This window comes from Poecilia formosa, unplaced genomic scaffold, assembly GCF_000485575.1.
Source record: "Poecilia formosa unplaced genomic scaffold, Poecilia_formosa-5.1.2 Scaffold92, whole genome shotgun sequence".
Lineage (NCBI taxonomy): Eukaryota > Metazoa > Chordata > Actinopteri > Cyprinodontiformes > Poeciliidae > Poecilia > Poecilia formosa.
The window spans coordinates 1,005,063-1,077,151 of record NW_006800031.1 but is presented as its reverse complement, the minus strand read 5'-3'; the positions used below and the strand labels follow the sequence as shown (position 1 = coordinate 1,077,151).

Genomic DNA, 72,089 nt, shown 5'->3' with positions numbered 1-72,089 from the left:
AAAGGTTTTAGAGTGTAGAAGCACTTATACAGATTACCTCCATCTCTTCACTTTAAAGGTTCTCCAACACACACACTCACTCTCCGAGTCTCCCTAACATTCAATTACCTCTATCTATTCACTACAGCATTCTGTACTATCACACACACACACTCAGACAAAGAGTACATGTGCACACCAGTGTGAATGAAAATCAATATAGTCTGAGGTAATTGAACAATTGTGTGTGTGTGTGAGTGTGTGTGGCCTTGTATTTTATGCTTTGTAAGGACCATTTTCCTAATAAATGTGGGGGCCGACTGCATAAGCAGAACTGTTGTTTTTGGGATAACTTTAGGATAAGAGTCATAGAAATAAATGAAAAATAAATGAAAGTCAGTGCAAAGTCCTTGTAGAGACAGAAAGACATACAATGTGTAAGCATGTGCGTGAACTTGAAGATGTGAAGCTGTGTGTGGGATGGCCCTGTATTATTTTACGAACCATCTTATAATCTTCTGCTTCAGGTAATTTCCAGAAACTAACACATTTCAACTTGTCACTGAAGAGCTTGTGTTTTTTATTTTATTTTATTTACATGCTGAACTATTAAATCTAGCTTAATTTATCCAAAGGCCGTTGCCTTTAAACTTCAGTGTTGTGCTAAAAACATAATTAAAAGGAAATGTAAACAATGTGAAATAAAACGGTCTTTAGTTTCTCACCCACTTTGCAGAGAATGTTGAAAATGTCGATAAGCAATTAGTAGTTAATGTTTATGACATCTAGTGTTTGTGAGGTCACCTACTGAGCAGAAGTAAAGATTTTAAGTTTTAGGGGGAAATTTATGCACTGTAGTTTTTCAGAACTCATAGTACTGTTGTCACAGTGCAGCAATCTGATGAAACGTTAGCAAACTCAGACTATATAATGCACCGTTTATACCATGGCTCTGTGTAATGTCAGCAAAGAAAGAACATATGAAACATCGGTTCCATACGTCAGCATGTGTGAAAACAGAATATTTCTCCAAAACTGAGAGAAATTGGTCAGGAAGGCTGAAGAATACTGAGGAAACAGAAGGAAAATGTGGTTAGTTAAGTTTCATGTCTCAACTAAGGAGAAAGGTTAAATAAGAAGCTGTTTGTAATGGTTATGATTGGCCGAGGTGGGTAGAGTACCCAAAAAGAGTAGAACTACTTCAACCCATTTTTACTCAAATAAAAGTAAAAAAGTAGCTGTCCAAGAAATTACTCAAGTAAGAGTAAAAAAGTATTTTGTAAAAAGTCCACTCAAGTTCTGAGTGACTGATTAAATTATCAATCATTTAATATTTATAAATGACATCATCAGATGGACCAAAATATAAAATTAAGTGGATTTTTTTGCATTATGAGGACCAAAATGACAATAATTCATATAAGTAACAAAAAAATTACAAAATAAGGCAAAATAAAATTTTTCCAAATACATTTCTTTCAATGTAACAAAAATAAAACTTTAACAGAAACTGCAGGTGTGTCTCTGTGTCTGGTGAATTTTAGGTTAAAACATGCTTGTTTTTTCATTCAGTGGGTGGAAAATCCAGAAATTTAACTAAAGTAAGAGTAGAAATACTTCATTACTCAAGTAAACGTTAAAGTAAAGCGTAGCAAAAATACTCCTAAAAGTACATTTTTTCAAAAAAGTTACTCAGGTAACTAGTTACTACCCACATCTGTCATGTTTTTAGGTGACTATGATGTAAAATGTCGATTTTACATAATTCTGCCAATTTAGATGTTTCTATGTGGAGATATAATATTCTAGTAGATTTCTACAGATGAAAACTGAAAATTTGTTTTATTTATTGATTTTATTTATTTCTTATAGCCAAAAGACCAGAAAGGAACAAAAAGCCAAACAGAATAAAAACAAGAAAGGTTCATATTCACATATTTAGACAGACCTGACACCTGATCCAGTTGGTTTTATATTCTTCACTGGAGAGAAAGCACAAAGTTGCACCAAATAATCTGTAACTTCATTTCTCATGTTCAAACCCCAACATAGTGCATCACACTGATTACAGCGCAGCTCTTACACACAGATAAACACACCAGGCTTTTATTTCTGTGCTTCTATTAGGACTTACTGTCATGGAAAGGTGTTGGGGTACAATAGTAGCCCGATCGTAATAGGAGCTGGTAACTGTCCAATACGTCTTGGAAGGCTATTACAATCAAGTGTGTGTGCGTGTGTGTGCATGTGTATGTGTAGGTGTGTGTGTGTGTAGGTGTGTGTGCGTGTGAATGCGTGTGTGTGTGCATGTGTAGGTGTGTGCGTGTGGGTGTGTGTACGTGTGTGTGTGTGTGTGTGTCTCTGGGTCATTGCTCTCAAATCAGGTCCTGCTCAGCACCGTTTTGATTTCCCCGCTGAAATCACCAGCTGTACCTGCTGAGTAGAGCACACTTGCACACATATTGTGTTTAATTGTAATGGGGCTTTTTGGGAGCCACATAACACAAGCTGTCCATTCCTCCATCACAGCTCAAATGAAGGGAGAAATCAGATGTCAGCGTGTGTGAAAGGAAGGACCCATCTCTGCTGCCTGCGCCTCCTTTCTCTTGTTGCTCAACTTTTTCTTTACTCTTTTCCTGCCTTCTGGGTCTTTTCCACCACAATGTGCATTATAAAAACCCTCTGTTGCCTTAGGAACGGGGGATTTTATTAAATGTCTGACATCTGTGAAGGAATAAGTCTATTTCTAATTCCCAGCACGAATGAGAATAAACATTCAGCAAGTAAATAACAAACTGAGGGATGCTTCGATCTTTATCTTTACTTTTTTTTGCGCTCGACTTTATCTTGAGATGACAAAAACACTCGTTAAAGCCAGAAAAATCACACAATAACCACCTCATCACCAGGAAAATCCAATGTCTATTTCCAGTTGTTTTCACTTTGTGCACTTTTTCTAAAATCCATTCTCATTTTTCACAAAACGCAAACGTTGCTTTAGAGTAGTTTTTTCTCAATCCTGGCCCTCAGAGACCATTGCTCTGCGTGTTATAGGAGTTTTCCTTTTGCCACAAAGGCCTGAATGAATGGCTGATTAACAGGCTTCTGCAGCTCTTGATGGCATGCAGGAGGTAATATTATAATTTGAATTAGATGTGCTGGAACAGACACACATCTAAAATATGCAGGGCAGTGGTCCCTGAGGAGCAGAGTAGAGGAACACTGCTTCAGAAAAAAACTGGGTCCCACTTTACAGTAATATAAAAAAGGATTTATACACAGAAAAATTACATTTTCTCACAGTCTTCAGTATATTTTATTGGGATCTTATTCTTTTAAACCAACATAGCTTTGTGCCATATAGTTAAATAAAAGAAAATTAAATCTAGTGCAACCAGTTACCAAAAGGTCAGAGTCAAAGTTGTGGATAAGCTTAAAGCAGTGTTGCGTTTTAAAGATCTCAAAGCTCTGAACACGTTACTGTCAAATCCATCAACTAACTGTAAGTATGGCACAACTCAGTACTTTCCAACCTTAGATAAGCAGTGAAGATGAATAGTTATATCTCTGATCTGACTTTTATAGAAAAGTGGCAGGACAAAGCCACACATTTCTGTTTTATGTGTCCAAAAGTCAGTTAAAGAACATGAAAAATGTCCATAAACATCTTGTACTGCAAAAACTGAATTTCTGCACCAGTTAAACTGACTTGAATTAAGAATTTTAATCTTGATGCTTCCTTTTTATAACACAGTCAGGTAACTATGTTACCTGTGAAGTGAAGTTAACTATGTTAACTTCACTTGTTACAGAAAATGATGCATCAAATCTGACGTAAAAGAAAGTTGATTTTGTAATGTAACGCTTTGACATTGGGCCTCTGTCTCTTTAAAAACATTCCTGTATTAACCCTTTAGCAGCATTTTTGCCAGCATTTCACTGTTCGTAGCTCGTATGATGAGCTCAGCTGATGCACAGTTCCACCAGATGTTTGCTAATTGATGCTGGCTAGTTTGAAGGAGCTGAGTGGGGGAGCAGCTCCACACTCTGGGCTCTGATTGGTTGTTTCTAGTTGGCACTGGGAGAAGGCAGAAGACCTCGATTGTTTCACATACAGTTTCATACCGTAATGTCGTTAAATAGTGACAGTTCAAAAAATACTGCAAAAAATTATTTTTTAATAAAAGTTACATTCTGCAGCTTTAGGGTTCCATATTCTCTTAGTTACCAATAAATTGGTATTTAAAACCTTAATACATTAATTTTAGAGTGAAGAATAATTACTTTTATCTCTTGGTGTACAATATTGCTTCACCATTTTATCCTTCATAGGACCAGATTTTCACCGAGGATCCATCCAACACCACACAGCTGACCATGATGTCTCAGCAGAGGATGCATTTCCTCCAGGAGACGTTCATGTTAGGAGTCCACCCTCCATCATCACCTTTTAACAAAGGCCCACACAGGGAATCCTGACAAGCCGCATCACATCTTGGCAAGGCACCGCTGTGCAGCTAACACGAAGACTCTGCAGTGAGTTTCCAAGAGAATTACCAGGGTCTCACCTTTGTCCTTGGATACAAATTTTAAAGGAGATATATAAGAAGATGTAGTTTTTCCTCCTTGCACGGCAGCCATGGTCTCTTTATCTCCAACTGGAGGGAGACATTCAAAAGAAAGATGTTGAAAACTCAAATGAGAAGGTCAAGCTCAACTTTATCACTACTCCTTAAAAAGTAAGACAAAAAAATGAATGTTTGAGACAAGTAGCTTTCAATGCCAGAATGGTATCAACATAGCCCACCTGGTAAAGATGTGTTAAAACCAATAAATGAAATAATCTTTTAGAATAATTTAGTATAGTAGTAGTTTCACATAGAAGACTTCATAAAAGTCCAGCCTTTAACTTGAGGACATTTGTTTAGTGGCAGTCCCTCAGTTAGCGCCAATTTCAATAAAAATATATGAAATTTAATACATTTTTACAATACATACGGTGGACCCCACCTTGTTGCAGTTCAGTATTTGTAGGGTTTTTTTCTGTTGAACATAACTCCAGATTATTTGCAGATTTTTTCTAAAATATTCGAAAGAAAACGCAGCTGGAAAAGTAGAAATACATTTGTACAATGTGCATAATTCTTAACGCAGGAATTGTCAGGGTTCAATTCCTGACAGCAGGCTCAACAAACTGTTTTTATATTACTATTATTTATTATTATTATTTTACCAACTCTTTAATACATGTAACATAAATATCTTAGTTAAACAAACATAATTTTTGTGGACCATAAATTATGATCAAAAAAGTAAAAAGGGTTTTTTGTCAAATGACAAAATGTTTTTTTGTCTTGTGTTTGAAAAATGTCAAGGTCAAGCTGCCTTTGCTGTCTCTAGATGTATTTTACAGAGTATAATAATAATAATAATAGTAATAATCATCATCATCATCATCATGTGTGTCCATGTGAGTAAATTGGATGCCTGGCGTCGTGTTTACTGTCAAAATAAAATGAAATCATAAAAAACATTCACCTAACCTTTTCAACGCTCTGTTCGATGACTTTAATTTATCGTTGAAAGTTTGTGCCATTCCTCAATTGCAGTCATAAATCATCCCAGTGGCTGCAAACAGCCCAAAGGTTGAACTTTGAACTCCTGGAAAACTATAGCATTTTTCCACAGGGTACACATGAAATGAAACAGAGGCTCAGTTCTATCAGATTAGAAAAACAAGAGAGCATCCCTGTAAAATAAGAGACAACACTAGGAGACAGCTTTAACTTGATGATATGTGCAGTAAGAGCAATAAAAAAATCAAAACTTGTGAAAAACAAGATTGTACAAGGACTTCTTTGGTGAGATACATCAACTGAGAACTAAAGATAAATAACTTGTTTAGCTTTTTTGAACATTTTTGCCATAAAAGCAAAGCGCATTGTAATATTCCCAAAACACTGCATTGTGATTGCTGCATAATTTCAGAACAGTTATAGAGTTGCAACTCCCACAGGCAATGTGTTTATTTTTACGGCCTGGAGAGGTCTCTGTAAGTAAAATTGTTGTAATTAACCTGAGTTTTTTGCTGGTTACAAAAAAACAAATATGTATTTTTGAAGCACAATCCCTACAGTCAGTTTTTTATGAAAACCACTTGAGTAATTTAATCATTTTTTTCACTCTCCCTTCCTTCCAGTTTCTGACGTTTTTACTCTTTTGTACCTGAACTGAGCATCTCTTAACCCCTGGTACTACATGAGAGCTAAGTCTCTCATAAAGCCTTGTTTTTTTTTGTTTTTTTTTTGTTTTGGTTTTTTTTTTATCCAAGCTTTGGTACCTTTGGGAAACTGATTTAATAATAGTGGGGCTTTTTGTGCTGGCATTGGCCAGAAAATGTCGCCAGCAAAACGACAGACAGCAGATGACAGTCAGACATTCAGGCAGTAAAGATTTACTAACATTTCTCTCAATGTTTTACTTTTTAGTTTAGTTTTGTTTAATCAGTTTTTGTAAGGTCACAAAGATTTAATTTGATTGCTTAACAAATCTGTATCACTTCAGTCCATTCATATTTTAACTGGTATGTCTTTCTGCACTGCATATTTGACACTCTGTCAGTTTTCTTGGTCGCCTAAAGATATGTAACATTGCCTACAGAAACTTCAAACTACTTTTGCTTTAACTTTGATTTTGTGCACAGCTCTCAAACTCTAGATAAAAAAAATCTAATTTATTTTGTGAAAAATTTTAGGTATGCTTGATTATTAAGGTTGAGGTGAAAATGAGGCCGTAATGCATGAACATCCTGCAGTGTTGCCAGACACAAGGGAGGAGCTGGGTGATTGGTAGTGGTGACAGTGGATGTGCTCTGACTTCCAGAGGGACTCAAGGTCGTAAACAAGTGCTTGTCGCCTTCTTTTTAAAACTTACACGCATCTCATCACATAAAAGTTGGACAGAGAGGATTCAGAGAAGGAGGAAACATAAAAACTCACACCGAGCTGCTGTATATGCTCACATAATGTCACACTCTAATGCCCCTCAGTGTTCTTCACAGTTGTTGTGCACAAGCTTGAACAAACCCCTTAGTTATTGTGTATTTATTTATTTATTTTATTGTAGGTATTACATAAAACCTGAAGGTGAAGTACTCAGGCGTTACACCTGGATCCAGTTAAAACCCCGCAGATTGTTTTTGCCTCAGTCCTTATGCCGTTACAGTATGCAGCTTCAACATTATTTCGTATTCTCCCGACAGATGGGACCAAATGTAACAGGAGAGCCAGGGGAGAAAGAGAAGAGACAGGCAAGGATCTGAAGGATGAAAGAGGGAAAAGCTTAGAAGACAGAAACAGAAGAGAGGACAGCAGAGCCGCCTGGAGAAAACAGAGCCAGAAAGGCGAGAAAAGAGCTCAGCTTTGTTTATAATGCCCTCCAGCTATTGTTAGCAGGGAGCTTCAGCTGCCTCAGGTATAATTTTGCATGCACTGGTGAGTAACAGTACAACCTCAGGGTGTGTGAAAGTGTGTGAGCTTATGTACCAATAATCGCTGGCTGAATGGGGTTAACTCCTGGGAAAGTTGTGCATTTACTGCACAACATTCCCAGGAGGTCCACTCTCTGCAGTCTTACACATCCATTACATCTGAGAAGACTTCTGCGTGTTGGTCAGTGGTGGCATCCTTTTGGTTACTGGGGTATTAAACCAGATCCTGTAGAGAGATGTGAGCTGGAGAGGACAACAGGCAGGACAGTAGAGAGACAACACAAGAAAAGACGTCATGAACACAAGATTGAAGGGCCCATTTATCCACCTGGTGGTGCTTTACCTGTTGTTTGGCTTGCTACATTTCATTTGAAATTTATATTTAGCCTGCTTTTGTACTTGAATTTGTGTATCTACTGCTTCTTAAAACAGCCCAAGCATAAAAAAAACAAAACACTTTTTGTGCAAAAAAATGTTGTTTTTTTTTACCTTTGTCAGTGCTTGGAAAATGAGCCATTTCAAAAACCTTCCAAATGCAACAAATCAGCAGGTGCTGCGCCTCACTTAGCAACCCAAGTGATGCCCAACTCGTTACCTAGCAACCCCAGCAGAGTTCTGTCCATTACCTAGCAACCCCACTAGAGCTTCAGCATGTTTGGTCAGCTGGTTTTATCAATGTATAACTCCTGCTGGAAAAGACAAGTGTTTTGATGTTGACCATTCAGAAACCACGTGCCGCATTCTTGTTGGTTGTGCAGGAGGCTCTACTAATGCTTTTCAAAGATGTATGGTTGTATAATTGTACAGCTGTTTGCAGCCATTTTCATGAGGGAGTGTAAACATTGAGCTTATTTGGATTTAAACTGACAAGATCCCTAAAACAGCTCATTCTGAAGGAAGCTCAAATAGACAGAGCTGGCCAGACTGAATTCTCATTACCTAATCATTATTTTGTGCAAAAAGAAATTAAATTATAATAATGAACATATTCTGTTCATTAACCTACTAACTTGCTCAGGAAAACAGAATAGGTTACCTTTAAAATATGTTACAAATTTGAGAAGCTAATTTCAAGCACACTTTTAAGTAAGTCAGACGTGATTTATGAATGGCCAGAGGAAGCTCAGGGGTGGCTTTGTGAGTTTATGCAGGAAATGTTTTATGAAAGGTTTCTGTTTCCTCAAAGTGAACATGCTAACACAGCTATCTGTGATCAAATATTGCCTATTAAGTTCTATCACAACCCCACATCTAATTATAACTTGAGAGATCAATGATCTAACCCTTGGTATAGTTAATCAAATCAAAGTCTGAAATCACTACAAAGTCAAAAACCCAGAAAAAAAAAGAAATAAGAAAACATTTTCAGACCCTCAAAACAATTCTATCATTTCATAACTAGATCTACAGGCAGAAGGTACATTTTGTCTCTAGCTCAGACTGGAATAAATCCAGTTCCTTCTTTTTCATCCCAGCCTTAACCTCTAAGTGTACAGTACTATGTGCACATTTGATCCAGGAACAGCAAATTCTCTTTAAATGTTCTGTTGGTTTTCCTGTGACGGAAAATTACTAAAGAAAAAATGTGATCGTTAATGTTGAAAGTTACATGTGCGTTTAATGTAGCACAGTGTTTCAAACCTCGAAAAAAGAGATGCATTACTTCATAGTACTTCATGAATGATTAAAAAAATAAATAAAAATTATACATCTTTAACAAGAAATGTGGTCAATAAACAGGCATTGTTGTATTTATTGTTAAATACAAGATGCCTCATATTTTAGTAACATTTTGACCCTTTTTAGGTCTGAAAAATTCTAGTTATGTTTATTATCTAAACATTTATTATCAATGTACTGCTCAATGTTAGTAAACGCTAAACAAGAGTTTGTGGCATCCTTCATATAGTTTTTACCAAAGAAGAATTATTTAATTCATGTATTTGTAAGACATATAAAAATGAGGTAAATGGGGTTTTTTCACAAACAAACCTTCAGTACTGTAAATGGTGGCTTTTAGCAACTCAGTGAAAGTCAAATAAAAACCATTATTAATGTTATCCCCATAAGGACCTGAACAGCAGATATCCTTGCTTTTATCATTTTCCAGGTTCTCTAATTTACTGTGTATTACATGTTATTGAGCCACTCCAACATTTCTGTGCTTCACGTGAGGAAAATGTGACGCTGCTGAGCTTTTAGTCAGAGCAAACACACAACTTCACACCCCTCCTGTTCAGTCTGTATTGGCTCCCGGTGAAACACAGAATTGATTTTAAATTAAACAGCTTTTTAATGCCCTGAGTGGACTATAGTTTCACAAATCTTTACTGATTTGTTAATTCTACGTTCTGCCTCAGGGTCATCGACAGCTCTTCTGTCACTTTCTGCTGCCTCTAAACCAATAGCAAGATCATTTGAAACCAACCTAAAAGACCTGATTTTATGTTCATTTAGTTCAGCCTCAGGCCTCCCTCTGCTCAAGTCCTCTCTTAATTTATTTTTAATGGCTCAGAGTGTGATTTAATCTGTTCATGGTTCTACTTTGATTTGGTTTTTATTACTTGTGTGTCCCATTATATGTTCCCTTGCTGGACTGTATTTAGTCATTTTATTCTGCTATCTAACATAAATATATATTTTTAGGTTACTTTGGATCATTATGTGAGCTGAACTGTACAGTGCTGTGAAAGAACCCCTTGCAAATTTGCCATTATATTTTTTGTCATATTTAATTGTTTTGGATCAAATTTTAAAACAACTGCCATCAAGTGTTATTACTTTACATAGCTGTGGGGACATTTTTACCCACTTGTGGCAAAATTGTATTATTTAGACATATTATAAGAGTTTCAGCACAAAAACCATGTTTAAATTCATGCCAGATTTATGTCTGAACTTTGAGTAGGCCACTCCAAAGCCTTATGTTTGTTTATCTTTTTTTACTTTTTGTAGTTTTTACTAATGTGTTTGGATCTTTGTACAAACATGTTTAATCTAAAAGTCACAAACCGATGGTGGACTTTTCTGGTAAAGAGGATAATTCACAGTTGAATCAAAAGTCCAGGTTTTGGTGCCATCACACTACCACCACTGTGTTGCATGCAGAATCATGTTTTTTCTTCTAATATGTAATTATTCTGTTATTTTTAAATCAGATGTCCTGAAACATAAACTCAGTCATGATAATTGGACCATGATGTAGTTTAACGCCACCTGCTGGTTGTGACTGTTTGTGCGGTGGATGAATGTCTGTCTTCATGCAGCACTAACATAATAACATAATTATCACATCAGCAGAACTTGTCAATCCGTCAATAATCATGGTTTTAGTTATTTTACTTTTTGCTTTGATTTTGATTTGCTTTGCTGTTCAGAAGCAGCAAAGAGAACGTCTTGATCAGCAGGCAAAAGAAAAGCAAACACAAAGCGTGGCTTAACCAACCACTTTGCTTTCATCAACTCTTTTTCTGCTGTCTCTTATTACCTGTTTTTCAGACTGTTCGTTGGTCCTCTTACATCTCTGTCTATTGTTTGACTGATTCCTTTTTTACCTGCTTTGCCTGTCTCGGCTTGATCCCCTGTGCTGGTGACGCCTCTTGATCCCCCGTGCAGTGGCACACATCACAGGAGTCAAAGTTGAGAGGAATAAAATCAATGGTTCACCTCCCATGGCAATTAAAGTTTAGCGCTGTCACAACTGGCTTCTTAGCTGTCACATAGTAAAGAGAGTTAGGCAGAAGAATGAAAAGGTTTGTGTAGAAAAGAAAAGCACACACAATGCAATATCATCCAAAAAAGTTTTTTTTTCATAAACATAGTTTAGTACGTGTCTGTACATTGTTATTGTGGAGTCTCTGCTGTTCTGCAAATGAGGGATTTTATGTGATCTGCAACACAAAGCAGTAAAAAACATGACATGTATAAAAAATAATGGATTTATTTTATTATTTTGCAAATAAAATGACAAAAAACTATGAACTGTTGAAGATTTGGAAATATGCTAAATCCATTTTTTGAGCAATAGAATAAAATAAAAAAACCTTAAAATTCTTAGTGTCACCAAACCACAGACACTATTTTGGTTCTGATCTCCCATATAAATGTAAAATGTAAAACAGAAATTGGGACATTGACACGATGTTTTTGGTCGTGTTTGTGGTTGCAAAATTATTGATTTAGTATTATTTGTGAAATACAGAAAATATTAGGAATATGTGTAGAGATGTGTCCTTTACTTCTGCGCTAAGGGCTGCCTGACAAAAATGTGACCTTGAATGTTACAAGGTTATAGTACAGACTCACTTTTGCTGCAAGGAAAATTATCTTGATGCAACGAGAGGACCTACTGTCAAAGGCTGGCAAAAGCTACTGCAGGACTTAGTGCCACTACAATATCTGACATGCATTTTACACTTCAGGACAGATTTTTTCCTCAAGCTTTGGGAACCATGCTTGGACGACATCGAGCCCCAAATCTCAACCATAATGCTTCAGGGATTTGTCCAACTTAATGTATAGTTATGGTTGTTTTGTTTTTTATTGTTGTTATTTACCTTCATCCTCCTTTGTGGGGAAAGCTGATACTACATTGTTTTGATGTAGAGAAAGCTGCATTTTTCTAATTTATATTTGTAGAAATATATACGGCTCTGGAAAAAAAAAATAAACCACTGCAAAATTATCATTTTCTCTGATTTTACTTTTCATAGGTAATTGTTTGAGTAAAATGAACATCGTTTTTTTATTTTATGAACTACTGACAACATGTCTCTGAAATTCCAAGCAAATATTTTGTATTTATTTGCAGAAATGGGAAATGATCAAAAAAATATGCAGCCTCAGATGATGCAAAGAAGACAAGTTCATATTAATTTAGAAACAACAATACTAATGTTTTAACTCAGGAAGAGTTCAGAAATCAGCATTTGGTGAAATAACCAGGAGATTTTCTTCATTTTTTCTCCAGAGCTGTATAGATATGAAAAGCTGTAGTGTGAATTGCTCTTCATCTCCATTTACTCTGATGGACCTCAATAGAATCAAATGGCACAAATCATCCTCAGAAATCATCCAAATAGCAGAAAGAGTCGACTGTTGAGTAATCTTGTCTCAAAATAAATCCAGCTGTTTTGTGACGGCCTTTGAGGTTTTGTTAGAGAGCAAACGGCATCATAATATCCAAGAGCAAACCTACAAAGATCTGTTGTTTGCCTAAAGTGACAGTGAACTGCATCTTGTGACCTTTGAAATGTTTACTTGTTGAAATTCAATCATCAGTAAAACACAGTGATACATAATTACTGCCCCACTGTGCAACTGTGCAAATTAGACTTTTCAATGAAAATCTCTAGATAAAATGTAATGCTACAACAGGAACCCTGTGTCTTTTATGTTAATAAATTCAGATTCTCTCAAACACATAGTGGGAAGAATTATGAGATGTAAATATTTTCTTTTTCATGTGTTTTTGTGTTCTGGTTTGCAAATAAGTCGATTTTAGACTCATTTGTTAAAATAACTATGTTATTTTAACAAAATATCATTTTATCTCTCCATCAAGCTTATGTTTTTGTTACAAATGTTTCCTACCCTCAACATTAAACTTGTTCTGTTTGATTTAGAAGGAACAAACTTTCACTTTTCACATTAAAATCCTGTCTAATCACGTGAACCTAATGTTTAGAACCTTTCTGCAATTTTACCCATCTTCACATAACATTTTTTCAGCATTGGTAATTAACATTAAATGTCCACATTTCCAAATATGTAAAACACACACACACACACATACGCACACACACACATACACACACAAGGCTTTCATAGGGTGCGCTATATTTTTCACATGACTGCATTCTCTTTTTAAAGAACTTGTGTAATCCATGCTTGAGCTTCTTTTATTCTCTAAAATCTATTCATTGGACATGATGAATGAATGCCAAGCAATTTAAAATAATCATTATCAGGATTTTAAAAGAACCCCGCAACAGTATTTGCACATTAATTATTCAAAGACTGTGTAACAAACAAATTGGAGCAACAGCAGCACAGCCACTTATCATCTTTTAATTAAAGGGGACCAGTCAGCCAGCTCTTTTTTCTTATGTGTTCTTTTATTCTCAAGTCGCCGCCACCTTACACAAAGCCCTGGCTTCACTCTGACTCAACGGCTACTGACTTCCTCCTCTGATCCCAAAGTAGTTTTTTTTTCTTTGTCATTTGTCACCTATATTTTTCCCCTCACCAAAATTAAGAGCCAAGGCAGATGTGTGATCTGTGTCTGTTGAATTTCAATGAAATTTGGTGAGAAAAAGAAGCATGAAAGAAGATTTCAGTAGAAAATTCAGATGAAACTCTTGAATCGATTGCAGTTTGAAATATTTTTCCCCAGTATGCATTTTTAAAATCATTCCTGAACAAGAGGAAAGGCATATTTTGAAAATGTTTTACTCCACATATGTTCTTTGGACACAAAAATCACCCTTCAGATATTGCCTTAAAATATTATATATATCAACAAGTTATTTAAATATTCAGAAATTAGAAGGCAAAATATGATTGTTAAAATATTACTCCGTTTAAAAAATCATTGTTTGTCTCCCTCATATACAAATTTGTTCTGTAAATAAAATTTTATTTTAATACATTTTGAACTCTTTGGTTTGAAAAAAAAATAGAATAGAAATTATAATAAAATAGTAGTGTAACAAAAATAAACAGAAGTGCATAAAATGCTGAAGAGACCCATATTTAGTTTGGAAGACATGAAAAAAACGTTTTAAATTAATTTTAAGCCTTTTGCATCAATCCAGTCGAACTTATGGAAAACTCAAAAAAGTCAACAAATCCAGGAAAATAAAAAAAAAATAAAACATAATATCTATAATAGCAAAAATAGTTGCAACAAGTTTAGAAAATTACACTAATATCTTTATCTTCCCAAAAATAAGATACTGACTACTGATAACTATACAAAAGGACTTTTAGTAATTTTAAATATTCCTTTGAAGGTTCACAAATGTAAATGTTATCCCACTTATGTGGTCAAACTTGTTTGTATCTTTGCATCAGTAGTTGTTAACACAATATACACAGCACTGCATTAAAATGGTTGATGAAAACACAAAAAAAGGTTATTGCTGTTATGTGTAAGCACTCCTGCGCAGCAACATTGTGGTCGAATGTTTCTAACCATCACAAGTTAATGATGGTTAACTTGTGATTAACCACAAGTTAACCATCAGCAAGTGTGCTGGATTTTTATTTTGCAATATGTAAGCAGATTTGACAGCTGGTTAGAAATAAAGCTTGTTAAAGATTCGTTTTCTGTTTGTTGGCTGACTGACAGCCAGTTTAGCATCGTGAGGACTGATCACCATCAGCAAGCCTTATCAGACACACAAACACACACACACTCATGGGCCCAGAATACAAAATTAACAAACATGACACAAACTATGGCTTTCAGTGCTTTTTTGCTTTTTTTTTTTTTTTTTTTTTTTTTTGGACAGCTGTCCATATTTTCACTGACAGGCACCAATATTTCAATATTTTTCCTCAAACTCACACAACACTTTAGCCTTTTCTATATAGGTAGTTTCTCAAAATCTGTTTGAATTCCAATCAAAATCATTTTTTTAAGTAAGCTTCCCACAGGCACCAATAATTTCCATCACACACTTAGCCTTTGGTATAAAGTTATTATTTTTGATTATGTAATAATGTAATAAAGCAGTTATCATTCCTTAGAGAAGACAAAGTAAACAGAGATAGAGAGAGACCGGGGAAAGAAAGGAATTACCCATTAAGACGCTCCGGCTCCTTTGGGAACGCTCACATGTGGGAGAGGCAAAGAAAAGCGAAGGAAGAGAAGGAGGAGACTGATAAATGAAGAGAGGAGGAAATGAAATCAGAGGACAGGAGAAGATGGGCCGCTTGCTCTGATCAAAGTGTGAATATTCTCAGCACTCTCCTCTCCAAGATTAAATACTAATAACTCTCAACAGCTGCTCAGTGAGCTTGCTAACCCTCATTACCACAATGTTCTACATGTGTACCGCTTTAGGAATGCAGAGCTTCATACTCAAGATGTTCACCGAGAGGAAATGAAAGCAGCAACTTAAAAATTTCCTGCAGGGAATCTAAAAATGTTATTACAAATGTTCTGTGATGGCTTCAAGTAGACTTACATGGGACTTTGATTAACTTATAAGTAATAAATATGTCTGAAGAATTTACTTTGCAGTTATTGGTTCTTATGCAAAACTTTCTATTCCATGTCTGGGATGTCTTGAACGCTGCACGATGAATAAAAGTTTGTCGCACAGCCAGATAGATGGCAAATGCATTAAATTTATATTGTGAATTATATTTCTACTCATACCAAGCACGCAAAATACACTGATATGCAGATAAGTAGATAACTAGCACTTTCTTAGATAATGAGTTTTTAATCAGTTCCTCCCATTTTGAGCTCATTCGGAGAGAGCTGTTATGGGGCGCCTTGTCACTTTAAATCCAGATAAGCTGCTGCTGCTGGCCACGCCCCCCTAAACCAACTTTTGCACGTGTAGGTGAAAACGGCTGCAAACAGCTGCATGAGTATTCAGCCATACATTTTTGAAAAGCATTAGTGGAGCCTCCTGCACAACCAACAAGAATGCGGCACATGGTTTCTGGATGGTAAGTCGACAACAAAACACTTGTGTTTTCCAGCAGCCATTTTACAGAACATACAGCGGTACGACCAGTTGACCAAATGTGCTGGATCTCCACTTGGGTTGCTAAAGGGCTGGACTTGGCTGGGGTTGCTAAGTAATGGCACAGAACCGATCTACACAGGGAGGAGGTAATTAAGCCATTTCATTCCACTGTTTTTTACCTGTGGCACATCTAAACACTGCAGGACAGCGGCCCTTGAGGACTGGAGTTTGACACCCCTGTATTGTGAATGACAACCTGTGAACAACAGGTTAACAATCAGAAGGTTTTTGAAACGATTAATTTTCCAGAGACCAAATTCCATTAAATTATTGCCAAACAACATTTGTTTTAAACGCTTGGATTGTTTAAAAGCAGTGAAGACCCAAATCAAAGTATGAAAACATGTCAAAAGTGAATTTTACAGAATAGGTCCCCCTTAAACCTCAAACTCTGTGAGTTAATTTGGAGACATGTCGTGAAATAAATGGCTTTTCTTACTTTAAAAATGAAGGACATCCTCCAGATTTTCTTCAAATGTAAGTCTAGAAAATAACTATAGCCTCAATCACTAGCAAGTCAACACTTGAAGATTCCTTAGGCATCTTAAGCATCTGAGTCAGCTAAGAAAGACAGCCTTTCCACATACTTTTTAATTGCCTTAAATACCTTCGAACAGCATGTGTCTGTTCCCGCAAATCCCACAGAGAACACACGATGCAAATGCAAAACTGTAACTGACTGCACTGTGACAATAGCAACACCAGACTGAATCACTTAAATAATCCGAATACCAAATCAAGTAACACCCAACACACAAATGCCGACACATTGTGGTAATTACTGACATTTAAAAAGGATGCATAAATATTTAAAATTCAACATAATCAAGAAAAATTAGAAACCTTTTGGTAATACTGAGGATTTTTTATTCATAACATAGATAAAGATAAAAGAAAAACCTTAGTGTTGTGTTCAACAACATATATAAGATGATTTTGACACCCTAACCACAGGAACTGATTATTGCTCAACAACAAAGAGCTAATGGAAAACTACTCAAAACATCAGGCAAAACTGGTATAGCAAGATTGTAATGCCAACCTTGTACATGTAACATTAAGCTCCAGGGTAAGAGCGTGTGCTAAGTTACTCACTGTACGATCCTGTGTGTATGCGTGTGTGGGCGTGTGTGTGTGTGTGTGTGCGTTATTTTATGACAGTTGGGACTCCAGAAGACTTTTGGACATTAAATTTAATTTACTAAATCTATTTTTTAACTGCGATGTCAAATTCAAAAGCAGCTCTCCTTTTTGTAATCATGAGCTACCCCCTCAGATACGCATTGATTCATTATGGTCATTTTCTGCCAATTTTATTGCCTGTTAGAGTACTAAATATCCCACCAAGTAAACCAGTGCCTAATCAGAATTTGTCCCGGTGCCTGATGTTCAGAATCACGCTAACATATAAATAACACTAAAAGAGTGCAGCAGATGGTGAGGGTGTGTGAGACAACTGCAGCATGGTATAGGGACCAGAGTTAGCAGAATGAGGCCATATGGATGAAATATCTGACAGCAGTGACTGAAGTCCCAACCAAAACCAATAAAGGTAAAACAAAATGTTGAAAACAGCCTCAATATAGTAACAAGGACACTTAAAAACGTTGTAGAAATTAGGAATGTTGTTCTAAAACGTGTGCTTCCACTCTTTCAGTCATTTTATCCAACTGAATTAGCTGTTTGTGGTGCTGCTGTCCACGGCTGCAACACGTATCCTGAGTGGATAATGGCTGCAGAGCACATCGTGTGCATCTCAGCTTGGCGCATTTTGTTTGTTGTCGGTGCGTCTTGCAGTCGGGCAGCACAGGAACTGGCGGTTAATCAGTGCAGCACGTCTTAATGGGCTAAAATGCACACACACACACAGGCACACACAGGCACAGCAAGGAGCATAATTGCCTGTGATTGCATTTGGATACCCATCTACACTCATGATGATTAGCTACGCGATGCTAACGGAGAGAAAGAGCCGCTGAGCAAAGGAGGGATGGAGAGACGGGGAGAGGATGGGAGCAGAAGACTTATTAGCTGGCACAGTTCTCCTTACATTACCATTCATGAGAAGTTTTAAGCAATTAAAAGTCCGTCTGAATCCTCTAGACAGCAAATATTTATGCTGCTGGTAAATAACCAAAGTTACTGTCAGATTTACTGATTAAATAACCATTTTAAAAGCTTTTTGCATATACAGTGATGCAGAGACCAATCACAAAATGTTAAAACAATAATTTAAATCAATCATCCGTATTTATGTGTAGCTTTTAATGTATTACAAGAATATAAATTTGTTTTGGTGTGGTTTCAGTGTGGTTGGAATTAAAGCGGATAGTCTGCCACATTCATTATGTATAGAGCAGCATTTATAAGAGAAACCGTGATTTTTAAAATGCAGAAATGGTGCAAATAATGAAGATTGGTCATACTGTCACACAGGATCATGCACACATTTAAACTTTCTCAACCAGGATGAACAATAGCAGTCAGTGCATGAATCTGCAGGATTTACCCCACATTAATTCCCCTTGTCTCCAAAACTGAGCTGGTCTTATTGAAAAAAATGTTTTTTTCTGAATTCTGAATTTTAAACCTCTGGTAAAACTTAAAAATTGCTGTTCAAAGATGTTTGCCATGTTTTATGACTGAGTTTGATCTATTTTGTGAAGAAGACTGGACAAAAATTAGTCTCTAGAGGTGGCAGATACATACACGATACATACACTGAAAAAAAAGAATAAAGCTCCAACTTTTAAATAAATGAGCTAATTTATTACATGTAATGGATTTAAGTTTATCAAACTTAATTTATTTACATTTGTTTAACATTATAAATTCATAAAATCAATTTGCTGAGTTGGATAAACTTAATGTTACAAATTAACACTTTTTTTTAATTGGATCACCTGTTTTTTTGTGTGTGTGTTTTTTTTTTCTGTGTTCCCTGTAAACATTATAGTTGTGACTGCAATACAGGATAGTTTGCAAACAAACTATCCATTTCCCTCATTAATTAGTTTCTACTTTGTGTCGGTCTGGAACACAAAAAGTTTGGACTGTAACAAATTTGTTAATTCTTTTGCAAGGTACTAAAGAAGAAATAAAAAAGGAAACAAAATAATGCTATTAAGTCTGCAATATTGTAGCATCAGGGTAACATTACATGCCAGACAAGTAGGAAGTTAGATTGTTTCCCTGGTCAGATCAAGAACTGTGAAAGAACAAAAAAACATCAGGGCAAATGTCAGGCAGAATGGTGCTTTTGTTTTTTGGGGTTTCACAGTTTCACAGTTTTTCAGATTCTCAGTATGCTGTTGACAGTTACATCACAAATAAATCTGGCAGGCAATCCAGCCTTCATATTCACCCAAATTAAATCGTCAGTCAAGTCCTGGGGGTTCAGATCTCAATGTGAGAGGCATATTGGAATGCATCATCAAGGCAGATTTAAAGCTAATTATCATTAATAAGCAGATCCTGCAAGTAGCATTTCTATGAAAAGATAAACATTTTTCCCCACAGTCCCCCATAGACGGTCGCATGAAAAGACTCGAGATGTCTCGCTCTTTGAGCTTATGCAGATGGTGCCACGCAGGCGAATGAATGAGTGAGAAGGGGGTAGGACAGAAAGGAAACCGGAGAAAGTGGAAGCGAGAGGCATGAAGATGAGAGTTGGGATGAGAGGAGGAAGGGGAACGTCGACGATGAGGAGGTGAGCGAGAGAGAGCGGACAAAGAAGTGGGAAGAAGAGAGGGAACAGCAGTCTTAATGTGTGTGCATGAGTGACAGCCGTGTGCAAGTATTGACAGTGTGACTGCAGAGCAGAGAAAATGGGGGCTGAAATAGCTTGTTAACCAGGGCCCTAAATACTGGCAGTATCATAGAAATGAATGTGAGGAGGGGAAATGGAGAACAAGCAGAAGCAACCAAAATACTCACAGAAAACATGCTGAGAGCGTGGGAGGAAGAAAGTAAGAGAACATGGAAGAACAGGGAAAGAAAACTTGCTTGATGTTTTTATTTTAAGCTGACAAGGAAGAAAATGGAGATAAAGAAGGACTGATTTAAATGGCTGCTTTTTGTCCTGAATGTCATCAGAGTTGGAGCACAACTATCCCATTTAATCTGTGTAGTAATTGTTGTATTTGTCCCTTTTTGAGAAAAGTCTTGCAGTTCTCTTTAGTTACAAAATTCACTTAAAATCCATCATTAATGCATGCAGCATCACAGGGCGGGTACTGTCTATCTCCAGCAGTCACTGGGCGAGTGAGGGTGAATCCTGCATAGGTTGCCAGTCAATTACATGGCAACACAGAGACACATGATCAAAACAACCTTGCATTCATCACTCTCATGTCTAAGGACAATTTAGAAAGGAGAAAGGATCCCAACACTCCCACAGCCTGAGAAGGGAGGCTCAGACTTCTCTCTTCCCAGCCACATGTTCCAGCACCACAAACATCCATCTGTCGATCTCCTGCTCCCTTCTTTCTTTTCTCATTCATGAACAAGATCCCGAGATACTTAAACTCCTCCACTTGGGTAGGACATCCCACCCTGACCTGGAGAAGGCACTCTACCCTTTTCTGGCTCAAGACCTGGGATTTGGAGGCACTGATCCTCATCCCGGCTGCTTCACACTCAGCTGCGAACTGCTCCATCTAGAGCTGCAGATCACGACCTGATGAAGCCAACAGGACCACATCATCTGCAACAAGCAGAGATGCGATCCTAAGGCCACCAAAATGGATCCCCTCAACACCTTGGCTGGTCTACAAACTCTGTCCATGAAAGTAATGAACAGAATCGGTGACAAAGGGCAGCCTTGGCGGAGTCTAACTCTCACTGGAAACGAGTTCGACTTACTGCCGGCAATGCGGACCAGACTCTGACATACAGGGACCTGACAGCCCATGTCAAAGTATGGGGAGTATGGGTTAACCCATACTCCTGGAGAACCCCCAACAAGCTTCCCCGACTTACACAGCCGAACGTCTTCTCCAAGTCACAAAACACATGTAGACTGGTTGGGCGAACTCCCATGCACCCTCCAGGACCCTGCTGAGGGTGTAGAGCTGGTCCAGTGTTCCACGACCAGGACAAAAAATATGCAGATTTGGTGTTTGTTTATTCTTTCTGAAACATCTTTAGCCTCCCACAAACTTAAACTGGCATTCTCTTTGTTTCATAAGTTTGTTTTGCTAATTTATTTTTTGTTTTTTTTTTTTTTGTTTTGCTAATTTATTTTTTGTTTTTTTTTATTTTTGGGGGCAACCAAAATCTGGAATTTGAGTTTACTCAGCCAAAATGAAATCTTTTAAGACCACCAAATTTCATTTCATTATCAACAACATTTGTCAATGTTTTCCGCAGCCAAAATCTGCCATGAAAAATAGCCGATGGTCCAACAACATAACAATGGCGATCGCACAACAAGAGATGTTGGCTCATCAAAAACGACAATTGTTCAAAGGAACATTTAGGAATTTATTCACTAAACAAAAAGAAACACCTGTTGAAAGGAAAGGGTCACCAGAAAGTCCCTCTTTGTCCCGGTCACAATGTCAAAAGGATCAACAACAAATTTTATCACTTCAGAATAGTCAAATCTAGTTCTGGTTATTTACAGCAAGTCTGACAGACATTAAAAATGGGCTATTTTCAGCATCTTAAACTTATTTTTGGCAATATGGAGGGTTTTATTTCTTACCACTCTCAACCAGTTTCTGGCAGAGCTGTAACTGTGATTGGACAGTGTTGGACTATGCTAATAGACAGTGGCTGCATGCCCACTTTGGCTCCATGTCACATATGAACGAAGCAGAGGACACTTTAAAACTCTTGCTGCAGGACTTCTTCTGGCAGAAAGAATTAACTTTCTGAGCCAGACATGCACACACGCACATGGGCATGCAAACACGAACGCCACACACACATTTGTATGAGCAAAGTGACTCCAAAAATGTGTGAGCAGAAAGAACAAATGAGACACAGACTTCATGGGGGTGGGTGGTTTAGGTGTGAACATGTAAATGACAGGCGTATGGGCAAGAATAGCCAGCCAGCATGTCCCTCTGTTTTCTTCCTCCATCATCCTCATGAATAAAAGATTGACAAGGCTGCTTTACACGCATGCAGATTGATTTAGTCAAATTGCATGTGAGAAATGATGTGCCTAATTTAGACCTTTTCAATTCTTCATTCAGTCTGTCGCATGGTAGGGACCAGCTACCATTCCCCCTACTGTATCACAGATTATTCACCATTTTTACTGACTTTCTCACTCTCATTCTTGTTTTTTTTGTTGTTGTTTTCTTCTCTGTGGTTGTTTACTTATTTAGTTCAGGGATAGGCAATGGTGGTCCTCAATGGCTGGTGTCCTGCATGCCTGAACACACCGGATTTAAATGAACTGGTCATTAGCAGGCTCCTGCAGACCCTGGTGACAGGCTGAAGAGAAAACTAAACTATCTGAATCTGGATTAGAGGTTAGAGATGCACAGATATGGGTTAGAGGACTTTTTGCACATTTCTGTTCACTTACTGTAGTTCTTGTGCTACATTTTACCTTTATTTTTTAATATGGCAGAGGCTTTTTAATGTGTTTATATAACATAACTCCCCCCTAATAAAACAGCAGAAAAAACTCAACGATGGACTATTATGAGAATCCACATTAAATAAAAACCGCCACTAGGTGTCACACTGGAGCAGATGACTCTGGGCTCTAAAGGATAAAAACCTGCAAGTTGAAACTTTGAAGAAGTTATCAATTTTCCAAAACAAACTCAGAGTGAAACTTATGACAATCTGGAGAAATCAAGTTATCCATTAAACCTCTTCTTCCTCCTGCATTGCAAGGAATTATCTGCAAAGCTACATACTGAATAATCAATCTAGCATGAACCAAAATATTCCCCAAAGTGGGAAGTACGTTTACATAATTTGGGTAGAGATAAAACTTTCCAGCGACATGCACAAGCACAGATGTGGCACATGTTTCATTCTCCTGCCAGAAGTTGTATCTTTCTAACAGACGGTTTTATGCCAGCTCTCTCAAACTATTTTCCATGTTGGTTCATTGAAAGCTAATGAAGCGTTTTAAACAGGATCTTCCACGCTGAGGTGTCTCCAGTTCACAAGCCATACAAAATGTGGAGGCTATAGAAAGTTCTTCCCATATTAGTATGTTGTCAACAGATACATGCATATTTTCTATCTTTTTACAAGACTTTGACAAGTCTGTTTAAAATATGCTTATACATTAATTGTAGATGTTCGTGTTTTAAATACACCAGTCTTATTCATCAATAGAGGTTTAAGTTGAGCATGTATAATACAGCATTTAACCTACAACCCTTGCACTTTCTGTTCAGTTTTTATGCAAATAAAATTCAGTAGGAGTTTCCCTCATTAAACATATATATGAAAAACACAAATACACATACATCCTGGTATTTTGGAAACCAGCTTATACTCATATTTTGGATTTAGTAAATTATATTCTAGATTCAGTTAAGTTTGTAGCAAATACACTGTCAGACATAAATATCATGAGAGCAATCAACTTTTAATCTATTGATTAAAAAGCAATATTTTCTAACTTTTCCCGATGTTCAGGAAAAAAATTAAGACGTCTTTTGCTTGTTTATATCTTGTCTTATTACCAAAAAAAGACTATGTTGTGTTTTAGTAGGAAAGTATGTAATATACTAACACAAATTTATGTTTCTAAATAAAATCCAGCATCAAAAGTTACATAATTATTTTTAAAAATCCATGAATGTGTGATTTAATCTCAGTCACATGTTCTCTGAAGGTCTCCGAGGTTCATTGAACAAGCAGCATCAACCTGAACAAATAATGACAAACGGTGGGGGGAAGCATCAAATCATATAAATTCTCATTTAAAGACAACTGTTTGTGGATATGAGAGCTTTTGCAATGTGTTGCTATAGCACATGTGTACTCTTAAATAAGTAATAGAAAATTTCAAAACCTACAAAGTTATGCAGAGCTCTGCAGCTGATTAAATCAGCCTTGGTATGACATTTCCAAGTAAAATTCAAGTGGCATCAGCTGATGTTTGTGAGACCTTTTCTGGAGAGGAAGGAAAGAGGAAGAGAAGAAGAGATGAAAAGCAAGACGATAGAAAGTCTGTGACGAAAAAGGAGGTGAAAGAAATTAAGTGAAGCAAAACAAAAGTGAAAAAGACAAACACACTGAAGCAAAGAAAGACAAATTTATATGGAAGCAGGCTACTTCAAGGAGCTTATCGCTCATATGATAATCATCAGGCAATTTGATTGGCTGGCAGATAGAAGGTCAAGAAGGTGGCTATTCATAATTGCGCCTCCCAGCTCGGCCCAACTGAGCCATTTAAAGCAAAGAGGTATCGTTTTCATCTATGTGCGTGCGTGCGTGCGTGCGTGCGTGCGTGCGTGCGTGCGTGCGTGCGTGCGTGCGTGCATGCGTGCGTGCGTGCGTGTGTGGAGGGGAGGGCAGTAGAAAAATGTCTTCATGAGGATTTGTTTGAATTTTAAACTTTGAAACAAGGATATTAAAACCAAATTAACTTTTGTGTTTGCAAGATAAAACAGAAAATGTGATTTTAGGTTTCAGATTAAAGCCCAAAATAACTGTGTAGCATTTTGGATAAGATTTTAAAAAGTGCAAAGATGGAAAGATATCTGGGTACATGAGAGTGGCATACATGCAGATGATGCATGAAAGAAAGAAATCTGTGCATGAAGATATTTTGAGAGAAACACAGTGTATTTGTCATGATTTCAGTAAAATCTACATGATGTAACCTAATCACAAATAACCCTGTTGCACACATACTGTAGCCTAGGCAAGTTGATATAAGGGGACCCCGATTTAAAATCTGCTTAGGACCCCAAAAAGGCTTGGGCCATCCCTGGCATCACTATGGGTGACCATAGTGTGGGCATATGGAGGTGCCAAGAGGAGAGCACCAGTTTGGCTGGTGTTGTGGGGAAACAAACTGGCATTACTCCGGCCAGCGATGTGTGAGAGCCTCTGGTAGAGATTTGGAGGACCCTGAAGGCACCGCGCTAAGTGAGTAACACCCTTTGTCCGTATGTTTTGCACCTCATCAGACAGAAAGTTGGCGTAGTTACAGCTTGCCTTGAGCTGCCAGGTCCCTAGAACCTTCAGCACTCAAAAGCACCAAACATAAACTGTGACTGAGTGCTAATCTGCTGACATCAGCTGTAATCACTCCATCCTGCAACACATCACTGCTTCCCTCCAGATCCTAAGGAGAGGTCACTCTCTGCACAGACGTGAAACCAGCAACACCAGCAACTCTTCATGCAGTTAATCTGATACTAATTACTAAACAGTCATGAGACTTGTCAACGCATGCATTTTCAAGATGAAAACTTTAGCACAAAACTTTGCAATTGCTCTTTTACAGAGAATATGAGAGCTTAATTGCTGGTTTACTTTTATAGAAAAAGAAAGTCCTGCTTTTATCTTGGAAGAAGTTGAAACCCCGTTGTTCTTTTCTTGTAAATGTAAGACTGAAAACAGAGGGAGAGCAGTTTATGTGAAATTTTCTGGGGTAGAAATGATTGTCTTGAACAACAATTTTCAAATGGAAGACAGCAGGTGTTTACCTATTGGCAAAATTAGACAACTCAGGAATTGGTCTTTGAAAAGGGTGATTTTTTTCACATGTTTTGCTCCGTAAAGAAAAATAAAATTCTTATAAAACACTATGATAAAAAGCAGAGAAAATAAAATGACAAGGTATTGACGAAACATATAGCCACAGTTCTGTACTTTAACAAAAAGAAACAACAAACAGACACAAGATGAGAAGGAATTGTATATTATTAGAAACCAACTGATAGAGTGCAGAGAGGGGACATGAGTTTTCTGTCTGTCAGCTTTGATGGAATCGTTTTTAGCTGAAAGAAGCTTTTGATTGACACAAAAGCTTGACACTGCCCTCAAGTCTCCAACAACTCCAACAAGTTATTTTAAGCACGTGCAGAAGAAAGTGCATTCGTCTGAGTGTCAATATGTATATATTTATATATATATATACATTTGTGTGTGTTTGTGTTTGGCTGGGAGAAAGAGGCGCAGGTGGTGGGTTACAGGGCCTTGGAGGCTCTGCTTAAACCACCGGGGACAAAGACAGACTGATTCTTTACTTCTTCTTTTTTATTCCAGCTCTCCATTGCTCAACCATCATTTCCAACTTCTGTTTTTTATTTATATTTTTTTCATCATGTGCTCCCTCCTTTTCTCCATCCTGCTTCACTCTCATCCTCTGCACAACATGTGCACAGTTATCTCCATCTAGTGGCAAATCCTGCAAAAAGTAGTTTTCAGCCTAATTTTAAACCATTCAGCTCTGCATCTACAATACATAGTATGTAGTTTTTGGATATACTATTTAAAATGTCTTGAAATAAAAAGATATCTGCATTTATGTGTTTGATATTCACAGTGTTTAATGTATTTATGCTGTTTGAGACACAGTTGAAGCAATAAATACATAAATACAAAGGTATCACCCAAGCAACATAAAATGTGATGTATTTTATTTGTATTTTTATGTCAGAGTAACAAAAAGCATAATTGCAAAGTGGGAATAAAATAATGCATGGTTTAACATTTTTAGAGACAGAAATCTGAAAAGTGTGGCCTGATTGATTTTAGAGAACACCTAATCAAGTTTCCCCCTCAGCCACAGCAGCCACGTCTGTGTGGAGAAGTTTAAGCAGGTTGAGGCTATAAAGTAAATTTTAAAAAGCTTTGAATGTTGTACAAACATTTACAAACGTCTACAATTGTCTTTATTACTATTATTATTATCCGTAGATTTTCTTGTCTTGTTTTGAGTTTATAACCATTTTGTCTATGTAAGATCATTTATTTGTTGGCTCTTTAGCACAGTATATTGAAAAGGCACCTGAATATTACACACATGTTTTTAATTACATATTTCTTATCATTACTGAGTCTGTAAGTAACATTAAATTGAGATAAGAGAGAACAGAAAAGCAGTGGTAAACAAATTACCTTGCTCTTGGTTATGTGTGCGCATATTTTCTTGTCTGTTTGAAATAAATAAATTAATTAATCAAATCAAAACTAACCTAACATGAAATGTAAGGAATGTTAAAAATCAAAGATGTATCAAGAGTCGCAGGGGAATGCGAGTTAGTTTACCTCCTTACATGCAAAATGCTGTGTTGGAATCAGAAATTGGATGGTCGGTAATAGATTTAAATAGATTAAATCTGTTTCATGTGGAAGGATCGCCCAGTTATAGCTTGGGTGTTGATGTTCATAGACAGCTACCATGCAATCTAACTGAGCTTGAGCCTTTCTGCGAAGCATTTTTCACAAATATCATTCTCTGGAAGTAAAAGGAACTGGTAGAATCAAACATCATGACATGTAATTTAAGGGAAATGATGTTTGATGTGGAGAAAACTGCATTTTTCTGATGTACATATGTAGAAATATATACAGCTCTGGAACAAATAAGAGACCACTTAAAATGATCCGTTTCTCTGATTTTACTTTTTATAGGTAAATGTTTGAGTAAAATGAACATTGTTCTTTTATTCTTACTAACAACATGTCTCTGAAATTTCAAATAAATATTTTGTATTTATTGCAGAAAATGAGAAATGGTCAAAATAACGAAAAAGATGCAGAGCTTTCAGGCCTCAAATAATGCAAAGAAAACAAGCTCATATTCATTTAGAAACAACAATAATGATGTTTTAACTCAGGAAGAGTTCAAAAATCAATATTTGGTGGATTAACCAGGAGGTTTTCAATGAGATTCAGTGCATTTTTTCATTTGTTCCAGAGTTATATATATATATATTTCTTCCATTTCAAAATGATGTGATCATCATCATGCAAACTTTTAGATTGTATGTGTGATTCTGTCAGCATTGATCAATCTTGGAGATTTCCTGCTGGTAGGTGGGGAAGTGTTTGCTATGAGAGAGGTTAAACAATAAGACAGCGGAAAAGTGAACTGTTAAGCAAGAACATGTCTTACCTGACCTATCACATTCATACGAGTCTTGACAGGTCAACTTTTCAACAGACCTGACGTGAGGGTTTTGGCGTCTGCGGTATTTGTGCTTAAGCAAAACAAAAGCATGCAAAGCTGGTCCTTTTACATGTGATAAACAGTGGAGTGGCATGTCAGTGAAAAAGGCGAGGCGTTTACTGTTTGTTGACTATCATTAGGGACCCAAAGGCCAAGAACAACAATAAACACTGAGCTTTCTTCAGGCGTGGAATTTTAAAATATCCAGTCAAGGGATTAGCATTTATTTCACATTTATAGATAACTATTTCCTTCTTTATTTTCTGAATTATATATGTTAAGCTACTTATGAGGTGCAAGAAGATTAACTGTTAAATGCTTAAATTTTAAAATAAAACTGAAAGGCAAAAAAGACAATAAACTGTCTCCTGAATTTCCTCTCTGTGGGACAATAAAGGCTTTTCCTATTCTATTGTCCTATTTTTTAATCAGGTTCAAGTGGGGATGCAGAAACAGTACAGTCCAAATATATTTATCGTAAATCATGGTGTTGATATGAAAGATTTATATTTTTTAGTACCTTTCTTTTCCTAACTTCCCTTTCTTCCACCACCCCACCCTTGTTTTGTCGCCTTGCCTTTTTCTCAGTTCCTCTTCCTCTATGTTTGTCTTGTGCTTTCGTTTCCACTCTCTCTCCCTTTCCTGTGTCTTTTTTTTTCCTCCCTCGGCCACCTCTGTCTGCCACGGGCAAGCCGGCTGTGGTGATGTTTTAGATCCACCGTGGGGATAACAGACTCTGCTGTCCCAACAGGAGTGTATGTGTTTGTCACCTGAATGCCCCAGGTCCATCCAATTCATCCCAGTGTGTGGGAGGTTTTATGTGTCCGTGTCAGGTGCTTGCCAATGGGGCTTTTGCTAAAATAAAAACAAGCTTGCTTGGCAGCAGATGTGTGAATTTGACTGTCTTTCTGTCCAACCTGACATCTAATTGTTGTGTTTACTTTAGCATTAATGCTACAAACTTTTGGTTCAGTGTGAACTCTGCAAACCAATTTTCACTTCTTGTTGAAAATTGTTTTCATAGTTTCACATTGACTCTGCAAAAGCAATCATTTAATCACATGTTAAGAACTTTTTCAAACAAATAAGCAGGAGAATAAAGTTTTTTTCAAGCCAATTTCAAATTGACCAAAGATCATCTTACATTTGCTGAAGCTGCTTGATAATTCATATATCTTATGGGGAAATATTCTGGACAAATGTAGCACCAGTTGGAAGGTGGGTGTCGTATCTCTTCTCATCATTTTACAGACTAACTTCATGGTCAATCACACCTGCAATGTAAAACATTTGAGCTGCATTTAGTTGTGTCTGCTATATTCTACTCTTTGAGTCAAATAAATTTAGCGAGTTTTAGATTTTGAACCTAAATGTGTGAGTTTGTGACAAATAAACTTCCAGTAGCAAGTTGTGTTAACTTTTATTAATTTTGTCAAACCTCCAAGAGTTGAATAAACTAGAGATTTTAGGTTTAAAAAAACAAAAAGAGGAAAAAGAGAGGAGTGGGAACTATTTCCCAGAATGCTTAGCGGCTTGTTTTTGTATCCTCAGATGGAAGTGCGTTACATTGAACTGACTCTTGAGTTTTATTAAGGTAAATGTTTATTTTCATGCATCTTGAGGATAATGTCCTCTTCACGTGAAATTTTTTGAGCAGAATTCATTGTGATGTTTAATAAAATTTATTATCAGATCAGAAATTTTATTCAGGCAATTTGAAACAAGAATTAAAATTACTCTGAAATGAAATAAGTTACTTTAACTTGATATTGTGAGTAAAATAATAGAAAAATGAGGCTCTTTAACTAGGTGAGGGTCGTTTTTTTTCTTGAATATTGTGAAATAATTATTTGGTTTAACTTGCAGTATTACGTTAAAACTCACAATTCAGGGTTAATGAACTTAAAAAACAATGATTAGATAACTTGTCTCTTGCTGTTAAATCAATTTCATGAACTTTAATTTCTGAATTAAAACCAAAATAATTTTCTTGTTGACTAAAATTGCATTTTCAAGGCAGCATGAGGACTTTCATCTTCAAGTCAAATCACTTTCAAATGTTTTACAGTGTGGGTTAAGGATTTAGAGCACACCGCTAAGTTCATCTCTGTGCACTCAAAAAACTAAACAAAATGAAGGTTTTATAGTGACCTAGTCAAAGTCCATACATAACTCTGACTGCTATAGTGTGATCCTGCAATGTAGCAGAATTACAAAACCGCTCTTCAAAGATGTGGGTGAAACTCTTCCACAGAAATGTGAAACAGTTATTGCCAGTTCCTGCAAGCACTTTATGTCAGTTATCATTGCTAGGGAGCAAGTATCCATCAGGTTGTCATTTTTTGATCCTAAAACATTTAAGTGGGACCAAAACAAAAAAATAGCAGAACTGCATAGGAGCAAATTTACAAATTTAGACATTTATTTTCACCACTATGTTTATATGTTTTGTTTGAGGAAACTGAGAGCTGTTTCTGGTAATCTAACCTCATGATGCACACAACTCTACCTTTTTTTTTTCTTTTCTTTTTTTGAGGTAGGTTGGGGTTTTTTTCTACATTCTGCTACATTGTCTGTTTTTTTCCACAAAGGATAGAGTATGCTAAGCACAACAAAAAAATCACCAGGTTTTGTTAAAAATCAAAGAAATGTCGCAAGTTAGTTTTACTGCTATTTATTTATTTTTTTACTTATTTTATCCAGTTTATCCTGTAAAATCAAACTTTTTACAGTTTTTAACCTTTGCTTTTTATGTCTGGGGTCCAAAAACCTCAACTTCTCTTTTGCAGGACTCAACGTACGCTGTTAAAATTCTCATGAAACAGTTTCTCAAGTTTCCAATTTTACAGTTAAGTCTTGGCTCGGTTTCAGCTTGACTAACATGAAAAGTAATCTCAAAACACAAACTGTGTAACCACAACAAAAGCCACCATTTGATTTAGTTTTGCCAGATAAAACCACAGACATTAGCTCCTGGTGTCAGGATGAAAACAATTGTTTATAAGTTCATATTGTGGTCAGAATAACTCATTAGTTCTAACCCAGCATTATCTCTGATAGCACAATATAATGCTTTGTTACAACCTCCTCAAAGTCAATATTTATAACGAAACTCTTCTAGGTCTGAAGGGAAAATGGGTTTGTTTTCCTCCGCTGTGTTACTGCTTTGTGGTAATTTGTGTAATATGTGCCCACTCCAGTTTCGGTGGGTGGGTGTTGGTTAGGTTGGTGGTTTGCATTTCAATGGTAACCTTTTTCTCTGGGACTGTTTCCTTCCTAGTAGCTTTGTCGTCTTAGCAACAAAAACTTATTTTGTTTTATGAGGAAAATAAAATGAGCACTAGAATCATCTCACTCTTTATAATGTACAGTCTATCAAAACAATTTTATGTTTTATCACAATAGCATCTCACACTGGTTTTGTATCTAAGTTTGAATGCATGAATTCTATAAAAAGCACTTTTTTAAATATATAAGATCACCTGTGCAAGACTTATTAGCATCTCTGGTGTCAACTAAACCCTGTGTGCAGACAGGACAGCAGTTCACATTATTAACATTTCATAGGGTTGCAAACACCACATCACAGATCTGTGATAATATCAAATCCTGAGCTTTTCATATATGCATAAATTCAAATTCAGTATAAAATTCTCTCCATATACTTTTAAAAGCTTTTAGTGCTGCATTGAAGTCCTAATTAGATATTGAACAGAAATTATTTTAGTTGCATGTTACCACTGGCCAATATAACCACAAATTACACTTTAGAAACATTACATGTTTGACTTATGAATCTCATGACCAGAACAATGATCAGTGGTTCAGATTTTTTCTTTCTGATTTTGTCACAATTTACTGACCTAATAATTAGTTGATAAAATAATCAAATGATCTATGAACAAACTGAGGGAAACCTTGAGAATACAGTGATTTGACAGAGCAGCTGGTCATCCTGCATCCCTTAATACCTGTTTTGAAGTAATAGTAAAAATTATGTTTGATATAGAAAATCTTTCTTCAGATTATTTGAAAGAAAAAAAATGGAATCCCTCAGAGGTAAGAAAAAAAATTGGAATCATAACCTCCAAAATACTTCACATTTGACACAGTTGTCCACAGCTTGTGGATCTTATGGCAGTCCGAATTTTAGTGTGTTTGGGTCTCCCTGGCAGAAAACATTGACCAGATTCTAAAATGATCACAAAACCAGTAACAAATCACCTTTAATCAATGGATCCTTGCTGTACATAAATGTCAGCTGACTACTGACAATGCAGTAGAGTGAAAATCTCCCAAGACAGGTTTGAACTTTTTAAAAAAATTTATTAAGATTCAAAACAATATAACCAAACACAATTTACAACAAAAAAGTGCAGTTTAATAGGACAACTGAGCAGGAAAGTAATTACATGATAATCTATTAAAATGGAGGGTTGTCTTAAAAAAAATGGCAAATTTTACTAGTTATTAGTTTCATTCTTTATCCCCTAGAAAATCAAATCAAAACTTAAAAGTGAAACAGATAAGATCAAATTATAAAAATCCTTCTAAAAAACATGCATAACATTGCATAACTGTTGTCTCAATATGTGAATCACAAAATACGCAGGAGTTGACATTTCATTTCAATTGGAAAAAGTCATTATGAGGGTTAACTTACATCGTTTCAATGTGGATGTATTTTACCTTTTATGGAAAGGGGAACAGAATCTATGTCTAAACAGATTAATGCATTAATTCCCACGGTTGATGGAAAGCATGTTGATGAGAGCTTCATATTAGTTTTTTACTACATGTTTTGTCTATAAAATTTCAGCTATTTATAATCAAAGATGGTTCTTTTGTAGAACTGTTGAATATGTTATCATGTCTTTAATTTGTAAAATCACAACAGGAGGAATTACCTTTAACACTTATGGAATAAATTTGTGCATATTATTTTGAGAAAAGCATCACAAAAGTCATATTTTTCTTCCATTAAGTTGTAGAACAACACACATTTCTTTCTACGCCCCTTTTTCTGTTTTATGAGGACGCATTTGTTGTTTCCAATCGGGGAAATCTGCTTATAAAAATCTGATAATTTTGTTTCTTGTAATTTTTTTTACGATGGCGTCATTTATTAGATCAGAGCTGATTATATTTGAACTTCTTCTTCCCTTTCCTCCAGGGAAGTTAATCCATATGTTTTTGCTAGCGGGTAATTCGCTGATGCTTTGATGTTTGGAGTCATCCGGAGGGAGTTCTTCAGAATCCCCACCGCCGGTAAACGCACCATTCAGTATGGTGGGAGAGGCAGCTTTGTTGACTCAGTTGGAGCTCGGGATAGTTGGAGCAGGCACTGACAAAGTAGCTAGCAAAGTGTCATAGTTCGAGCTGCCTCGTCTGATATATTTTAGTTATGTAGTTATATGTACGAGCTTCAGAAGCTGTTTGTCGGCAAACAAATAAATTCGTGCGACCGGGACAATTTATAAACACGCACGATGTTAGTTAGCCTTAGCTTATATGAGAAGATTGACGAGATAAACGAAGTTCCCCTGTAGGAGTGAGATGGCTAAAGCTAGGCTGACCAGAGGTAACTTCAGCCAGCTGTAGTCAGCTGGCAAGCCGTGCGAAATATGGAATCGTTAATATCTCCTCAAGGATTCATACCGTAAATAAATCAGGGATTTTATTCGGTGTGCGACAGCAGAAAGCAGTCGTATCTCGGCGCTGCTTTTGGAGCTCTCTGGTCCAGGCTTCGGCGCTGGCCTTGGAAGTTAGCAGACAGCTAATAGCTATCCACCACCAGGGTAAGTCTACACTAACTCATCAATATTGCCTTGGCAGCCTTTTTGGGGGTGTTTATTCTTGAAGGTGTATAACCCTGAACCTTACGAGTCAGCTGCAGTTAATTAGAATATTTAATTAATGTAAAGTTCTCCAGTGACATTTATCGGTGGTTGAATGGGGCTGCAAGCGACAAGTTGGGAGTCAGTTGAAGCAACAGCTAACTGCAAAGATCACGGCCTTGATAAGTTTTAAAGCAAGTTTTTATTGAATTAATGCTCTGCTATGTTTAGTGTTGTTATTGTATTGCAACTTAAAGTCTGACATATTAACAGATAACCTTTAGAAAATACTGAAGTGTTGAACAGGTCTATAGCCCGCTACTTTGAAGTATTTTAGAGATGACATGCTTGGCTTCTAGCAAAAGTTTAGGATGGAGAAGAAATATTAATGTGCAGTTCTATCAGTTACTGTAAAAAAGTGCCAATGCATGTATTGTCTTTATGTTTTGATTGAAATATAGAACATTAGGGGGGTTTGCAGTGCAGAGGAATTTTATGTAAGCTGCATGATATCATTGGAGTTGTTGTTATGGGAAAATATTTCGCATTTGAATGTCATGCATATCAGAACTATGACCCTGAACTTATACTAACCAAAAAACGGCATGAAAATACTGGTTTAAAGATTGTTTTTGTGTATATTTTGAATAGTACTCATTTTAAAAGTAACCTATAATAGAGATAACATTAGAATTAAACCATTCAGTCAAAAATTACATCAGATTTACTCAAACTAGCCGTCCTTCCTAGAGTTTTTGCTTGTTTGTTTTTTTAAAAGATTTTTCATTCATGTTCAAGGATATGTATAATATTAAATACCTTGTCCTTTCAATCAACCTCTAGTAGAAAAACGGAGTTTACTAGATTCTCTGATGCATTAGTTACCATATCCTCTCTTTATGCTTCTTTGGAAAATGCAGTTACACTGTGTGTACGGCGAGTCTTAAAACTAGTGACATGAGATTTTCTGCACTCTTGTTTAAAAAGAAACATGTAACATTTTTACTATAACACAGTATTTTGATTGATGAGGAACAGAACTCAAGATTATCTCCATTCATATCTATCTATCTATCTATCTATCTATCTATCTATCTATCTATCTATCTATCTATCTATCTATCTATCTATCTATCTATCTATCTATCTAGTTTATGTGTTTTAATTCCTTTGTGCTCCTTGCCTCAAAATTTTGTCTGCAAGAGAAATAGGTTCCCAGTCTCCTTTTGCTTCATGTTTTGTGCCTTGTCACTCACATTTACAGAAAGAAGAATGTTTCTTCATGAGCTGCATATGGGAACAATAACTTTTAGAGGAGATGGGGGAGGCTACAATATCTAAAGTATTGAAAAATGGGGTTAGGATGAAATAGCAACTCTTCCTGAGGAGAAGCTAAAATCCAGATGGGAACTGAGTAATAACGACTTTGGCTGTTGAGGGAAAACATCGAAACAGTGATTCATTTTTCATCTGAGTTTCATATTATTAGCAGCACCGTTTAATTACCCAGCAGATTTGAATCAAGGTCAGATATTAGTAAGTGCATGCCAATCTCCAGTTTTAATCTCTGCAGTGGGAGGATTATTTTTCTTTCACACATTAATTGCAAACCAGAATTATTGCATGTTTAATTTCTTAAAATAAGATGTATATCCTGAATTTTACAAAATGAGTTTCTTAGAAAAGAATCTCATGACTGCGTTTCATAACTGTCACTCATGGAATTAGATTTACAGATTTTATAACCTTTTTTCAGACAATGCCTCCTCTGTGCTGCACCTTTATGCAACATTTTCCAGCTCTGTAACGTTTCATACCATGCACCCTCGTCATGATATTAAATTTACATGTAGGCCAAGTTGCCACTGTCAGCCCCAACCCATTTTGTTTGCTATCACCGTTTAGGTGGATGTTGCTAATGGCTTCCCCACCAGCTATGGACACTGTGACGGACTCGCGTCCCACAGTGCACCAGAACGGGAACGCCCATCGTGAATCTTCAGACACAAGACCTGCTGCTCCTGTTCTGAGGCTTCATTTCTACCACTGCAGCCAGGGAGCAGCCGACAGTGGCACTCTCAGCTACCCACCCGGGGACTACGTGGCTGAGGAGTTGTGCATAGATGCAGCCAAGGCATGCTGTGAGTACTCCAAACTGTGCAGGCCCGCATAAAGCACTCCGTTTGTGAAGATTTTTGTAACTTTCACTACATGGGATTTGGTTTTTTTTGCTTAGATTTTGTTTATAATTTAAATATAAGCAAAAATACATAGGCTAAGTTTTTTTTTTGTGTGTGTGTGTGGAGGTGTGATCAGATAGTATAAATGTGCCGCTACTTATGTACTGTAAGGTGGTTGGGGGACAGAGACTAGATTTACCTGCATGCCATGTGTTTAAGGGTAAACCAAAACACACCTGACATTTTAGATGATCTTTATTGACCTTTTTTTCACCTGTATTGGTACTTAAAACAGTTTTCTTCTGCATGTCTTGAGGCGTATTCCGGTTAATTGCCTCATTAAAGATTGTGCCACTACAGACATTGAAGTCTGATTATTTAATGGTACATCATGAAGCTTGCATTTAATTATTTTGGTTTCTGTTTTATTTTGTTTTTTAACACTGTAGGTATATCACCCCTTTACTACAACCTTTTTAGCCTTTTTCGAGAGAGAGACAACTTGTGGTTTTCTCCCAATCACGTCTTTCGGCTTGATGAATCGACCTCTGAAGATCTGATTTTCAGAATACGGTAGCACACTTTAGTTCACCTTAGATTGTCCTTATAAAAATTATTTACATATTTACTGAAAATCACTGTGACATATTTTTTTCTTGCTCACCGCAGGTACTACTTCCCTGGCTGGTACAGTAGTGGTGCATTGCGGGCATATCGATATGGGGTCAAAAAAGGGTCAGAAAGTCCAGTCCTTGATGATTATGTAATGTCCTATCTCTTCTCTCAGGTAAGTGCCTCTGAGTGAGCCTTTATTTTTAATAGCAAACTTTAATAACGGTGCTTTTTATATGAGTTAATCTATAGACAGTTCAAAGTTTTAGTTTCCATTCTTCCTTACTTTCATATTCAGCCGTGTTACAACTCATTATAACATGTAAAAAACACTCAGGGATCTCAGTTTCTACAATAACTGTTGGTACTTGCATGAAAAATACACTTTAGTTGAGATAAAAGTCGAACGCGACCAGTAGTCGAATCTCTACTGTAAGCTTCCTCTCTAGGGCCTTTGTCCAAATTAGTCATTACTTCCTGTATTTGTTTGAGAAAATTAAGACTTGTAGCTCACACAGGAATCGTGCACACAGGATTCCTTCCAGTAAGGGTCAGTAAATGATAGAACAAAGCAGGAAGCGTCTCAAGGCTTGGCGTCGCCTCGCAGCAATAGTAACTTTGCTTTGGCATTGGGTTGCACATGTTGCCTGAAAATATAGATATCATTATTATTATAGATTGCAGCTGACAAAACAAACATCTTTTTGACTGAGTGGATACAATTTGTATCAGGTTAAAGGTTATTTTTCTAGAATTTAGAAATAAACAGGCCTCTACTGGACAGTTTCCTGTTTTAGTTTGGAAATCGACCTGTGGGTGCTGATTCTCTGACGTTAACACATACAGGCTCATTTGTGGAAATGTGCAGCAAAGAAAAGGCTGTTGGTTGACAAATTTACAGCATGAAGAAAATGTCAGTTTTCACCTTTGATTCACGTAATGAACAGGAGAGAAAAAAAAGAAATTTGACTTACCAAATAATATAAGATTGGCACGTTTTAATTACTGCCTGATTGATAAATACCAGAAATGTAACAACAGTTGTGCTGTGACTGGTGGTAAACTGTGAGCAATTGGATAAATACCTAAAAGTTAAATGTTATTTAATTATTTAATGGGTATTTATACTTTTTAATGTTATCTGTGTATGTTGAACATTTGTATTAATTGAATTGGCTCCCGCAGAAGATATGAAGCCTTATCTTTATTTCATTATTTACAGAAAACAAATCTCAAAAAAAAAAACTTTTAGATTGCTAAATGAACTGAGAAATTGTTTTTGTTTGCAAAATGCAGAACGAAACATCCACAAGTTAAATATATTGTCCTCTAGTCTCTAACTCATACTGAAGTCATTTTGATGCATGTTGTTCATAAGGGCATCTTTTTTAACTGTGCACTTTGCAGTGGAGCGTCTGCTTATACTGGGCATATCTGACAAAATATTAACAGTGAGGCTCTTTGCCTCAAGTCATTTGTAGTTTTTGTCAAAGGATTAACCCTTCAGATGAAATGAGAGTGCTTTATTACCATATCTGTTTGGTCCGCTTTGGTTCGGTAGGGGCAGGTGAAATCCTAAACAAGCAAACACTGGTCTGCCTGAAACTGTGGGTCTGGAAGTGAATCTTGGTGCATTTTGCTTACAGTGGGGAATCTAACTTACAGGGAGAAATGGCTCCAGGCATTTTACCAAAGACAAAAGAGAAATTCTGCAATTACTAAAACTTGACGCTATTCCATTTTTGTTTTACGTTTTGTGATGAAGGAAGCAGCGATCATGTCGTCTTTGGAGGTTTTCGTGTCTTTTCCTTCAGTGGTTCTTGATGGAGCGACACCACAGGCGAGGCGTTTAGCACAACACAGTGTGAAAGCTAAACCACACCAAATGAAATAAATGTTGCAACATTGATCTGCAATCGAACTGAGTCTGTTGAAATATCAGGAATGAAATCATCCGTATTGAGATATCTGAAACTTCTTAATGCATAACCACATCAGTCTCTTTTGTTTTCTGTTCTCCTGTATTTGTGTCGTCATCTTATGTGTGATGCACTGTGGTGTAACTGCACCGATCCAAAAACCTGCATGGAGAATTAACAAAAATGTAATGATGTTAGGCCAACCAAACTCTTCAAACTATTTCAGTTGTCCAGAAAATCATCAACACTAAAACTTTGGTTGGATTTCCTGAAAAAACATGTGGTCAGCGTTAAATTATCTACCCCAAAAAAATATTGTCAAGTTGCAGCAAAATATCAGTGGGTTAGTCATCAGTAACCCAAGCTGGGCGATGCATGGATTTACGGAGTTTGTGGAGTTGTGCTTTTGAAAATCTATCACAGTGTTTCTGAACAGGAAATGAAATTAGTTTGATTCTTGTTTATCTATGTTGGTTTGTCCTCATCTCTCTGGGTCAAACACAACTATAACGTGAAAAACAAAACAAGAAATGGCCACATTTCAATAAAAGAGTACAGAGGTCATAAAGGAGACTAAAGTTGACTTTATGAACTGGATTATGGATTATGTGGATTTAAGTCTGTGGAAAGCCAACATGTTAGAAGATAAGCACTGCAGGGTTAGGGTGTTTGTTTTGACACATTGTGTGTTTGCGCCTATAGAGCAAGAAAATGTGGTTTCAAATGTTTTTCCTTTGCTAAGCTTTTTTTTTAAACTCATTGTTGCATACCAGCATCCTGATTGAATTAACTTAAATTGGAATGTTATAAGAACAAATTGGGTTGACGCAAGAGATGATTTATAAATAGACCTAATTGGGGTGAAGCTTTCATGCTGAAGTTTGTACTTAAAACATAAGTTGCTAAAAAAAAATTTAAAAATCCAGCTTTTTCTAAACACAAAAAAACACTGTTGCACATTATGTGTCTTAATCAGTTAGTTATTGTCTGTGTGTTATTAGTTTACACCCTCCCAGTCTGAAATCAAGATTAATGAAAGTGTGAAAATCGAGACAGAGATGGTGAATCCATTAGCCTTTAATTCTGGTCTGTTTAGTGTTCACATTGGCCCATTACAGCCAAAACAAGAGTTGCAAATGTTATGTCACATAGACTAATAGGAAGCTCATTCATTGGTTAGTTGTGGTTAGCAGCCATCCTACAGCGTCATGTGGGCCTGCAGGGGGAAAACGAAAATAAAGTTTGTTCCAGTGACTGCAAGCACGTCACCATGTTCCTCCTCCAGACTGTTTTTTTAGTCTCTGCAGAGGTCAAAAAGGTCTTAAAGGCAGTTTATTCAGGACTTGTTATAAATGTATATGAATAAATGAGAGGTTGAGTAAGGAAACGACATGGCAGTAGGACCGTTTGGATATTTGTGTATATCTGAATTCATTAGACTTAACATAGCTTCAGTCAACAGTAGTTGGCAGTAATAAGAGTATCGGCTCACATGGAAGTGAAATGTGACAAACCTTTAATGCAGCTGTGGTTTTATTCCAAGGTATAGAGTTTATTTTCTTTAGATGTGAATAAGTATTGGGGAATAAAATCTAAGGAGGTTATTGCTTCCTTAGTGTTTTCCACAGTTTTGGATTTTCAGTTGTACCTGTACGTTTTCTTCTCTAAATGTAAAACTTCACATTCCTTGCTTTTTTTTAATCTATAAAATAACGGAGGTCTTGTGGTAAATAAAGTTCAGTAATTGGTACGGGTGCAGCGATTTATTGGCCAGCTGATTAATCAGCCAGCTGATTTATTGGCGCTAATTTCATTAATTTTAGGTGATCAACTGATACTTGTATAAGACCGATCTTATGCAACTACTTTATCTGCCTCAGCAGAAACATCATCCACTGTCCTCTGCTACTCTGCTGAGAGTTTTGACTGATAAACCGGCCCACCAGGTGCACATATGCAGTCAACAATAGTCACCCCCCTGTTGCCAACTCAGTGACTTTCTTGCTATATTTATCGACATTTCATTAAAAATAAATTGGTATCGGACAGAATCGTAATCCGCAGATCTGGCTTCTTAAAGATTGGCAATCTGTGCACCCTAGTAATTGTTAACATGGAAATTAAAGCTCAAGTACGGCTCAATTAGAATATCATGAAAAGTTTCAGGATTTGTTTTCACTCATTTCAGAAAGTGAGACTCGTATATAGAATCATCACACAGTGAAATATTTCAAGCTTTTGTTTTTTGTCGTTTACAACAGTATGATCCCAAACTTGAGCGTTTCAGAGAATTAGAATGTCACAAAGGATTAATTTATAGAAATACGTTTCAATATAAATTTCAGGCTTTGTTTGGGCTCTTTTTGCATGAATTACTGCATCAATGTGACATAGCTTGGAGGTGATAAATCTGTGGTTCTGCTAAGATGAGTTGTTGGGTTAGTGTCTCTCTCCCCCCTTCTGACTTTGCCCCCGTTGGTTCTCTTTGGGGTTCAGGCCAAGCCAGTAATCTTTTGGGCTCTTTCTTTGGCAGTGTGGAAAATGAAATCAGCAGAATGAGGCATGAAGTTGACTGAAATCTCTCTAAAGTCTGTGGTTATTATCATTGCTGTTGCACCTTTTCCTGTTTTTGACATGTTTTAATGACTCGTCTGGACATTGGTCCAGTCAGCAGTCCTTGCCATGACTGTCTACTGACCCAGACTGAGAGACTCAGGAAACCGTTGATTTAATTGGCTGATTCGGTTGTATCACCACGAGTTTCTAATGTTTAACTTTTTTTTTTTTTACAATATTAAAATTTTCTGAGACATTGAATTTTGAGTTTTCATTATCTGTAAGCCGTGATTATTAAAAATACAAGATGATATAGTATTGGAATATTTCACTCTGTGTGACAATTCTATAAAATATGTTTCATTTTCTGAAGTAAGTGACAAATAATGTAACTTGTTTTTTAGATTCGATGTTTTTAAGTTCTCATTTATTCATCCTTTTTAAAAAATTAAATAAAATTAAAGACAAACCTCCATCCTCTTGTCAGCATGTTCCATTTAACCTACTGATTTATTTTCATTTCCCTTGGTGCAATTATGCATATTTCTAATATTATGAAATCCTAGAAATACCTTTCCATAATATATGAAATTTCAAAATTGAACTGTGACGTCCACACCATTTACCAACTTTTAACATTAATGAGGTTGGGTTGTGACAACTTTAAACAAAAACATTGCTAAACTTTTTTTTTGTTTTTTGTGAAACTAAACAACTGACTAAATATCCCCCAAATGCATTGAGGTAGTTTGCAAATGAAAATGTCCAAATTAAGTCTTTTAACAGGCCTATTCACACTAACGTGCATTAAGTAGAGGAAGTACTTAGTGTTTCTCTCTCGTTACTGTGTGCAGTGGAGGAATGACTTTGTGAATGGAGTGGTGACGATTTCCAACTCCCACGAGTCCCAGGAGGAGTGCCTTGGTATGGCTGTGCTGGACATGACGAGGACGGCTAAGGAGAGACAGATGTCCCCTCTGGACATCTATCACAATACAAGGTGCTAAAACAAAATAAAATGCTTGATGTTTTATTTTCTAATAGTAGCTCACCTTCTCTATTCAATGTACGTTTTTGTTTAGTTACATTTAGAAATGAATTTAAGACAAATATTGATTCAAATCTGTTGCGTCTCTTCTAGTTACAAGTCCTTCCTACCAAAGGATATGAGAAATCAGATCCAGGATTGTAGTTTTTTAACTCGTAAGAGGATCCGCTTCCGATTCAAGCGCTTCATCCAGCAGTTCAGTCAGTGTCGGACCACGGTGCGCGACCTGAAGCTGAAGTACCTCATTAGCATCGAGTCGCTGGAGAAAGCCTTCTACACGGAGACCTTTCAGGTCAGAGAACCAGCTAGTGGGCAGCTCATCATCCTGGTGGCAGCGGACACAGGGATACAGTGGTGTCGAGAGAAATTAAAAGATTCTGATGAGGTTTGTACCACCGTTAGCTTTCTTCCTCTAAACCAGAATGAACTGACACCAGGAACCTGAACTGAACTGGTCATAAGTGTACAAACACAGATCACACTTCAACTTGTTCACATTTTGTCATGTTACAACCAAAAACATCGAATTATATTCAGTGTGTTTTTGTGTCATGGTTTGTGAAGTAAACCCAAAACGATGACGTATCTGAAAAGATTTGCAAACAAAATACATTGACGGTTGTCTTTGTAACGTGACAAGATCTGGAAGTTCATGGGTAATGAATAATTCTGCAACACACTTTACAATATAAAAATAATTACCAGCTTTGAAGCTTAAAGAAACCTGATGGATACTAGAGATGCACCTGTCCAATATTAATATCTGATACTGAAAAAAAATCTAGATCAGGTATTGGTGACAATGTGCTCGATTCCTAAGGACAGATCTACTCAGTATAGTTCTATACTTTGTACTCTGAGTAACATCATGCCTTATTATTTATATTACACTACATTTACAATTCCTAATTGCACTTTCTGAACCATTTGAAAGGAAATTTTAGTTTGTTTTTGTCAGTTTCAGTTTTTTTACTATTTATCTTACATTGGTTGTTATAGTCTAATTGCACTGACTGAACAAATGAAAGTTATTTTTACATTTTTGACTAAGCTTGTGAAGCGATTTGTGTATTTAAGTGTTACTAAATACATCTGTGATTCTGTAAAACTATCTCTGTTTCAAAAAAGAGACATTTTAAGTCAATTCAGTTCCGTTTTTCTGTATCGAATCGGCTGATTCAAAACCTTATCGGAATCAGAAGGGAAAACGTGGATAATCCCAAATGGATAAATTACAATGAAAAATGTGTAAAGTTTTAAAAAAACGATGTTTTCTACAATAGTTAGTTTTTTTTATATTGTTTTTTCAGGAGCTGCAGACATTGTGCGACTTCCATGATGTCACCGACATCAGCATCAAACAGGCCTGCAAAGAAGGCAACACAGAAAGTCGGTTGGTCACCATCAACAAGCAGGACGGGAAGAACCTGGTAGCGTCTCAAAATAAACCCGTTTCTGTCTCCAGCAGAGAAACCTGAGCTCAGCTTCATGTTGACTGGAGAATTTTTGTTTGCTTTTAGGAGCTGGAGTTTCCGAGCCTGTTTGAAGCCTTGTCATTCGCGTCCCTCGTTGACGGCTACTATCGACTGACCACAGATGCACATCACTACCTTTGTAAGGAGGTGGCCCCTCCCAGGCTTGTTGAAGCCATATCTTGTCATTGCCATGGCCCCATTTCGTAAGTCATACGTTTCTGTGATTTACATAATACTTATCTGGGACGAAAAAAAGCAAAAATTCTCATTCACTGCTTGTTTTCAAAACTTGTCCAAATCAAACAAAATCAAATCACTGGTTGTATTCTTTGTCAGTAACAACAGCTTGTTTTTAATTATTGATGACTTTTTTTGCAGAATGGAGTTTGCCGTCAGCCGGCTTCAGAAGTGTGGAGACAAGCGGGGGTTGTACATTTTGAGATGCAGCCCAAAAGACTTCAATAAGTATTTTCTAACTTTCCCAGTGGAGGTGAGTTTCTGTATCGGTGATGACTAAAAATTATTGAATGGAAAATGTTCCTGAGGTTTGTTTTAGAGCTGTTTTCCCCTTGATGTGTATTTAGTCATCTTCCCCTTGAACGTCTTGTCCCTCTGTCTTGTTTTGCTCTCAGTATGTGGGAATTATGTTGTTAGTGATGCCAGAACAACCACTTGTTATGCAATGCATTGAAGAGCCGGACAACAACAATAGGATTCATATCATAATTTCTCCTTCAATAAGTGGAAAACGTTTAGAAGTCTAGAGCAGAAGACTTTTTATTTTAGACTTTAAATAAATTGTGGACGCTTTAATCCCTGCATGAATCCCAAAAACGGCTCTAGATTTTTAACATCAAAACACAAATTCAATAAACATAAAACAAGCATTTTTATGAACCCTATGTCTTTTCTCCCTGTTAAACTGACATGAGCCTCAAAGTGATGCTCAGTGTTGCGTTCCTGCAGCAAATCTGTGTGCTTTGTGTCCGCCAGGTGTTTGATACAGTGGATTACAAGCACTGTCAGATCACCAGGTCCGCCGCTGGCGAGTTTAACCTCAGTGGAACCAAGAGGAACTTCAGCTCACTGCAGGAGTTGCTCAGCTGCTACCAAAAAGAAACGGTGCGCTCGGACGGTATCGTGTTCCAGTTCAGCAAGTGCTGTCCCCCTCAGTCCAAAGGTAAACGCAGTGCATTTATTTGAAGGCTCCTTTGATGAAAATTTGGGCTTTAAGGTGGAAATATCATTGCAGGATTTCCCTACAAATATAGCTCTTAGTAAAAAATAAAACTTGTAGTAAGAATTTCTGGTAAATGTAATTTTTAACCAGCTTTTTATTGGTTTCCATTTCAGTATTTTTCATTAAAACCACTACAGAATACTATTTGTATGAAATAATAGTGTAAAGCATTCAGGTTGTCGTGTTTAAATGAGCAGAGAGGAAACTGAAAACTGTTAATTAGCTTTAAAATATTCCAGTTGAAGCTCAGTGAGCTTTCTTTATGTTTAAGTCTCTGGTTGCGAAGGTTAGCCGTTATGAAACAGACGCTCCTCTGATTACTTCAGCCTGTTGAGTTTTAAAGTCAAACATATAGTTAATACTTAGTTGTTGAAATACTTCATCATTCTGCCTTTCTTTGAGATTCTGTGTTTAACGGCCAAATAAAACGATAACTATGTTTTAAAGCACAATCCAACACATTTTAAAGTTACTTTTATTTTTAAACTAATACTAATTATACTAATACTGTAGTGCTGTCATGTTAATAATTAAAGCCACTAACACCAGTTTATGTAGCTGGAGGAAAATGAGAAAAATGAAACTGATGCATCTAAGCAGCGTCATTGCATACAATGTTCTCTATTGATAATCCTGCATATAATCTGCTTTGGCAGATTAACACATTCTAATCCTTCACAATCTAATTACACGCCTCTACTTTGGGGATTTTTGAACAGAATGTGTGCAGTACCATTAGATTATGCCTCAAAAAGGATATATATCAGAGGAAGCACAAAGAAATATGCTTTTCTGAGCTCTTAGGTTATGTATTTTCAACCAGATGTTTCTTTCATGCATTTTATTTTGCATAATTTACGCATAAACACAAAAGGATAATTCAAGTAGGACGATGAGGTGAGTATCTGAGGCCAAACACCTACATATAAGAACCTGTTTTTGCTGTTACTGCTTTGATGGATGTTTATCAGATTTGCAGATAAAAAATATTTTAAGGTAAATATCTTAGTTATGTCACTTAACATGGATGTTTTTGGACTTATTTTTGTTTTCAAGGGGAGAGTTACAACAGATATGAAATGCTCTTCTAATGTCATAAGATAAACAGAGATCTGTGCACAAAGTTCATCTTGCAGCACTGTCTCTGTCTCTGCTGTATCTTTTCTGTTGTCCAGTGCAAACCAATATTATTTGGGTTTTTTTCCTTTTTATTTTAAATTTGGTCATGGTGTTTTTCTCTTTTGGATACTTTTCTAAGTAATATTCAAAAAGCCTCAAAACTTAAGTCTGGTTTTGCTGATTGTCAGTAAGAACTAAGGGGATTGTGATTGTTGAACGTTGTGGATTCAGTCGTCGATCACAAGCAGTTTAAAGACTTCAGGTGTATTCATCAAGTAACCAAATGCTGGTTATGCAATTATCATTATCATATTTAAAAATGATCTCAAGTAGAACTGAGACAATTAATCATGATGGATCGATTGTTGAAATAATTGTCATCTAATTTGGTAATTGACTAATCATTAACTTTAATAGACTAAAAAAAAAGCATTTGCTGAAAGAACAACATATTCAGAAAAGTAATTAAGCCAAAGCTGTACAAAAAATATTTATGTACACATTTCGTGTTTAAGATAAGAAAAATAAACATTTACTTTTGTAAATATGTACTGCCCAGAACTCCTGAAGTGACATGGTTTTAGATTCACTTGGTTCAAATTCTTTTACCATCTAATTAGTTATAAGTCTGGAGATCAGCCCTGCACTGTATTGATGATTTTAAATCAAGCAAAAATGACTTGAGCTTTTAATATTTTTTTCTGTTTAAAAGTATTTTTTTAGCTACAGATGCTACAAATGATCAGGCATTCACTAAAGGAATGTTAGGCTGTTGCATTGTAGACAATAAAATGTTTATTTCTTATATTAAAAAAGGAATTAAATTATTAATATGCATTTTTTTTATGTTTTTCTAATTTTGCATAAAAACGTTTCAATAAAATCTGCATAATGTGCCACCTTTTTAGATAATTAATCATCAGAACAATATAGAGAAAACTCAATAACTAAAAATAATCGCTAGTCTCAGCCATAATGTATAGTCAGACCTTTTCTGAGCTGCAGTCTATGCTTCACTTTTATGAAATGTTGTTCAAGGACTGTGTGGAAACAGTGAGACGACTGCATGAAGAAACGCTACGTTTAAATTACCTAACCAAGGCAACCTTAAACAAACTGATGTCTCCCCCTGCTGGTGGCATTTATATTTACACCTGTCTACACCAGCAGGTAATTACTGAGCTAATTTCCATCAACAAGGGGAGGGGGGGATTTTTTTAGCTAATATTTTTTAGTTTCATGTGCTCTTCAAATTGTTCCTGAACCGTTTTACTGTTGTGACAGAATAATGTGACTCACAGGATATCCGGACGTTATGTTTCTTGTTAAATTCTCCAGTTCATATAGAGACGCAGTTCAAGGGAAAATTACCAATAACCAGGAACCTTTAAAAGTGCCTTGCTCCCTTTTTTCTTTCGAAATTTTACCAGAAGTGGTGATGAAAGGGATGAAGAAATAGTCTGTTGTTTCTCAGATTGCTGACTCATAACACGAACTCTAAAACCAAGACTAGAAAAAAAAACCTCAATTTAAAAAAAAATAAAAGAAACAAACTAAGTTTCTGCCTTTTTTTTTTTAAATTCTTTTCTCCAAACAGAAAAGTCCTGCCTCCTCATCTGCAGGAGCAACAAAGGTTCAGAAGTGCCTCTGTCTCCGTCGCTACAACGACACAATGTCAGTCAGATGGTGTTTCACAAGATCAGGAAAGAAGACCTGGAGTTTGTAAGCTTACAGAGCATTTCCAACCTCTCTGGTGTCTGTAATCCCCCAGTTGTCTCTTTGATTACATAAACTCTCATAAAACTTGGAATTTGTGTTTGGTCATTAATTCCAGAAGTCACTTTACTCTCGTTTTTGTTTTTATTTGTGATTTTTGTCAGGTGGAGAGTCTTGGTCAAGGCACATTTACAAAGATCTTTAAAGGAGTTCGTAAGGAGCTCGGCGACTACGGGCAAATGCATGAAACTGAAGTTGTGATGAAAGTTCTGGACCAGGCCCACAGAAATTACGCCGAGGTCTGTGGTTTTTCATCCGTTTACTGTGTTATAGCTAAATGACCAAATGACTAAAGGCCCACTTCTGCTTGCTTTTTATTCAAGTCACAGACAATCCAAACATTATTTTGCAGTCATGGTGCAGATCTTCTTGGTCAAGCATCTCTTTCTGTAGGCTTCTTTCACAGTCCTAAAAACTCTGAGTTTTTTGTTTTTCCTTCCTCCTCTGTGCCTCCTTCCATCCTCGATTCATTTTTATCTCTCCTTTGGTGTCCTGTCTTTTCTCTTTCCACATTTCCTTAATCTTTTCTCTCCTCCTCCCTTATGTCCCTAAGGGATAAAGACCATCCTATGTCCACCTTTACTTGTTTTTGTCCTTTCATGATACATTCCTTTTCTTTTTTCCCCTCATATTATTTTTTTCTTACTTTGTTTTTCCTTCCTTGCCTTTCATCCTCTAAAAGTATGTCTTTGAAAAAGAGATTAAAATAAATACCAAGACAGTTTTTGTTTTAAATATAGAATATAGGAAACTCAACTAGCCAAGATTTCTGGTTTGGTTTTAATTTTTCTGAGTTGTAATTTTGCATATTTTTTTCTCTCCTTCTGGTTTTCTAGTCTTTCTTTGAAGCAGCCAGCATGATGAGCCAGTTATCCCATAAACACCTGATCCTCAACTATGGAGTTTGTGTCTGTGGAGAAGAGAGTAAGTCAGATTCAGACATTTTCTGCCATATTTCTTACTGCTGGTATGTTACAAGCATTCTGCAAATGCTAACTTTCTAATACTGTTAAATTTGATTAAAAATACCACTAATATGGATTATTTGTCGACTGGCAGCGCTGTGATGATGTTTCACAGAGACTCTCACACCTGAGGTTCAAATGTCCAAATCAAACTATTAGTTGAGGTCAAATATCTGAAATAAATAAATAGTGATGGTTAAATCCCTTTGTAAAATTAGCTAACAACCAAAAGAAATTGCACTTTATGCCTACAATTGTATGTTTCTAATCATAAGTCACAGATCAAATTTGCAAAGTTTGAGTTGAACTTCATTAATACAAAATCTTACCAAGTATAATTGACGTAATTTCTAGTGCAAATTTCTCAGTAAACTTGAAATAAGACAGACTAATTTAAAAGCAAGATTTGGAGACTTGTTTCAAGTAAATAAATCCTTAATAGTGATGAAAAAGAACTTTTTCTATTGGCAGATAAATTAACATGGGAATCATGTCTTGCTATAAGTAAAAAAATAACATGTTCTTTTTACACAGGTAAATAAAAAGACAAAATTCTCTTAACCTTTAAATTTTAGAAATCCTCTTCCACTTGATTGAATATGTATCATAGCTGTTTCACCGGTTTATTAAAAAAGTGAAAAGTGTTTTTCACTGCCCAAGTTACTGACTGCCCTTTCTTCAATTATTTTGCAACAAAAATATGCTTTGTGGTTCTCTTTGTATTCAAAGCTTTATATTTTGGTTTGAAAAAGCTTGTCATTTTTAAAAGATAAATTGCAAAAAGAAAAATCCCTTTTTGTCGCCTTTCAGATATCATGGTGCAGGAATATGTGAAGTTTGGTTCGCTGGACACTTACCTGAAGAAGAACAAGAACTCTATAAACATTCAGTGGAAGCTCGAAGTGGCAAAACAGCTAGCCTGGGCCATGAACTTCCTGGTAAAAATCCATTTTAAATCGGGCTCTGTTTGTTCTGCAGTAATTTCTTTTAAGAACTTTATAAAGACGATATTAAGGATAATATGAGCTGAAATGTGTTTTTTTTTTTTGTGTTTTTTTTTGTTTTGTTTTTTTAGTTAAATTTTCACAAATTTCGCGTTTTGTTCCTGCAGGAGGAGAAGCATCTTGTCCATGGGAATGTTTGTGCCAAAAATGTTCTGCTGATCAGGGAGGAGGATCGGCGGGCTGGGAATCCTCCGTTCATCAAGCTTAGCGACCCTGGTATCGGCATCACTGTCCTGCCTAAAGAAAGTGAGCTCCTCTCCAGCCTCCACTTCACTGCCATAACCATTTCTACCAGCAGGGGGCGCTTGTTAGCACATTGACAAGCATCAGTTGGACGTTTTTTTGTGTTGACAAATGAACAAATAAAAAGAATTGACTGCACAAAGAAGCTGTTTTCCTACAAACGTTGACTTTTACAGCTGATATATTGACATTTCTAGTCTAAATGTAATCAGTGAAGGCATCAAATCAAACTGGATACAATTACATTTTGTTTACTAATGTCAATATGTGACCTGAGGGTAAAAAGCAATCAATTCCTCACTTGTTTTTGTTTGTAATCAGTCCTGATTGAAAGGATCCCCTGGGTGCCTCCTGAATACATAAACGAGCCGATGACTCTGAGCCTGGCTGCAGACAAGTGGAGCTTCGGCACCACGCTGTGGGAAATCTGCAGCGGCGGAGAGAAACCACTGGCAATGCTGGACAACACAAAGGTAGGGCTGAGTTTGTGGCCAAGAATAGAAAATCTTTGTAAAATTGATGCAGCATCCCTTCCTGTATATTCTCACACCTGATACACAAGTATAAGTAGTGTACCGACCACAGAGTTGGAAATTAGGTAGATTTATGGTAACTGGTCGATTCAGTGCAATATTCATCCACAATCACAATCACAGCCTTTATACAGACCTGATTTGATGTATTTAGATGTTGAATTAGAGTTGATCTTTGTTGCCATAGCAGACACAAAAGATACAAAGCGGAAATGGGAGTTAAAAATTAATACAATAATAATCAGAGATGAGAATTGGGAAAAGTAGTTTCTGGAGGGACATAAAATATCAAATAGTCCGATATTAAAAATCAGAGTGATGTTCCTTAGGACTCCTTCTCTCACATCTAGATTTGGTTGCACCTCAGATAAATGTTTGGTTGGAGATTTCACCCTTAAGCTTCCAGCTTATTGCAAAGTGAGATTACTGCAGGTTTGAGCATTGCACTCCTCTTAGAGCCACCTTTAATAGAACCAGGTATATTTCAGAATAAAATTCAAGATCATGATATGTGACATCAATTAAAGCCGAGGCAGCTGTTTAGTACAAGTAAGAAAATTTTAGACAATTTTTTAGAAAAATCTGCAATAAACTCCCAATTAGCTCAAAAAAGTGCAGAGATGTTTTTTATTTTTGTGTGAATTTCCACAATAATTCTCAATAAACTGAAGGAAGTGATTGATATATTTTGGCATTAAGCAGATAAAAACTGCAACTACATAATATTCAAGTGCTAAGTCTAGAATCCAGAGGGCCGCATAAAAAGCTTTGGCGGGCTGGATTTGGCCCACGGGCCTTGAGTTTGACACATGTGTTCTATAAACTACAGGAAAGAAACCTTAAGTTTGGAAAAAAAATATCTTCAAACAGTAAAATTCGATAAACCGGGCGTAATTTGAATAATTGGCCATCCTGTTGATGCATGAGCCGGCTGTCATAATATACAAGAACACTCACTGGGTTTTCCTGAGCCGAATGCCCGGTTCTCTCACATCGACTCAGGACGGTTGTTGTTTTTGATCTTCAGAATGAGTTTGTATTACTCCTCATTTCTTCGCTACAGAAAGTCCTGTTCTACAACGATCACCAGCAGCTTCCGGCACCAAAGTGGACGGAAATCGCTAACCTGATCACCAGCTGCATGGACTACGAGCCGTCGTTCAGGCCCACATTCCGGGCGGTGATCCGCGACCTTCACAGCCTCTTCACACCGGGTCGGTTTAACACTCCTTACCCTGCAGACAAATTCCTCCTCTGGTGTTTCAGATTCAAAATCAGACGCCCATGTAGATTCCAGAAGTCCTCGAACGCATCCAACTAAACAGTCATGAGTATGTGTAATGATTTCCTGAAAACTTATTGGGAAAGTCTTGGCTCATATCTGGGGAAATAAAATTACGAACAGACTAAAGGAAGAAGTATTAGTCGGTGCTTTCTCTGTGGCAGTAAAAGAGTTGATGTGTTTTTTTTCCACTTTGCCCTCTTTGGCAACTACCGAACTCTGACGAAGACATGATTGTTAGGTTAGATAGATGAGGAATCGGTACTGGAATTGGCTCAGTTTCTATAAAAATTGTGGCTACTATTATCAGAGCACCATTTATAAACTCCTGGTAGTTTACAAATGGTGGAGTACTTAGTAACCCAGAATCAAACATGGAGAACCAACATTTAGTTTTATATCTTACAAATGTAGATCAAACTTTGAAAATACTCTCTACTTAGCAACCCAGAAAAACTGGAACATTTTAAAATTTAGTTTTTCTTTTGCTGTGCTTGTTTTATCTATTGTTGTTTTTCTTCTAATTCATGTAAAGCGCTTTGAACTGCCTTTTGCTGAAGAAGTGCTACATAAATAAAACTTTTTCCTGCTAAACTTAAACTTCTTCAGAGGATTCTGTTATTGCAAAGATGTTTATCAGCATCTTAACTGTACACTTATTTCAAACATGATACCAATATCAAGTGGCAGACATAAACAAGGAATTCAAGAGACATTTTTGTAGACCCAAAAAGAAAGAATTGAATACAATAAAAAAAAAAGTATGAACTTCTACCCCATAAACTCATACAAAGACCCACCTGAAAACTCAGGTGGGTCTTTGTAAAAAAATGAAAACTTTAAAGTAGGTTAATTAATTTTCCATTTTAAGTTGTCTCTCTTTTTTTTTTGTTTGTTTTGTTTTGGGGGGGGGTTGCCATGGACTTCCCAAACCCACACAGAAACTAAATGCATCTTTTCCTGTTCTTAGACTACGAGTTGATCATGGATGACATCCTGCCAAACCGAACAACAGGTGCTGGTGGCACAGCTGGCAGCGGCTTTGAGAATCAGGAGCCAGCTCTGTTTCAAGAACGACATCTCATATTTTTACAGTTACTCGGCAAGGTATTACTTGATGACGATGTTTTCATCTGTTGAACCCCTGCAAAGTATCTTCACACTGTAAAATCACCAAATCTCCAAGTATTTTTGGTCTAGTTTCTAGTTTATTTATCCTTAATATTCCAGTGTTTTAGTGTGTTGCTACTATATTTTGTATGTGAGATACTCATTTATTATTATTTTATTCAATTATTTGACTTTCCTTCAAGAGTTGCTATTTTTTACATTTCGTTGCATTTTATGCAAAATGACAAAAAAGAAATTCTGATTCTGCACATATTTTCATACACTTGAAACAAGACAAAACTAACTTAAAAGTAACTTTTCAGCAATATAAAAATAAAATCCTATATGTTAATAAAAAGTACTAGTTCCACTGGTATATTTTTCCATTCATAACAAGGGAAAAAATAGTCAGTCTTTAGTTTTTCTTTTCTTTTTTTTTTTTAGAAACTAGACCAAAAATACAATATAAGATTTGGTGTTTTTGCAGTGTAGACTGTCGGTCTTCAACAGAGATGACATTATTACAATTTATAAAGACTTAATTTAGAACAAAGCTGACGTGCTGTGCATTTTTTAGAGTCTGAAATCAAACAGCAGTGTCTCACCTGGAGTCATTTTGTGTTTAAGGGAAACTTTGGCAGTGTGGAGATGTGCCGCTATGACCCGCTCCAGGACAACACCGGAGATGTCGTTGCTGTGAAGAAACTCCAGCACAGCACAGCAGAGCACATGCGAGACTTTGAGAGGGAGATTGAGATTCTGAAATCTCTCCAGCATGAGAACATCGTCAAGTATAAGGGTGTTTGTTACAGCGCAGGTACTTCTGACGTTTATTTTTAGTATTTATTCTAAACCTCATGTGTTATGACTGAAATATAATCTGTGTAGTGAATGAAATAGATCAGGTTTAATATGGATTTTGTTGTCTGGGGAAAGACGGTCCAGAAGGTTAAACAGTTTGTATTGTGTATAATACTATGACTGAGATGCAGTATTACTACAAGCTCACTAAGTAATGTGTAGTTGCAAAGAAATTTCACAAACGTGCTTACTGAACAGGTAGCATCCTGTCAGAGGATTTAATTCACTGAGTTTGTCTGGACAATAAATCAATAACAATATATATCACAGTAGACATATGATCAATATCTATAGATAATAAATCTGATAGAATTTTCAGTAATTGTACTGAACTCTGATCCAGAACCACAAAGCATTCTGGGAGATGTAGGCAGAGGAAAGGCTTTAGCTGCTCAGAGTGAGCTTTGGCATGAGCCAACTCACTCAGTCTTTGGTTACCTAGCAACACGTTGAGGAACGTGTGGTTTCCTAGCAACGACTTGTTGAGTAACTTGCGCACCAGCAGTGTAAGGCTTTTGCCTCTTTGCCTCAAAACTACTTAAAAATAAAACTGTGGAACAGGAAAGGTCACATCAGCAGTTTGACTGAATTTCAGATATTTAAAACAAATAACAAATTAATAATTATCTATCGACTGATACGTTTCTTATCATGATAAGTTTTCAGCCCCATCACCGAGAGTAACAGATTCTTTCAGAAATGATTATCAAAGCAGTCTGGATGTCTAGGTGCTTTGCTATGTTGTTGCGTTTTAGGCAATACAATTTTTATTTTCTTGTTTAAAAAGGGTTTTTTCATCTTTAATGTATGTCTGATATTGTGAAAAAAGTCCTAAATGGTTAGATGAAAATCTGCAGAATGTGCCTATCTTTTATCTGATTGTCAGACTATTTAATAGAATAATCGATTAATAAAATGTTTATGTTTCACTGAGCATCATTAAAGTCATTATCTTGTGTGTTATTGACATCTCATTGTTTTCCTTGCGTTCATTCAGGTCGACGTAATCTTCGCCTCATCATGGAGTATCTTCCCTTTGGAAGTCTTCGCGATTACCTCATAAAAAACATGGAGCGGATCGACCATAAAAAGCTGGTCCACTATGCCTCTCAGATCTGCAAGGTGCTGCAGCGTGACCTGAAGTTTTAGCACGCTGCTCCGAGCCTCTAACCAACAACTGGACTTCCTGTTTGTCTTTATGTGTTTGTCAACAGGGAATGGAGTACCTGTCGAGTAAGCGGTACATCCACAGAGACCTGGCGACACGCAACATCCTAGTCGAGAGTGAGCTAAGAGTGAAAATTGGAGACTTCGGCCTCACCAAAGTTCTGCCTCAGGACAAAGAGTATTATATGGTCCAAGAGCCCGGAGAGAGTCCCATATTCTGGTGAGAGCTTTTTTTATGTTACATATGTCACAAATACACTTAATTTGACAAAATGAGTAAACTAGACAGCCCTGTTGAATCCAGAAGTTTACTTGCACATTTTTTCCCCTCGCTGTCTGAATCAGGCCAAAACATTGACTTCATTGTTGTTCTGGAAACACTTTGTAACTCGGGGTGCACCGATTTATTGGCCAGCCGATTTATCGGTGCTGATCACTGATTTTGGGAGATTGGTGATCAGCCGATTCTCAGATGTGAAGCCAATCTTATCCTCCGATCTTATCTCCCTCAGCAGAGGTCTAAAAATCAACCACTGTCCTCTGTGAGAAAAGTTTGACTGACAGACCAGGTCATATTGTTTCTTGCATTACAGCAGCATTTAGCAAATAGAAATACTTTTTGTAGATTCTAGCTGACTTAACACAAGACATTTGGTCTCAGACGGTGAGACTTTTTTTATATTGATTATATGTAAACCTCTAGTTTCAACTCTGTATGGCACAGAAGTTGACCACAAGGTAACAACACACACTCAGTTTGGTATTTATTCAGACTTTTTTTCTTTGGCATTAAAGCTTCGATTCTGATATGTTTTACCATCTCCAGTACACAGTGTGTGTAAAGCCCGCCTGTTTACGTGTGTTTTGCAGGTATTCCCCTGAATCACTGACTGAGAGCAAGTTCTCTGTGGCTTCAGACGTCTGGAGCTTCGGAGTGGTGCTGTATGAGCTCTTCACACACAGTTACAAGAACTGCAGCCCTCCTGCAGTAAGTAGCTGAATTCATCTGTATGTGTGAATTGCATTTTGCTTCCTGATCCAGTTGATGTTGGTGCTACTGCTAGCAACTTGATAAAGTAAACCCAACACAAAGCTACCGCTGGTGACTCCAGGATAGATTTCCAACTGGCTGCTTTTTCCACTGCTCTCTTTTTCTGTTTTAATTTGCTTACAGTATTTTCCACACTACAGGGCGCACAGTGATTTATTTTTTTATATTAAAGTCTTTAAGTGCGCCTTATAGTCCAGAAAATATGGTATTTTTTTCTGCACCCATTTTATTTTCATTAAAAAAGCCTCCAGAAATGCGAACGGCATTTAAAAGTAGAAATCTTGGAAATTGGAGGTTTATAAACAATTACACCTTTCAGTTTTTCATTAAATGTCCAATTAACTCTGATTTATAACAGAGAACATATTTTACAGCTAATGTTTTAATGCATCCTTGAAATATGACTAATTTAATAAACTTTAAAAACTTTCACCCTTTTTAAATCCATGTTTACTAATGCATTTCTGCTTTTGCGAATCAACAAATGCATCTTTCTTTTTAATTCAGCATGGTTTACTTCAGCTTTACTAGACCCATGAGATTCCTCTCTATTTCTAAAATAACGTTGTAAAATATTTATGAATGACCTGTTATCCAAAACCAGTGGCTCAGAAAGAGAGATTGAGATCGGTGCCTTAGCCTTTCATTGTGTCTTTGTAGACAGAATTGAAACAAAGAGGACAAGATGTGCGTCACTGGGAGCATTTCCTTTCTTTCTTAAAGTTTAACCTCCTATTAAAAGCTTAACCTCCAAGTTGGTGGCTTATTTCAAGAAAATACTCCGTTTGTGGATCCAAATATAGTTTTAAAAAGAGCACCAACTTAAATACACACCAGTAATGATCTGCATTGGGCTTCATTTGGTACAAATGCAAACCTGCAACAAGTGTTTCACAGATTGGAAACGTACGAAGCACAACTAGTATGGGCATGAGAGAACAAGAGGTGATATTCAGGATTCATGGTTGTGTTCTGGTGAGTTGCTGAAGCTTGCAACTGCCAGCTACATTGTCAGGAAAGTGCAATGACCTCAGCATGTGGGCGTGCTTTTTGAAATGTCAGCCCCAACCTGTAGCTCTTAGTGTGGTGCATTCACTGGTTGGAAAAAAGATCTGATTTGTGGGTTTCTGACAGTGGCCAGTTTTTATACTCATCACCAGTCTGCATGAGCATCAAAATGTATCTAAACTTCTTCTTGGTGTTTAATTTTTTGGCTTTATGTTAGAAAAATTACTAAATATCAATCATGGTTAATTATACATGCTGGGAAGATTTCTGTAAAATAATTTTTAACCGAAAGCTGAAGCATGCTGAATATGTGAAACGTTCGCTGGTAAAACACGGTTTCATGCCTTGAGTGGATGTAGAAGAATAATTTTCTCTTAGCTGCAGCGTCCCTGAAGTTTATCTTCATGAAAGTATCTTGTCAAAGGTCAGATTAGTTGTTTTTATCTGGCTTGTGTCATGCCTTGTAAAAAAAAACGAGTATCTTTCCCACACATGTAATTCACAGGAAAGGTCACAACTAAAACTTTTAAATCAAGCATGGAAACTGGAAAATTGAAAATATATATATATATATTTCCAATAAAATGTAAAAAAATTATAGGGTTCACATTCTTGAATCCGAATTCAAAAACATCCTGAAAAGTTTTTGAAGATTTGAACGCCGCCCATCATAAGAAGTCCTGGAATGTTTTTTGATGACTGTTGTCAACAGTTTTCTGTTGTCAACCTGCCATTTTTCTTTTTTGACTGACAATTTGTGTTTCCTGTACTTATTCAACATGTGCGTGACAACACATGCTTCAGTTGGTGCGATCCTCTCGTGGGTGAATCATGTTGAGTCAGAACCAACAAGGTTTATGCCAAATCTGTATCGTTTCTCTCGTTAAGGTAACAAAGCCTTGAAATATTAACTGAGAATTTTTTAAATGTATCTTTGAGCCTAAAGTTTGAAAACCTCGTCTCACCATCGCCGTTTATAACGGCCCTTCAACTCACTTTCTGTCGTGATTCTGATCCAACAACTTATTTAGTTTTTGTTTTTTATTGAATTTGATTGTATTGATTCATGGCTCTGTGGGTAGAGTATAGTCGTCTTGCGATCGGAATGTTGTAGGTTTGATTCCAGCTTCCTCCTGCCATGTCGATGTGCCCTTGGGCAAGGCACTTAATCGATCTGCGTATCCGTGTATGAATGTGTCAGCCTTTGTGAGTGCGAATGGGTGAATGTGACTCTAGTGTAAAGCGCTTTGAGTGGTCAAAATGACTGGAAAAGCGCTATTTAATTTACCATTTAAAACTATTTTTTGATAACATTGTAGCAGTAGGTAAATGCTGCTGCATTTGGTCCTTGAATTTGATTAAATTCTCCTGGAAAGTCCTTGGATTTGAGGTTAACTGAGGTTTGGCAATCCTGTAATTCCCACAGTGAAAAATGAAAAGTGATAAATTGGTCTTTACACTGTCGTCGTATGAAATGACTCCTGCTGTATGGCGTTGCTCGTTTCTGAACAGACCTATTAATTTAAAACACACTTCATAGTTTTAATAACTTGGACCTCTGAGTGCAATCTTTAAAGTAAATTGAACATGAATTCAATGTTTGGAGCTTTTTCTGCAGTTTTGCATGTAGACTCTGAAATCTGTCTATAACTTGCATCATAGCTTGATTTCCCCTTCTTAGAAATTATATTTACCCATGAGGCTTCTCCAACATCAGCACATGGGGATGCCAAGTGTTGCAATTTACCGCATGTTTTTTCTTTTCCATGTCTGAAGAAAAAGCTTTTTTGTAGAGGGACGGGGGATTAGAAACCTCCAGGAATGATTTTATTAAATTAATTGACAATTTTGGGAGGAGATGGGTTCCTTAAATGTGAATTTCTGCCTTTTTGATTGCAGAGAGATGCTGGACTTTATTAGATTCAAAAAGTGTAAGAGTGGTTCAAGGAGCAGAGTAATTTTATAAAACATAAAATAAAAAAAATATTTGTTTGAGGCATTTCTTTTATTTTGAAGGGGCATTATAATTATTTACAAACTAAAAATTCTGCAGTTCACTTTTTTGTCCATTTCACTACATAATATCTATGTATACATGTGCAAAATTCCTTGATTAGATTAAATTATCCAAATGTATTGGTTGTATGGGCACAAAATTAATTAATCCAATCATGATGTTTAATCCAGAACAGAATAAACTGACGTGCAGTTTTAAAATGTTCCTTTAAAAAACACTGAAGTTCTACTTCTCTTGGTCCTGATCAAAAACAGTCGCAGTCCGTCTGTTCTGTGTCGCCTTGGCGCCCAGATGGACCAGCGCCATGTCATAATAAAGGTTAAACTACAAGCTGAGCAACATGTGCTGTTGGTCCTCCTGCGTTACGGCGTGAGAAATCAGCAGACCTGCTTTGCTTCTCCTGCATAGCGTCAAGCCATTAAAGGTAGAAATATGTCACCTGGTCATATGCCACACCTGTGCAATTATGCTGCTGTGCCACAATCAGAATGGCCTGATCAAAACCAATGTTTACAGGCGGGTTACAAATTCATACCTATCAATCTGAATCCAATCAGATTACTCCAGATTGGGCGTTTCACATGATCCATTTTTATTCCGATCCATTTGTTGGTTTCTGTTTTTCATTCATCACTTTTTAAGAAACTAAAACTGTCTTTTGCAACATTTACGACAGTGTGAAATTAAGTGCTAAACATTTATATAAAATGCCTCCACCCAAGTGAAATTGACAGGATTTTGGAGAAACTCTAGACTTGAAAAGACATGCAGGACCTCTACTGAGCAAACACATTAAGGAGACACAGGTACAGTCTACACAGTGTCTGTATTTGGCTTCAGAGCACATTGTTTCGTTTTTTATAAAGTGGCCAAAAACGAGCCCCGACATGTGAGTTGAGTCTTGACTAAAAGAGGTTTGACTGCCTGAGGGTGGAGTCTTTCACCCTGTTTTCACCTGAGCTCATGATGTTCACTTGAACGCTAGATGTAAAGGCTTTCAGTACTTCTGAGAACACTGTGTACATTCAGAGAGCAAGCTTCAGTTTGATTCATGTAGGATGACAGCGCCATTAAACATAAACCCTCTCCAGACATGCTCTTCTTTCCAATAACCTGACAGCCAAGGCACGTTATCCTTCATGTCTTAATGTGCATGTGGCTCAGTTCCCCAAAAACATCTCCCATTGGGACTCGGGCCTGAATGAGTAATGTGAAATACTCGCATATCTTTCTCCCTCACATTTTCTTTATAAATATTAATTACTTCACCTCTTTTTTTCCTCTTTCTTTTAGTTGGGAAGCTGGTCAGAGTTGAATGGAGCTAAATACAAGGGAATCCCTAGAGAAAAACCTTAGAGTCTACGTAAGGCTTGAGACTGGGGTGGAGGTTTGATTATAGAGAAGGGGAACAACTCAAGATTACACCAGAGCTGCAATAGAAAAACAAAGATTATTTATGTGTTAGAAAGGCAGAGTGAAAGTCCAGACCTAAACTCATTGAGCTCTGTGGCAAGGCTTGACTTATTTTGCAAAGAAAAGCAAATATTCAATTTTTTGTCTGAATGTTTGGATGTTTCTTCATGACAGATTTCAGTGAATGGAGATTCTAGGAAGTATTTCCTCATGAGGGATGAATGTGAATATGTGCTACACTTCCAGATTATAATTGTAAAAAAATGTTTAAAAACTGTTTTCTTTTGCTTTTATTTTTATGTCCTACTTTGTTTGTCTGTGACATAAAGGACTAAAGTTTGTAGTTTGAAAAATTCCTACTTGCCCTAAAATTCACCATCTTTTTCCACTTATTTCCCCCATTTAGGTATTTATGTCAATGATGGGTAACGATAAGCAGGGGCAGCTGATCGTCTATCACCTCATTGAGCTCCTCAAATCAGGCAGCAGGCTGCCTCAGCCCCTGGGTTGTCCTTCAGAGGTATGCACCGTTGTGTTTATCTACGAGCTCTGAATGGCTCTTATTAAGTCCTACCACCTGTTTCATATAACAGCAACTTTCCCTAGATTTTGATAACGACTTCCTCTGACAGCTGTGCTTTGTCACGCTACACAAACCAACATGTCAACGTGAATCAGGGATGTCCAAAGTGCGGTGCGTGGGCCACTTGTGGCCCCTGGACTGATTTTGTGCGGCTCCCAACTGCATTTCTAGAATGATTCAAATTTGATCCATCACAAGTGGTTCACGCTTTTTAATTTTAATCAGTGTAAAATTACTATCGACATAATTTTCTTACAATGGAAAAAGTTAAATACATCATGGAGTATTGGTCTTTTTATAGCTAAGCTTTCATAATATAAAATTGTATGTAATTAATACAATTTTCATGTTGATCCTTTCACTGAAACTGTTAAAGGTCCTAGTTTTGAGTGTTGTGAGTTAGCTATGGCTATTAACACTGTGATGCAAACATTAGATGATCTTGATCTCTGTTTCTTGTATCTGTATCAAATAAAAAATAAAATAAGTAGAACTATGTAGATCGGAGACTTTTAGAGCATTTGTTTAATTTATTAAAGCGTTTTGAAAGAAAGTGACCCAAATCCTGTTCTTATGACAGAATACATTTGTTCAGTCGAGTCCAAAAGAATTCAAAAACTAGATTTTTTTTCTTTTCAATGCAGCAAAATTCTTTTTATCTTTTGGATCCATTATGAATAACATTACTTTAAACATTACAATAAACAAATAAAATAAATTATGAATATTTTTCTTGTCCACAAATACTTTTGACCCATGTGACAAAAGATTTTGACGCCTCTGTTGTACATGTTTCTGTGTCGTAAACCTCTAATGATTGATTTCCTTTACTCTCTGCTGACATTCTTCCTTTTCTTTCCAGATCTACCAGATCATGGAGGAGTGTTGGGATAAAGACCCAACCCTGCGTCCGTCTTTTAACGAGCTGGCTCTGCGCATCGACCTGATCAGGGACAGTGAGGAGTTTTAAAAGTTAAGTGCCCTCCTCACGTTGAACCACGACACTTGAAACACTGTTGCCCTGATTGTGGCAGAAGGATGAAGACCAAAGCAAAGAAAAGTGGAGCGCCGTGACTTGGAACAAGGAATCTGCTCGAGAACTACTGCCGAGGTGCCTTCCAGCAAGGCATTTGTGTAATGTGGAGCAGCTGAGTGGCCTGGAAATGTTTGGATGGTCAAACTTTTGAAGCGGATGTTGCTGAAACTGTATTTGGTCAAAGTTTAAAAGAAGACTTGAAGGACCTATAGAGACTGTGACGAGACTGTTGCCAGAACTAAAGCTACAGACGCTTGTGGTGAACAAGTTCTCTGTTTATGTGAGTGTGTGTGTGTGTTTGCGTGCGTGTATGTGCATCTGCATGAGAGGTCCATACGGCTAGCTGGGCTAGCTCTTGCCATCCCCTTTTCTGTCACCTAAGAAGTGGACTGATAGCTTCTTTTTTTTTGTTAAATGTGTGTGCTTAACTGTATTATAGCCGTAAATTGTGTACATATGTCCAGAAAGATTTTATAATTTTATAAATTTAAATAATGTTAACACTATATTTGAGATGCCAGCAACTGCCATTGTTAAAGTATGTGCATACAAAGGTGATTTGAAAAATCTGTCATTGTTTTCATTGTGAGAGGTGGCGTGAAAATAAAGACTATATCTGTGAAGAAATTTCTTTACATGCATTTCCTTCATTTTCCTCAAAACTTCCATTTCACAAATGTAATGTATAGTTGAAATCACATGATCCACTGGGAAATTAGTGGAACATGTGATGCTTTTGATTTTTTTATTATTACATTGTTACTTTAATTTAAAAGCTAGATACACTAAAACTCAATGTTTTAGTATTTTTACAGTATTCTGTAAAAATACTAAATTTAGCTGTTCAAGTTGAAGATGTGTGTTAGCTCTTAATTGGTCCAAATCTTTGGTCAAAAAAACAGAATTACCTAAGTTTTTGTTTTTATTCAGCTAAAGAAAGTCATAGCACATCCACACATTTGTTCTGTGCATCTGCTCATTGCTTAAATTAGTTAAGTCACCAAGTGACAGTAATGAAAGGTATCACCAGCATAATTACGGTATTTTTTTTATTTGCTAGAATCTGAACAAGGGGGGTCATGTAGCTATAAGTGTCTGGAATCTTGGGAGATCCCAGATATGATTTTTATCAGGTTCTATGTAAAGTTACCAGTTGACCCAAAGAAGTTTATATCCTGTTAACTAATGTAAGAGGATTACATTACTGAAAATTATTTAACATTTCTGTACCAGAAGGCCTGACGAAGTTCTTCTGTAATGTTCTACAACCAACATCTTTTAATAAGATTAGTTCAAAGATAATTATTGTGGTGTTTTATTGTGAAATACCAACCGGATGTGACGTTCAGTTTGCTTTGCTATAGACGTATTTTAGACAAATTTATGTTGGCCTATTGTTTTTTTGTCTGTTTTTTTTAAGCAGTTGTTGTTTGGTTCGTATGCTGTAACATGTATTAATTTAACGCCAGGTAAATAAATTCAATTAAAATACCAGGCTTTGTTTTGAAAATCGGATGTGACGTTCGATACGTATCAGCTTTAGCTTCATAAAAGGTCGTAGCCATTCGCTGACATTTCTATCCGGATGGGAAAAAAATCCTTATAAGGTGTTGGTTTTTAGTTTCAAAATTAGTTTGTATGCTGTAGCGTTTGTCCAGGAGATACGAAGATCTAGGACTCGAGTAATTTTAAACGTTGTTGTATTCGAGGGGGGTTAGATGAGCTTACCGTAGACGTCCGAATAGAGGCGCACAGCAATTTAAAGGGCTCTGAATTTCACTTTGTTTAAGAAAAAAAAAACACTGCTGCTGTAAGTGCATTTGAGAGGATAACAAATGTCGGGGACAGAAAGCATCGTGGAAAGACGTGAGTCGACAATTTAACCTTTGTTTTCAGTAACTCTGCATGTCTCGTTTGGATTTTGTGAAATGTTTAGTAGTTTTGCTGTTTACCTTGAAGAAGGGGTTTGTTTTATTTAAAAATGCGACATCTCCGATGTTAAAATGTTACACATTAAATTATCTCATCCCAGGGGGGAGGGGGGGGGGCGCCGATTTATGTTTTTGCATCCACCTGAATAATGTGCAGTCGCGCCACTGCCATAAGACCTTCTGCGTTGTGAGCATATCCAACCTGTTATACAGCAGGGCACAATAACAGATTATTTTACATATTTGTAAAGACACTAGGCGTGATAAGTCAAAAGTATGATCTTGAGGGTTTCATTTATGCATTGCTTAAGATCCTCCTGGGAAATTAGTCCTTTAATTCTGGAAAGTTTCTTCCGGCTGACTTTGTAATTGTCTTTATGCGTTTCTGAAGGTCCTATATTTTTATACAGTGACAAACAATATTTATGTTAGCATTTTAAGGCATCGCTTTTGCTGTACTATTATAACTTGTGTACATCTGTGCACATTGCAGACTCATTTTCATGAGTCCTTCCCACATGGGGGATCATTACGTAACAGCCTCCGAGCGGCAGCCGGGAGAGCAGCCTGCAGAGTAGCTGGAGATGAAGTCCAGGAGAGTCGGACCTCCAGACGGGGGGTACGGCTGGGTGGTGGTCGCTTCAGCCTTTTTTGCTATGGGTCTTACCGGAGCTGTCCTCAAAAACATCGGCCACTTCTTCCTGGAGATCCAGAGTCACTTTGGAGTCCTGACCAGCACTACCTCATGGGTTTCTTCCACAACTATTGCTATGTTTCATATAGGAGGTAAGCGTGTGGCTTTTTGTTGACAGTGCAACTTATTTTAAAACCAGTGTATTTTTTATAGTTTCTTTTGTTGTTGCTGTTTTTTTAACTAGCTCCAGCAGCCAGTGCTCTGACGTTACGGTTTTCTCAGAGAGTGGTCATCGTAGTTGGAGGAGTTCTGTGTACTTTGGGGATGTCGCTGGCCTCTCTGGACATCAATCTGCCTTGGCTCTACCTCACTATGGGCGTCCTAGAAGGTAGGTAAGACTTCCTGACTGTATTTAATTGCTTGGTGAACTTTTCCTGATAAATTACATCATTAAAAGCTTCAGTCATTTGCTTTTTGGAAGATTTTTTCCACTGCTTCATTGGTTTGGTAAATAAAAAGAAGCAGAACTAAAGGTATGGAAGAACAGTTTTTTCTTTTTAACTGTCATGCAATCTTGCTTTAAGAAGTCACTGACTGCCTGGTTCAACACTCCCTGTCTTGTCTTGATCTTTGTGTATTTAGTCTCTTCTGAGTTTAATCAGACTTAAGAAATGAAAATATTTCCGTGTGACACTGCAGTTGTAAGCAGCAGACAAAGAAATAATATTATTTAATGTATTATACGGCTTTACGGATATGAGCACAAATAAAGTGGTAAAATTACAAACTACTACATCTCTCACTCTCACCAATTGTAAGCTTAAACAGCGTCTACAACCAGAGTGAAACATTTTGACTCTTTTGCTCCTGAATCACAAACCTTAGTTGTTTTTTCCCTATCAACTACGATTGAATTTGATGGACACAATTTTTTTGTAATCTTGGTAAAGATGTGTAAAAATCCTTAAAATAAAAAAGTATGTAATTATCAAAATGTTTAAAAAATTTCACTTTGTAATTAGTAAACATTTTGTGTTTTGTTTAGGCCTTATGTTTTTGACCATTATCGTTCTGAAAGATCCTATTTTCAGTTTTCTGACCAAGTTTTTATTTAGAGTTTCAAACAGTCCTTGGTTTCATCCACTAACAAGAATTACAGAACATTTGGAAGAGAAGCAGGCCCACAGCATCACAGATCTCCCACCGTACAAGAGCTGCTCCTCCACATATTCATCCTTTTTGTTTCACTAACATCTTTGAGTTTTAGTTTAACTTGAGTCTGATCAAAAACACAGTTTCAGGTAAAGTCATTATGAAGATTTGATTACCACAAGATGTCAGTTTTTCCTTGATTTCTCCAAGAGAACTGTTTGGATTTTTTTTATACCATCTCATCACAATTCTTTGTAAATCATATTTATACCCAAGATAAATTAGGTATTACGTATTACTAATTACAAGTTTCTAGAAACTACGATCAACTTGAAGAAGAAGCAAATGCTTCAGCTGCATTTATTTTAATAAGTTTGTTATCAATACCAATCATTGTGCCACTTGTTTGTTAAGAACTATTATTTCTAAAGCTTTAAATTAAGTATTCTTTATTTAAGGCTTAATTTTTCCTGATTATATCACTGTACAATACAAGACTGATCTTTGAGCACTTGTTACCCATCTTTACAAAAGGTTCCAGGTTTCATGACTCACCCTTTAATTAGATATTATGATCGTCTTTTGATTTCACAACAAAGACTTCAATGTCTTATTGTCGCTATGATCTGTTTTTATGTTTTCTGAAATAAGTCAAGTTGTTCCAGAGAAACAGGAGAGATGACAAGGTAGTTATTATTATTATTATTATTATTATTATTATTATTATTATTATTCAAGCAAAATAAATTGTATTTGTTCTCCAAGGTACTGAACTCTGGGTGCTTCAACAGTCAAATAGCCAAAAGCATCTGAGTTTTTCAAGCATTAATAACTTTTTAGCCAGTTTACAGACATTCGGTTGCTCTCAGAAGTATTCACACCGCTGATGAACACAAGCTTACTGCGATGTAAAAAGTGAGAGCAAGGTTAAATCATTTTAAATCCTTCTCTATAAATAAAATAAATCTGTTTGAAGAAATATAAAGGGGCAATAACCAAGTTGCACCATGAGTCTGGTAGAATGACACTTCTTGACTTTACGTTCTTTTCAAATCAGTCTATTTACAGCCTTTGTTAAAGATTTTCAGTCAAATTAAAGTCAAAATGGCAACACTTCTGGTTAGTTTTGATTTTACTTTGCAGCTAAATTTATCATCCAGTATGTCATGCAAAAATCTGATTTCATGGACTTTGTTTTAAATCAACACTCTCGATAGTTATCTTGATTACATTATGGTCTTGGTTATTTCGGTTTCCAAATATCATGAATTTAGTTTTATCAAAATTTAATAAAAACGTGTTGTTTTAGTCATTTCATTTCTGTTTTAGTCATTTCATTTCTGTAGTGACCATCTGTGAGAGTGGTTGGATGTTTCCTCCAGTACAGAAGATACCAGTATCATCTGCAGATATAATGAATTCCAGCAAACATTTTTCTTCTTCTGCTTCCAGGAACAGGTATCTCATTCTCATGGGTTCCTGCTATCAGCATGGTGAATCACTACTTTTCAAGATGGCGCCCCATCGCCTACGCCATCGCCAGCTCAGGGGAGTGTGTCTTTGCCATCGTTTTCAGCCCGCTGTTCAAGTGGCTCATCGAGAAGTACAGCTGGCAGGGCGCGTTGCTCATCATCGGAGGCCTTCAGTTCAACCTGTGTGTTTGCGGTGCGCTCATGAGACCCCTGGAGGCAACTCGAGCCTCACAAACCAACCTCAAAGAGAGCACAGAGGACAGTGCTGCTGCGCTACCCCCAAAGAAGAAGGCGGTCTTCCACTGCGGCCTGCTGAAAAAACCCGAACTTCTTCTCTACATCCTGTTTGCGATCTTTGCAGCTACCGGGTTTTTCATCCCGACCCTCTTCCTGGTTCCCTTTGCCAACAGCTTGGGGATCGATAAGTACTGGCCCGCGTTCATCCTGTCTGTCATGGCCGTCGCCGACCTGGTCGGCAGGCTGTTCTGTGGCTGGCTGGCTAACATGAGGCTCCTGAGGAACCTGCAGCTGCTCACCATCGTTACGACGCTGCTGGGGGTCGTGCTGCTCCTGCTGCCCATCAGTCACAACTACTGGTCCGTTCTGGTGTTCGCCTCGCTCTACGGCTTCCTGTTCGGCTGCATGGTTGCCATTCACGTCACCTCCATCGTGGACATTGTGAGCTTGGAGGGCTTCGACAGCGGCCTGGGGCTCTTCATGCTATTCAGGAGCATCGGAGGCTTCATCGGGCCGCCTGCTGGAGGTGAGCATTTTATAACGTTTTGTGTTGACTGGAGCCAAAGCAAAAAGATTTGAGACCTCGATGTTGTAACCAGCAGGTGTTTTTATAAAACTGGCATCGATGTTTTAATCAGGGCTGCAGCTAACGATTATTTTAGTCATTAATTATTCTGACTGGGTCTGCCGTAATAACCAATAAATCAATTAACTGCATGATAAATGAAACTGACCTCAGTGATTTACATTTGATTTATTGTTTTTCTCTTTTTCTCTGTCTTTCTACCAAAAACTGGATGTAAAAACTCTTCATTTCATTCAATAATTTATCAATAATTAATAATTGGATAACAAAAAGTGCTTAATATGAGCTTTTTCTTTTTACAGAGTTTAATCAGGTTATTTTTTACCCTAAATACAAAATTGACAAATGATTAAATGATAAATGATTCTAACAACTGTAAAATATCATTTAAATTGTTTCCATGAAATCTGGGCAAGAATTGATTATATTTTATTACTTATTCCTATTTTAAATATTTAATAACTTTTGTCTGGTAGAAAGCAGCATTTAAATTAGATCAGAATAAAATATTTAAGGCTTTGAAAAGCATCTCAGGAGAGAATACTGGTAGAGAAACAACAAAATATCCCAGTGGGGAGTCAAAGCCCCATAATCTTTACTAAACTTTAGAGAAGAACAAATAAAACTGACAACGATGTTGCTAAAAAGTCAATTTCTGACTGGTTATGTGCACATTTCTTTTCTCATGGTTTCCATTGCTGTCAGAGATAAAAACTAATCTGTGATAATCCTGCGAGGATTATGAACTGAAACTGGCCTCGCATCAAAGAAACGTCAAATGATCTCGAGTTTAAATCACCTGCATGTTTTCTCAGTGAATTCCTCTGCGAGTAAATAGTTTACTCTTTACATTTCTCCAGACTGAAGCGTTCTGGCAGAAACTGCATGAGCTACATTACATTTTTTGGAGAAATGCTGATGAATTTTAATGCTTTGTTCAGAGTTTTTGAATTTGACTAAAAGCTAAAGCTGCTAAAATAAAAGAGAAAAATACTTTTTTCATCACTACAGCTTCAGAAGAACTATAGATAAAAACTGACTGTAAATTCCCATTCTTTGCATTTTTCCAGATGTGGATTTGTGGAGATTTTTGTTTACATTTGCAAGCAAAATAACGTGTTAATCAGTCAGGAACAGGAAGATTGCATTTTGAGGGGAACTATACATTTCTGTTGATTTCTGTTCAGCTGATGTTATCGTAGCAGGATTTTGTTTGCAGTGTATACTGGCTGCTTTGACATTAGAGCGCCATCTACAGGAGGAGTTAATACCCTTGATGCTGACTTATGCTAATCTATCTGCAGTCCTTCCGGTGGTTTGTAAAATATTCACTCACCTTAAAGTTTTCCACATTTTTATCAAGTTATAACCCCAAAACCTCGATGAGTTTATTAGGATTTTACTTGACAAACCAACACAGAATAGCAATTAATTGTGACTTGGAAGGAAAATGTGCACTTTTCTAGTTTAAAGCAGGTCAAATCTCAATATTTCTCTACCCAGTTTGATTGATCTTGGACTTTTCCGCAAAGAAAAATGGGTCATAATTTCAGTCTCTATATGCAAAATGTTGGTAGAGACAAATCCCTGAAACTTTCAGCAGCAATTGTTGCAAAAGTTAATTCCACAAAGTACTGACTCAGCAGGCACAGAACCAGAATAGTTTTACTTCTGTAAAAGCAACATTTTCCTATCCAATTATTAATCAGTTAATCCAAAAAATAGTCAATTCATCTACAAATGTTTAAAGGATTAAAGGAATGCTGTTATGCCATTTTAGGCAATAAAATGTTTATTTTCTTATTTTAAAAAGTCACTGACTTATTCATTTTAATTTTTTTACATTAAGGCTTAAGTGATTAAATGAAAAATCTGCAGAACGAGACAAATTTTTTATCTGATTAATCAATTAATCGTTGGAATAGTGTACAGTTGTCACCCTTTGTCTTCCGCTGCAGGCTGGTTGGTGGACCAAACGAACAACTTCGGCGCTGCCTTCTACCTCTCGGGCTTCTGCCTCGTTACGTCAGCTGTGTTTGTCGTCGTGGTCGACCGCCTCGTCCAGAGGAGGAAATCTGTGGAGGCCGCCGGCCACCAGACGATCCACTACGAGGGCGACGGGGACACGGGGAAAATCGAAGGACTCGTTGTTGCACAAGAATCTTAACTTAAGGCCAGTGTGTGAAGACTGAGCGGACGCCGGACGATGTGGCTCGGACTGAGTTAAACAAATGTGTTTGTGTTTGGCTGGGTTGTGAGATTAATTTTCTATGCACCCGCAAAAAAAAGAAAAACCACACAAACTTCATACGATTCACCTGAAAGTAGACCAAAGGATTAAAGACAAAACATGGCCGTTTTAACAAACTGAGTGGGAAAAATCTAAATCTTCCCGGTGACTTTTGATTGGAGTTTCACAACTGAGCTTCACTCAGATTTTATTTTGCTCAGAAAAATAACATGTAATCTCCTCTTCCAGCTCGATTACAGTCAAAACTTTGATTTGGCTGTTTCAAAGCTTTTCTTCTTTTTTCCATTATTGCCGTTTTAGAGGAAGACAAACGTTCAGGGATGAAATTCATTATTCATTATGCTGCTAAATTAGCTAAACGATGACACTACCGCCAACATGTTTTATACACATTTATACTGGAATGTGCTGTTTTCTTTTCCTCAAATAAATATGCAGTAAGTTTTATAAGTTTTTTCTATGTGATCTTAAATAAACTGAATCAGTCATTTACTGAGCAGCAGCTTTCCTGTCCTGAGATCCAAATCGTTTTTGTTATTCTTACTGGGATGAACGGATGCTGGGCAATTTTCTTTTTATTTAAAAAAATAAAATTTTATACGAAATTTGATTTCTGATTTTAATTTATTTTTCCCCCACTTTTTTTTTTCCTTAAAAAATTACAAGTTACAGAAAATATCTTTAAAATGTGGCTTTTATCTTGATAATTGTTTCTGGGACTTGACCGTAATTCAAAGTTGAAATAAATAAAAGCTGTAAAACAGACGCTGGTCGTAGCTGGGTGGGTTGACATCACTCTGGAAACCAAAGTGGAGCTTTGCTGGAGAAAAAAAGAAAAAATTAAATCTCCAAAAACAAATAATTCAATTACAGTCGATTTGTCAGCAGACCTAGGATGAACTCATAAACATCAACTGTGAAAAGGCCTTTTGGTTTAGTTTGTTCTCCGACTAATTGTCAGCTTTCGCTCTTAATAGTTTATTATTATTATTATTATTAGCGTTACTTTGCTTTATCAAATCCTGAGAGACTCCCACATTTCCCCTCTGAATTCTGCATCTTGTTCAGTCTTTTTATAACCAGAATATTCAGGACAAACGGAAACAGTTTGTTCGTCTTTTTCCAAGTCACGGGTTCGTCTGTCCCACAAACAAACCTGGGAAAGCTGTTGAGGCTCCGGGGTTGACTTTTCCTTTTTAAACAAATGAACTAATTGTTCCTACATAGCACAAAAACACTAAAAGGCTGCAGCTGCAGAGGAGTGATGAATATCTGCAACGTTAACAGAGAATATGTGGTAATTATGAAGGAGAATGAGTTCACTGTAAAATCTCATTTTCAAGAGAAAAGTTTGACCGTTTCGCTGATTTTGATGAAAATAAATACAACGAAAGGATATAAACCAATAAGGAAGTTATCATGACTCTGTAAAACAAAACAAGATGC

The 72,089-nt window shown here is 36.8% G+C and overlaps 2 protein-coding genes across 2 annotated transcripts; both read left to right on the top strand.

Annotated features, from left to right (window-relative positions):
• The first annotated feature begins 33,516 nt into the window (after positions 1-33,516).
• jak2b (Janus kinase 2b) lies at positions 33,517-63,007 on the top strand. The gene is made up of 24 exons (XM_007557863.2): positions 33,517-34,143; positions 36,088-36,323; positions 36,812-36,935; positions 37,032-37,149; positions 42,304-42,449; positions 42,591-42,882; positions 43,808-43,927; positions 44,018-44,175; positions 44,351-44,462; positions 44,966-45,152; positions 47,929-48,053; positions 48,212-48,346; positions 48,944-49,031; positions 49,883-50,010; positions 50,184-50,322; positions 50,641-50,792; positions 51,916-52,066; positions 53,105-53,241; positions 53,872-54,061; positions 55,103-55,227; positions 55,320-55,492; positions 56,143-56,260; positions 61,168-61,281; positions 62,207-63,007. The coding sequence occupies exons 2-24, from the start codon at positions 36,092-36,094 to the stop codon at positions 62,312-62,314; spliced, it is 3,372 nt and encodes a 1,123-aa protein (XP_007557925.1). The 5' UTR covers positions 33,517-34,143; positions 36,088-36,091; the 3' UTR covers positions 62,315-63,007.
• Positions 63,008-63,857: 850 nt separating this feature from the next.
• LOC103142011 (monocarboxylate transporter 13) lies at positions 63,858-70,905 on the top strand. Its single transcript, XM_016674255.1, has 5 exons — positions 63,858-64,246; positions 64,805-65,097; positions 65,190-65,333; positions 67,550-68,332; positions 70,351-70,905. Exons 2-5 carry the CDS (start codon positions 64,896-64,898, stop codon positions 70,557-70,559), a joined length of 1,338 nt encoding a protein of 445 aa, XP_016529741.1. The 5' UTR covers positions 63,858-64,246; positions 64,805-64,895; the 3' UTR covers positions 70,560-70,905.
• The last annotated feature ends 1,184 nt before the right edge of the window (positions 70,906-72,089 follow it).

Bases quoted from the DNA above. Each gene is read 5' to 3' on its own strand.
- jak2b (XM_007557863.2), top strand. From the start codon at position 36,092: ATGTTGCTAATGGCTTCCCCACCAGCTATGGACACTGTGACGGACTCG. The intron at 37,150-42,303 runs GTAAGTGCCTCT...TACTGTGTGCAG, and splicing joins TGTCCTATCTCTTCTCTCAG to TGGAGGAATGACTTTGTGAA. The intron at 50,793-51,915 runs GTAGGGCTGAGT...TCTTCGCTACAG, and splicing joins CAATGCTGGACAACACAAAG to AAAGTCCTGTTCTACAACGA.
- LOC103142011 (XM_016674255.1), top strand. From the start codon at position 64,896: ATGAAGTCCAGGAGAGTCGGACCTCCAGACGGGGGGTACGGCTGGGTG. The intron at 65,098-65,189 runs GTAAGCGTGTGG...TTTTTTAACTAG, and splicing joins TGCTATGTTTCATATAGGAG to CTCCAGCAGCCAGTGCTCTG. The intron at 65,334-67,549 runs GTAGGTAAGACT...TTCTGCTTCCAG, and splicing joins CACTATGGGCGTCCTAGAAG to GAACAGGTATCTCATTCTCA.